Source organism: Syzygium oleosum, unplaced genomic scaffold (genome assembly GCF_021117445.2).
Source record: "Syzygium oleosum isolate NSW1041296 unplaced genomic scaffold, Sole_v2.1 Sole_v2.08, whole genome shotgun sequence".
Classification (NCBI taxonomy): domain Eukaryota; kingdom Viridiplantae; phylum Streptophyta; class Magnoliopsida; order Myrtales; family Myrtaceae; genus Syzygium; species Syzygium oleosum.
This window is the reverse complement of record NW_026607492.1, coordinates 8,512,211-8,583,497: the sequence shown is the minus strand read 5'-3', so window position 1 is coordinate 8,583,497 and position 71,287 is coordinate 8,512,211. Positions and strand designations below refer to the sequence as shown.

The 71,287-nt window shown below is 41.7% G+C and overlaps 5 protein-coding genes and 1 pseudogene across 5 annotated transcripts; 4 read left to right on the top strand and 2 right to left on the bottom strand.

The window, feature by feature from the left end:
- The first annotated feature begins 8,479 nt into the window (after positions 1–8,479).
- LOC130138809 (uncharacterized) lies at positions 8,480–10,841 on the top strand. Its single transcript, XM_056313973.1, has 2 exons — positions 8,480–8,494; positions 10,101–10,841. The coding sequence occupies exon 2, from the start codon at positions 10,116–10,118 to the stop codon at positions 10,656–10,658; it is 543 nt and encodes a 180-aa protein (XP_056169948.1). The 5' UTR covers positions 8,480–8,494; positions 10,101–10,115; the 3' UTR covers positions 10,659–10,841.
- A 10,237-nt stretch (positions 10,842–21,078) lies between these two features.
- LOC115690131 (probable disease resistance protein At5g66900) lies at positions 21,079–25,422 on the top strand. Its single transcript, XM_030616382.2, has 5 exons — positions 21,079–22,044; positions 22,613–23,019; positions 23,230–23,579; positions 24,064–24,281; positions 24,389–25,422. The coding sequence occupies exons 1-5, from the start codon at positions 21,387–21,389 to the stop codon at positions 25,228–25,230; spliced, it is 2,475 nt and encodes an 824-aa protein (XP_030472242.1). The 5' UTR covers positions 21,079–21,386; the 3' UTR covers positions 25,231–25,422.
- Positions 25,423–33,282: 7,860 nt separating this feature from the next.
- Positions 33,283–37,556, top strand: LOC115690130 (probable disease resistance protein At5g66900). Its single transcript, XM_030616381.2, has 5 exons — positions 33,283–34,222; positions 34,782–35,191; positions 35,350–35,711; positions 36,226–36,437; positions 36,534–37,556. The coding sequence occupies exons 1-5, from the start codon at positions 33,553–33,555 to the stop codon at positions 37,370–37,372; spliced, it is 2,493 nt and encodes an 830-aa protein (XP_030472241.1). The 5' UTR covers positions 33,283–33,552; the 3' UTR covers positions 37,373–37,556.
- A 20,409-nt stretch (positions 37,557–57,965) lies between these two features.
- Positions 57,966–61,922, top strand: LOC115663967 (probable disease resistance protein At5g66900). The gene is made up of 5 exons (XM_056313652.1): positions 57,966–58,720; positions 59,266–59,672; positions 59,846–60,207; positions 60,740–60,954; positions 61,057–61,922. Exons 1-5 carry the CDS (start codon positions 58,072–58,074, stop codon positions 61,893–61,895), a joined length of 2,472 nt encoding a protein of 823 aa, XP_056169627.1. The 5' UTR covers positions 57,966–58,071; the 3' UTR covers positions 61,896–61,922.
- Positions 61,923–68,041: 6,119 nt separating this feature from the next.
- On the bottom strand, positions 68,042–69,137 carry LOC115663966 (uncharacterized; annotated as a pseudogene).
- Positions 69,138–69,822: 685 nt separating this feature from the next.
- LOC130138709 (uncharacterized) lies at positions 69,823–71,121 on the bottom strand. The gene is made up of 2 exons (XM_056313596.1): positions 70,132–71,121; positions 69,823–69,843 (listed from the first exon to the last, which is right to left on the bottom strand). Exons 1-2 carry the CDS (start codon positions 71,119–71,121, stop codon positions 69,823–69,825), a joined length of 1,011 nt encoding a protein of 336 aa, XP_056169571.1.
- Between the last annotated feature and the right edge of the window lie 166 nt (positions 71,122–71,287).

Genomic DNA, 71,287 nt, shown 5'->3' with positions numbered 1-71,287 from the left:
TGCCGCGTCTGTCCTTTCCCCCCCGCCATGCGCACGTTTCCCCCTCCTTCCCCATGCAACCACTCCCTCTCTCTCTCCTTCTTTTCCTCTTTTTCTTTCTTTTTCTCTTTCTTCTTCTTCCTTTCTTCCTTCTTGGCCCCGACTGGTTCTGCTTCGTTTCTGTCCTGCTCACCGACCGCCGATCAAGCTCGCCTCGGCCCTTGTCGCCGCGCTGCTGGCGCCCGACCGAGCCGCGCCGCCGTCTGCTCGCCGCCGCGACAGCCCGTCGCGGCCGCTGCTTTCGCCAGCGCGGCGGCGAAGCTACGTCATGCCGCTAACGCCGCGACCCGGACGCCTAGCCCGCCGCCCGGTGGCCTATCCTCCGTCGGCTGGCCACCCGTGAAGCCGCCGTGCCGCCTCTGGCTGCCACGAGACCAGTTCCCCCCTATCTCTCTCCTCCCCGCCTCTCCCTCGTTTCGGTTCCGACGAGCCCAGCCATCCCCTGTCGTTGCTTTGCCCACCGGCCAGCCTCGCCCGTCGCCGGCTCGTCCGGCCAGCCGCCGCCCGGTCCGCACCCCCTCAGCCTCCATCTCCCTCTCCCTCTCGCCGTATCTCTCTCTCCCGCTCCCCCTCTCCTTCTCGGCCGCTCAAGGGCCTCGCCGGAGCCGTCGCTCGCCGTTACTGTTCCGGTGCGGATCCGCTATTGTCCAACCATCCTCGTCACTTGCTCAGCCCTATTTGGAGCCTAGGAATCCAAGTGAGTACAACCTTAAACCCTAATTAGGCTAATTTACATTTCTAGATGAGTTTTAGGGATTAATTAGGGTAATTTAGGGGTTAGCGTGTGGAGGCTGTTAGAGGCTGATTTTGTGGTGCAATTAGTGACCGAGAGTGATGATTTAATCGAGGTGTAGTGGTCTATAGAGTGCTGTGATGTGGCGAAGCATAAACGCCTTAATTTGGGCGAAATTGTGAACTTGGCGGATGAATTTGTAGACCGTATGGTGGCTGTTTTTGTGGCTATTTCGCGGCTTAGTGTGATAATTTTAATTGAGGTTTAGAAGCTTAGAATGGACTGTGCGATGGCTGGACATATTGGATTGAATCGGCTCAAGTTTGGAGCAAGTTCGGGTTCAATTGTGGATTGTAGTGCGCGCCTAGTGTGGTCCTCGAGGTGGCTGGTTTGGGTGATGTTTTGGGGAGCCAAATAGAGTCTTTTGAGGATATTTATTGGCCTAGAATGCCTTGCTTGGTGGCTGTCCATACCGGGATTGAATTGGACAAGGCGCGATCAATTTGGGGGCTTAGTTGCGTGATTACCGGGAATCGTTGAATTAACTTATGGACTGGCTGGATTGTCCTTGATTGTGATCAATTTGCTATGCCATGTTGAGTACTTATGTGGCGAAGAAAGGATAGGCTTGGTGGACCTTAGACCTATGCAAGTTTAATGGCTTAATTGCGTGATTCCCGTGTGCCGATGACGTACCATGGCTGATTTGAATTGATTGACTGATTGGGCATATTGATTCATTAAATTGAATATGTGTGGTGTAAGTTGAGCATGTTGCGTTGTGAATTGAACAAGTGGTGTTGTACAATTGAATGCTCATTGTGAACTTCTTGAATGCCCAAGTGTGAATGTTATGGCCATGAGTGTGCATCTCAAGCATTGGCACGGCATGTGCATAAATGAGTGTGCACGATTGACATGAGCATGTGATCACCTAAAATGCCTTGATGCGTTTTACGCGGGGTTCAGATAATAATTGGTGAATGTGGATGTGTGATCACATAAAGCCCTAATGCGTTTTACGTGGGGTATTGAACCCGTCCTGAGGCGTGTTACGCGGGACGATGCCCGGACTACCGGAAGATGGCCAAGCCTGATGCGTTTTACGCGGGTGTTGTGCCATAAGCCTGATGCGTTTTACGCGGGTCGGAGGAGAATTGATAATTGCAAGTGCGCTGGAGTGCAAGCGTGTGAAAATGCATTGATGAGGCGTGAGCACGCGTATGAGCGTGAGCATAAGCATGACATGCGTTGTGACCAAGTGATGTGTGTATGTGCTGTGATTGGGTCCTATGTTTTACTCTTGAATTGTAAGTGCCTAACTTGTAGGGCAAGGTGAGTATTGGATTTGGGCCCGGGGGCCTAAGTCAATTATAGTTTGATTGGTGTGTTGATTAGTGCTCGTCAGGAGGTGCATGTTAGCCTAGCTTAGGTTTAGGGAACCTACTCGCTGAGATTCATTTTCACTGTTGTTGAAAACCAATTTTTCAGACCCCCAGCCTTGAGGATGGCAGGCGTACCGATACGTTTTGGGAGGAGCCTTGGCTAGATATAGTGCTTGACCGCCGAGCCACGTAACCCCCCTTTTGACGTTGGTGACTGTTGACCCGTTTTGGCTTTTATATGTTTATTCTGTTGTAATAGACATTGTAAATCCCCGTTATTAGTACAAGTTGTATTTATGGTATTACTGCTATCCTTGGTCATGTGGTTTTAATTTGTACGGGTGTTTGTTTGCTTCCGCTTGTGCATTATTCTCTGTTTTGGGTTTCGGGTCGGCGACGCGTCCTGGGACATCGCACTGAATCGACCTCGGTAGGGTTGTCGCATGCCATAGGGTTCGGGGCATGACATCCCCCGTTGATTTGGTATCAGAGCAAGGTCAGCTCGATCCAATTAGGTCGAAGCCTGGAGTGATAAGGAGCGGTGACCTTGGGTAGCCAGTAGGGTGACCTCGTGTGCTATGTGTACCTCCTGACTGCTTGTGTTTGATTGAGTGCTTGTTTTAGTTGACCCGTAAAGTGCAGGTGCGGCAGGACCCGAGGTAAGTACGCGAATCTCCTTGGCTAAGATGTTGTACTGTTTGTGTAAGATCGCATGCCGGTTGCTTGACTGCTGTTATGTATACCTGCCTAGGACCTTAGACCTGTTTAGCTTGGTTTAGGTCTCTAATTCCTGAATGAGATTATAGCAGGTAAGTGAGTGGTGTGACCTTGTGAGTTTGAGTAGTCGAAGTTGAGGTCGAGGTCGAGGTCGAGGTCGCATAGGTCCGCAAGCTGGAGTTGCAGAGGATCCCAGGGTAGATGGAATTATGAGGGCACTCGAAGAAGTAGGAATTTTAATGGGAATGATGGGAATCATGGTCAAGGACAAGTTAGTGCAGTAAGACAGATGCAATAACTGGTTGAGCCATTTTTGAAATTGAAACCTCCGCAGTTTGATAGGAAAAGTGACCCCGAGGCTACATCATTTTGGATATAAGAGTTGGAAAAAAAAAAGACTTTGAAGTATTGGGGTGCTTTGGTCGAGGCTTTCAATGGGAAGTACCTTTCGGAGAGTGCGCGAGAACAGAAAAAGACAGAGTTTCTGCGACTTCGCTAAAATCGGATGTCAGTAAATCAGTACGAGGTCAAGTTTGTAAGGTTGTCTAAGTGTACACCAAGGATGGTCAAGGCCATGTGGATAGGACAAGGAGGTTCCGGGATGAATTGAAACCGGAACTCCGTAGTCAGTTAGTACTCTTGAGTCTTAAAGGATCACAACGAGTTGTATGAGAGAGCTTGATGATTGAAATGCATGAGTGAAAGGGCTGCCGCTTCTAGATCGCGGTACGCGCCGGTTAGGGACAATAGGGTCTTGGGAAGAAGCCTATGATAGAGAATATGAGACTTGTCCCCCCGGTAAGGAAGAACTTTGGAAAGCCGAACTACTACTCCAAACGCCGCATGTCGGTCTTGTGGAAAAAAAAAAGGCATAGAATAGCCATTGCCAAGGTAGAAGTGGAGCATGTTGTGGATGTGGACAGCAAGTTCACCGAGTGAGAAATTGCTGAACCGATAGATTAGACCATTAATGTAATCACAGCGATCGTAGGTAGGACATTAAGCGAGAGCTGCCCTAAAGATTAATCAGAATCGGCTAAGCACGTAAGGAAAAGTGTATGTATTGGCTGAGAAGGAAGCGAAGGATGTGCCTTAAAAGTCTGTATGCATTACGAGGTGATATTGGGTGCAATAGGAGATGAATTTGAAGTTATCGCTTGAGTGGTCATGAAAGACTTATAATTAATTTTATGGTGAATAGGCGCAATCGGTTTAAGGATTTATGGATTACTGATGATATTCTTGGACGGGTTTGGAAGGATGAGTGTTGCTTCGAAATTTCAGATTTTGTAAAGAACCGATGTGATTCATTTTTGGGAGACTGTTGGATTGAAATTGGATGGATTGAGCTTGGTCTTTAAGGTATAGAAAGATAATGATTTGGTGGCTAACTAGTTGGTTGAGGAACCAAGGCTAAAGGGCATAAACGAGGTGTGTAATCTTCCCGATGTCTTTCCTCAGGAATTGCCGGGATTGCCATCTGAAAGGAAGTGGAGTTTCTGGTTGAATTAGCCCTAGGGACTGAGCCAATCTCGAGGCCGCCCTATAGGATGTCGTTGTCAGAGTTGAAAGAACTAAAGATTCAGATACAGGAACTGCTAGACAAAGGTTTTATCCGACTGAGTGCGTCTCCATGGGGAGAGCCGGTATTGTTAGTCAGGAAGAAGGATGGGTCGTTGAGGCTGTATATCGATTACCGTCAGCTGAATCAAGTGACAGTCAAGAATAAGTATCCCCTCCCAAGGATTGACGACCTGTTCGATCAGCTGCAAGGAGCCTCGGTATTTTCTAAGTTGATCTGAGGACAGGGTATCATCAGTTAAGGATCCAAAAGGAGGATATCCCAAAGACGGCATTCAGGACGAGGTATGGACATTATGAGTTCACGGTTATGCCGTTTGGACTAACTAAGGCCCCTGCGGCTTTCATGGATTTAATGAACCGGGTATTCAAGGAGTTCTTAGACCAGTTTATCATTATCTTTATTGATGATATTCTAGTGTATTCAAAGAGTTCCGAGGAACATGAGGTACATTTAGAAAGAGTTCTATGGACGTTAAGAGAGCACGCACTGTATGCTAAGTTTAGCAAGTGCGAATTTTGGCTGAATCAAGTTGCATTTCTCGGGCATATAATTTCCGGAGAAGGAATCTCCGTGGATCCGGCAAAGATTGAGGCAGTAATGGATTGGCCGAGACTGACGATAGTTACTGAGGTTCGGAGTTTCTTAGGACTGGCAGGGTATTATCGGCGATTTATGGAAAGATTCTCAGCGATAGCCACTCCGCTGACGAGGTTGCTTAAGAAGGAAACGAAGTTCCAATGGACGGAAAAGCGCAAAGAGAGTTTTCAGGAATTGAATATGAGCCAAAGGCGTTGGATGGAGTTGCTAAAGGACTATGATTGTGATATATTATATCATCCCGGAAAGACCAATCGGGTAGCGGATGCCTTGAGCAGGAAATCGAGCATCGCGCATCTAATGGTCAAAGAGTGGATTTTATTGGAGGGAGCGCGAGAGTCAGAATTTAAGTTCGAAGTAGCACACCTCTCCAGTCTGATGGTGATGTTAAGGATTGAACCGAAAGTGCAAGCCAAGATTAAGGCGTTGCAGTCTATGGACCCTGAGATTCAGAAGATTTTGGAGATGGATGGCACTAAGAGGAAACCGGACTTCCAAGTGTCCGAGGACGGAATTCTTAAGTTTCGAGGACGTTTATGCGTGCCCGATGATTTGGGACTTAAGGAAGAGATTCTATTGGAAGCTCATAAGAGCAGTTATAGTATTCACCTAGGCAGCACAAAAATATACTAGAACCTTCGACAGCATTATTGGTGGAATGGCATGAAAGTGGACGTGGCCAAGCATGTGGCTAAGTGTTTCACATGCCAACAAGTGAAGGTGCAACATTGCAAGCCGGGTGGAATGTTGCAGCCATTGGAAATTCCCGAGTGGAAATGGGAACACGTCACGATGGACTTCGTCATGGGATTACCGAGGAGCCAGAGGGGGCCATGATTTGATTTGGGTGATAGTGGATCGGTTGACAAAGTCAGCACATTTTCTACCAGTGTGAAAGGATTTTACCTTGGAAAGGTGTGCTGATTTGTATGTGCGACAAATAGTCCGTCTGCACGGAGTGCCAGTGACAATCACTTCGGACCGTGACTCTAAATTTACTACCGCCTTTTGGAAAAGTCTTCATTCGGCATTAGGAGCGAATTTACAGTTTATCACGGCCTATCATCACCAGATGGATGGCCAGTCTGAAAGGACGATTCAGACTTTGGAGGACATGCTGCGAGCGTGTGTTTTGGATTTTAAGGGTGGTTGGCAGGAACAGCTATATTTGGTTGAATTCGCCTCCAATAATAGCTATCAACGGGGTATCAGAATGACACCGTTCGAAGCACCTTATGGCAGGGCTTGCAGAACACCGGTTTGCTGGGATGAAGTTGGCGAGAAGAGCATCACGGGTCCCAAGTTGGTTCACCAATCAGTCGAAACAGTCAAGGTGATTCGGGATGGGCTTAAGACCGCTCAGAGCCGTCAAAAGAATTATACAGACCGGAGACGTAGGCCTTTGGAATTTCAAGTGGGAGACCACGTTTTCCTCAAAGTATCGCCTATGAGAGGATTATCTCGATTTGGTAAGAAAGGGGAGTTGAGCCCGAGGTACGTGGGTCCATTCGAGGTCTTAGAAAGAATTGGCACCTTGGCTTGTCGTCTCGCGCTATTGCCTAATTTGTCTCAAGTGCTCAATGTGTTCCACGTGTCTATGCTAAGGAAGTATGAACCGGACTCAACCCACGTGCTGAATTACGAGGAAATAGACGTGGACAACAGAGTGTCGTATGTGAAAAAGCCAGTACGGATCGAGGACAAAATGGAAAGAGTGTTGCGGAATAAGGCAATTCCGATGGTCAAGGTGATTTGGAAGCATCATAGAATCGAAGGTGCGACATGGGAAAGTGAAGAGTTGATACGACATCAATACCCCCATCTGTTTGAATAGTTGGGTTGGATTGTAAATTTCGAGGACGAAATTTTTGTAAGGGGGGAAGAGTTGTGACATTCCGAATTTTGGCCCATTTTTGGGATTTATAAAACGTGTAATTCGTCAGTGCGCTTATAATAGAATCTCGCCCGGGAACTGATCACTCTCGGGTTCTTGTTTTAAAAATAGAGATTTTGCTAGAATCGCACTCGATCGAAGTTGGCCGTTATTTAGACCCCGAACTTGGCAACCGATTTTCGGGAGTTTCAGGACGAAATAAATTGGACGGTGTCGATATTATTGTGGCCAGCGTCGCTATTGCCAGGAACATGTGAAAAGTGGATTTTTGACCGGGTGCGGATTTGGACTAGTAGACCTCCCTCGTAGTGTGTTTTGAGTTATTTTCTTTTGGCCCTTTTTCCTATATTATTAATTAGGATTATCATGGACCGTTAGATCGTTTTCGATTTTGAGATTGGGCCTTCGGATCGCGATTAATATTTGAATGAAAATTATTTTTTTTCTTTTGTTCTCTCTCGCGCCGAAGACACCCCCCTTGGCTGCGCGTCCGTCCTACTCTCTCTCTCTCTTTTTCTTTTTTCTTTCTTTCTCTCTTCTCTCTCTCATCTGCCCGCACGCACCCCTCTCTCCCCCATCATCACGTCTGTCCTTTCCTCCTTCTCTCCCTCTCTCTCTTCTCTCCTCTCTGACCGCACGCAACCCCCCCATGCAGAAGTCCACTCACGCCCCATTCTCCCCCCTCCTCTTACACCCTCTCTCCTCTCTCTCTTCTTCTTCCTTCTTCTTCTCTTTCTTCTTCCTTTCTTTTTTCTGCTTCGGTCTTCTTCCTCCCTGACGAGCCGCGTCTGGACTCCACTCCGCCCGACGCCGTCCCGCTCGTCGCCACCGCGCGTCGCCCGACCGTTGCCGCCACCCTGTCGCTGCCACCACAGAAGCCCCCACTCTCTCTCCTTCTCCCGGCCGACTCGGGTCTCGCTTCACCTTTGCCTGGGCTCGCCGATCGCTCGGGCTCGCCGGGATCGCCGCGTGCCGCGCCGTCGCCGGCCAGCTCGACTCGCCGCCGCTGCGTCCGCTGTCCGGGCCAGCACTGACAAGCCGCTTTCTCCTCCCTTACGCACGCGCCAGCTAGCCGAGCCGCGGCTACGCCGCTTCTTCTTCACGCCGGCCGCCGCTGTCCGCCAGCTTGCCGGCCGGCCCTGCGTCGCCGTCGCGCCTCCGGTTCCGCCAGTCGCCACCGTGTTCCACCCCACACAGCCGGCAAGCCCCCTCTCCTCTCTCTCTCTCTCTCTCTCTCTCTCTCTCTCTGTCTCTCTCTCTCGGTTTGGCCGTGAGAGGCCTTGAGCCGGAGGAGCTCCGCCGCCGCCGTCACTGTTCCAGCACGGATCCGTCGCCTCGCCTAGCCAACCAGCCGTTCCATTTCTCTCTCTCTCTCTCTGACCGTGCCTCTCTCTCCCTCTCTAGGTCGTGGATTAGCTTAGACCGTCGCCGCCGCTCGTGCCGTTCGCCGGAGCCGCCACCGCCGTTACTGTTCCGGCGAGGGACTGCCGCTGCCCAGCCCCTTTACGTCGCGTGTTCGGCCCGTTTCAAGCTTAGGACATCCGGTGAGTTTGACCCTAAGCCCTAATTAGGACAATTTGCATTTCTAGACGGGTTTTAGGGTTTAATTAGGGTAATTAGGGGCTAAATGGTGGAGGGTGATATGGGCTGGTTCTGTGGTGTTTTTGGTGACCAAGGATCATTATTTAGTCGAGGTTTAGCGGCCCGTATAGTGCTGTGATATGGCGAAGCATGGGTGCCAAGATTTAGACAAAATGGCGAACTTAGTGGATGAAATTGATAGACCGGGTGGTGGCTGTTTTGGTGGCTGTTCTACGGGCTTAGTGCGATAAATAAATGGAGGTTTAGTAGCCTGAGAAGCGCCGAGTATTGGCTGGACAGATTTGGATCGGATTAGCCCAAGTTTGGGAAGTTTCGGGTTTAAAATGTGGATTCTAGTGTGCACCTTATTTGGCATTATGGTGGCTGATTAAAATGGTGTCTTGGGGAGTCTAGTGGAACATTTTGAGGTCATTAAATGGCCCGGCGCAATTGATTTGGTGGCTGTCCACTTTGGAAATTAGTCGGACAAGGCGCGATTGAATTGAGGTTTGGAGTGTAAGTGCCGGAAATGATGGATTGACCGAACTAGTGGTTGAATTGTCCCTAAATGCGAGTGATTTTGTAGTGCCATGACATGTGCCTAATGCTATAAGGAAGGGAGTAATGTGATGGGCCTCAATTTCTGTGGATTCATGCTGAACTGATTGTGTGATTTATACGCGTGAATTGTGTACCGTGCATGAGTGCTTGAATTGAATTTCATGGTCGTGCTAATATGTGGGTTGGGCATATTGAAATGTTGATTGGACATGGTGCACTGTGAACTAATTAATTGGCGTTGTGCTATTGAATGTCCATTGTGAAATCGTGAATGCCCGAGTGTGAAGGTTATGGCCATGAGTTTGCATCACGAGCATTGGCACGGCATGTGCATTTACAAGCGTGCTCGAGTGACATGTGCATTGTGATCACCTAAAATGCCCTGATGCGTTTAACGCGGGGTTCAGATGAAAATTGGTGCTTGTGAATGTGTGATCACAATAAACCCTGATGCGTTTTACGCGGGGTAGTGAACCCGTCCTGAGGCGTGTTACGCGGGACGATGCCCGGTTTACCGGAAGATGACCAACCTGAGGCGTTTTACGCGGGTAATGCGTCATGAGCCTGATGCGTCTTACGCGGGCCAGAGATCGATCTCGAAGTGATAGACCTGATGCGTTTTACGCGGGTCGGACCTGATGCGTTTAACGCGGGTCGGAGGAGAAATTGATAAATGGCAGAGTGCTAGCATGCAAGTGTGCGTTAATGCATTATTGAGACATGAACATGAGTGCGAGCACGAGCATATGCATTACATGAGCCGAGACAGAGTGATATGTGTAGATGTGCCGCAATCGAATTCTATGATACTGTTGTGATTATATTTATAGAATGCCTAACCTGCAGGGTCGAGTACGAATTAGATTTAGGCCTGCGGGCCTGAGTCGGTTTATGATTTGATTTGTGTGTTATTTAGTACTCGTCAGGAGGTGCACTTTAGCCTAATTTAGGTTTAGGGAATTACTCGCTGAGATTTATTCTCACTGTTGTTGAAACCCAATTTTTCAGACCCCCAGCATTTAGATGTCCGAGATTCCGGTTCGTTTTGGGATTCCGCTCCTAGTAGAGCGGACGAGGACGATACACCCCGTAGGGAACGGGGAATCGTATGTTAGGTATCATTCTATTGTTTGGGTGGAGGTGGGGGCGACGCATTACCAGACCCACGAGTACGTGGCATGGTGCTTCAGGGACGGCTTCGGAGAGTATGGTCCTCTCCGGACTTTTGATGTCCCGTTCACCGGGATGGGCACGAGATATCCCCGATGCCCCGATGGTGAGGTGACGGACCCTGGTTCCTCATCTGAGGAAGGTATAAGTTCCGACGGAGTTCCAGTAGAGTACGAGATGGATGAGTTCGAGTCGGTGGATATGGACGTGGATGACGGAGAGCCGGAGCCGATCGAGGAGGATCCTGTTCTGGAGGCCGAGCCGGAAGATATGGTCTCAGAGGAGGAGGCTGCTGAGGTCGAGTCAGAGTCGAACTCATCAGGGTCCGAGGAGGAGATGCCTGACAGCTCTTCATCCTCGGAGTCTTCTGATTCCGACCCAAACTGGGCACCGTAGGGCTTAGTGTCCGCCTTAGATGGGGTAGGGCTAGTACCTTTTTGACCAGCGCCCCACCATTAGTAGTAGACTGACCCCCGAGCCACTTACCCCCTTTTTGTCAGTAGTGGCCTTGACCCGCTTTTGATTTTTGATGATCGGGTTGTATATGAATATTGTATATGATTTCCAGTATTAGTGCAATCGTTGTTGTTGGTTTCTGTGGCTATCCTTGGTTAGGTGTATTTTAATGTACGGGTGGTTTTAATTACTTCCGCATGTGCTTTAAATCTCTGTGTTGGGTGTTGGGTCGGCGACGCGTCCTGGGACGTTGCACACGAATCGACCTTTGCGAGGGATGTGGCGCACCGAGGAGTGCGGGGCGTGACAAGGAATTACTGGATAGATGAGTTTTGGGTGTTATTCAGCTGACGTTGGCTCGTAATGTCACGTTTAACATTGTGAAAGAGACGACCACTGCGGGTTTAATAAAAGCCATGTCGGACATGTACAAGAAGCCTTCTGCAATCAACATATTTTATTTAATGCGACATATGTTTAACTTAAAGATGGGCGAAGGTGCGTCAATTACTGATCATATTAATGAATTCAATGTGATCGTTAGTCAATTACATTCAATTGAGATTGACTTTGAAGATGAAGGACGTGCTTTGATTCTATTATCCTCATTACTTGATAGTTGGAGTACTACTGTTATTGCTGTTAGTAATTCCTCCAGGTCAGCAAGTTTGACGTTTGATGGGGTTCAAGATTTAATTCTGAGTGAGGATATCCATAGAAGAGAATCTAGTGAATATGTATCTGCTGTTTTTGTAGGTGAAAATAGAGGAAGAACTAGTATATGTGTTAGCAAGAGTAGTATAAACTTGAATAGACGAAGTTAATCTAGGACTGGTGCTGCTATCCGTTGGACTTATGGCGCTATTCGTTGGACTTGTGGCAAGAAGAGGCATCTTAGAATAGATTGCTTTAAGCTGAAAAATGACAAGGGTAAGGGAATTAGAGTTGAGTCTGCAGATGATGTTGCAGCAATAATTGATAGTATTTCGGATTGTACTGATTATGTCTTATTTGTCACTGGTGATTCGTCGTTTGATGGATGGATTATGAATTCTGGTTGTGTTGAAATAATTTGTTATCATAAAAGATGTAATTCTTGGTTAAGAGAATATGTGACTTTTGATTATGAAAAGAGGTGACTATTGGTCTAAAAAAAGTGGTTATCGATTGTTATGAAAGGAAGTTATTCTTAACATGAAAAGTGGTAATGGTTGGGGATAAGGTACCTATTCCAAAGATGTGTATTGATTAGTTGTCTGTGAATAGAGACCAAATCGTATATTATTTATTATAATCACAATTGTTCATAACTACAACTTCTCTTTTCTTCTCTTTTTGTACACACAACTTTAACAACGTATTCAAAGTGAAATTTCAAGAGAGAAATTGAGAAACTGTTAAACTCATTCTCTACGGCTTTGGTGTTCTGGAGATATATTTGTTCTAAATCCGGCAACAAGAATAGTGAGGGTAAATAATACCTTAAGGACAGTGATTGTCATCACATATCAAAGCATCAATGATCTAGTACTATTTTTCTATCTTCATCAACAATCAAATTTCCCAAACAATCTTTAGGTATTATTGTCATAGAGATGGAGACATCGACTGCATCAAGTGCTTGCAATAAGATTGCGAATTGATCCTTATGATGGAACTAATTTCATCTGTTGGAAGGACAATATGACCCTTCTTTTATCTGAATTATGTATCTTCTTTGTCTTAGATCTCAACTTGCCTGCTATCCCTAATCCAAAGGATGATGATTCTGATGAAATCAAAGCTGCAAGGAAAAGGCATGAGGATGATGAAAGGAGGTGTTGAGGAAGGATTCTCAATGCTTTGTCAGATCGTCTGTATGAAACCTTTCGATCTTACACATATCCCAGAGACATTTGGAATGCCTTGGAGACCAAATACAATATCGACAAACAAGGTACCGATAGATTTATTGCTCTGAAATATTTTGAATTTACCATGATTACGCAAATTCTGTCTCTAAACAAGTGGAGGAACTTCAAATATATGTTGCCAAACTCAAAAACCTTATAATTGAAGTTTCTGAACCTCTTCAAGTTGCTACAATTATTTCAAAATTACCTTCAACTTGGAATGATTACCGAAAGAAACTACTTCATACAACCGAGAACCTATCTGTAGATAATTTGATAAAACACATTCGAATTGAGGAAGGTTCTCGAGAACGTGAAGCTAATTACTTGAAAGAAGTTGCAAACAAAGTGCATTTTGTTGAGAATGGCAACATGAGTAGAGACAAAGAAAATAAGAGGGGAAACAGGAGGAAGTTCATTGACACCAACAACACCAATAAGTCTGGCAACAATAACACATTCAAGAAGGACAAGTCTTGCGTTACTGTGGTAAAAAAGGCCACTACAAGAAAGAGTGCTGCTATCGGAAGAAGCAAAAGGTTGACACAACAGCAAATATTATGGAGTAAAACACCAATGAATTTGTTGTTATGGTCTCTGAATTGCAAATTGAGATGGTGACTGAATTAAACATGACAACTATGAATGATTCAAAGGATTGGTGGTTTGATTCTGGTGCAACTGTGCATGTTTGCAATGATAAGAAGCAATTCAAATCTTATACACTTATGGGGAAGGAACAAATGTTGATGGGAAATCACCATACTGCAATTGTTGAAGGGACAGACACAGTTGAATTGCAATTCACTTCCGAAAAGAAATTGACTTTGATCAATGTGTTGTATGTTCTTGATATTCGTAAGAATCTTGTATTAGCAAATTTGTCGTGCAAGAATGGAATTAAAGCTATGTTAGAGGCTGATAAGCTTATCTAGTCTAAGTATGGGATGTTTGTTAGGAAAGGGTCCTCTTGTAACGGAATGTTCAAATTAAGTATTAATGAGAATTTTGTTTCTATTTTTATGCTTGAGTCATCTTCCTTGTGGCATGATAGATTATCACATGTTGGGTATAGTACTTTGAAATTTATGAATAAATGTGGTGTGATATCTTGTCATAATCTAGATAAGAAGAATTGTGAAATATGTTTACAAGCAAAGATGACTAAGAAATCATTTTCAAAGGTGGAAAGATCTACTAAAGTACTTGAACTGATGCATTCTGATATTTGTAAATTAAATGGTGTAGTAACTGGAGGTGGAAATCGTTATTTTATTACATTTATTGATGATTACTTTAGATATACTCATGTTTACGTAATGAAATCAAAGATCAAGCTTTTGATATATTCAAGATATACAAGGTTGAAGTTGAAAATCAAAAGGACTCAAAAATCGAAGTTTTGAGAAGTGATCGCGGAAGAGAATACTTCTCATAAGATTTTTCTGCATTTTGTGAGGAAAATGGTATTGTGCATCAAGTAAGTGCACCTTATAAACCACAACAAAATGGATTGGCAGAAAGAAATAATCGAATTTTGGTGGATATGGTTAATTCCATGATGTTACAAGCAAAATTGCCAATAAATTTGTAGGGAGAAGCACTTCTTATTGCATGTCTCATTCACAACAAAATTCCTTCGAAGAAATTTAAGATATCTCCATATGAATTATGGAAAGGAATGGTACTGAATATCCAATACTTTAAAGTATGGGGATGCCTCGTGTACTATAGAATTCCTTATCCTAAGTGAACCAAATTAGGACCAAGGGCGTTAAAAAGTGTATTTATTGGATATGCTGAAAATTCTAAAGCTTATCGCTTCTAATATTATTGTGGAATCAAGAGATGTTGAATTTCTTGAACACAAGTTTCTTAAAGATTTAAGTGATACCTCAGCATATTCACAAACAACAATTGACGCAAGCAATCCTACATCGATTAAAGAAAACTATTTGATTCTCCAAGCGAGCCAAGGAGAAGTCAAAGAGTGAAGAAAACGAAAGATTTCAATTTCGATTTTGTAACTCTCCTGGTAGAAGGAGATAGGGAAAATGTTGTGAATAAATTACCCATGTTATTTTATATGGGTGAAGATCCAAGGACGTTCAATGAGGAAATGGCATCTAGAGATGCATCATTTTGGAAAGAAGCAATCAATGATGAAATGGATTCGATTATTGCTAACAACATATAGACAATAGTTGAATTGCCTCCTGGATCAAATCTAATTAGAAGAAAATATAATCCAGATGGTATGTTACAAACCTTTAAAGCAAAGTTAGTAGCAAAGGGTTATAAGCAGAAAAAGGGAATTGACTACTTTGATACATATGCACCGGTTGCTTGAATAACATCCACTAGAGTTCTATTAGCTTTGGTATCAATTTATAAATTGCATGTGTATCAAATGGATGTTAAGACAGATTTTCTAAATGGTAAACTAGAAGATGAGGTGTATATGGAACAACCTGAAGGTTTTGTTCTACTTGGAAATGAGGGGTGAATTCCCTATAAAACCCCCAACTTTAGGTCAAGTCCCAAATCTGCCCCCAACTTTTTTTTATCTCAGAAAAAGCCCCAAACTTTAGGTCTAGTCCCAAATCTGCCATGAACTTTTTTTTGTCTTAAAAAAAACCCCAAACTTTAAGTTCAGTCCCAAATCTATCCCGAATTTTGTTTTGTGTAAAAAAAATTAGCAAATTTCAATTTATTTTCAAAAATATACCCCCGTGATCCGGTCCCAACTTGACGTGGCACTTCCACATCGATAACAAATCCACATCAATAAAGTAATGGGGCAATAGGTACAGACAGACGTTGCATTTTCACTTTGATAACAAATCCAACCCAACAAAAATTGTTGAAATTCTACAAAATAAAACCGTTCGAGGATATGAAAGTTAGGGATGATAACAAATCCACCCCAAAATTTTTTTTAAAAATTTAAAAAACAAAAAACCCAATTTTTAGGTTCAGTCCAAATTTGCCCCGAACTTTTCTTTGTCTAAAAAGAAACCCCATTACTTTGTTGATGTGGATTTGTTATTGACGTAGAAGTGCCACGTCAAGTTGGAACTGGATCATGGGGGTATGTTTTTTAAAATAAATTGAATTTTGGTGATTTTTTTATACAAAATAAAATTTGGGGCAGATTTGAGACTGGACTTAAAATTTGAGGTTTTTTCTGAGACAAAAAAAATTTGGTGTAGATTTGGGACTGGACCTAAAGTTTGGGGTTTTTTCTGAGACAAAAAAAAGTTCGGGGTAGATTTGGGACTTGACATAAAGTTAGGGTTTTTTTAGGGAATTAAGCCTAGAAATGAGAATAAGGTTTGTAAGTTAAAATGATTTGAAGCAGGCACCGAAATAATGGCATGAAGAATTTGATTTTGTGGTTTTATCATATGGATTTAAGCATAACAATGCTATAAGTACATTTGCACAAAATTTACCAAAGAGTATGGAGTTATAATATGCTTATACGTAGATGATATGCTCATTATTGGTACAGTATAGATGAAACTCAAAAGTATCTATCTTCTCAGTTTAAAATGAAAGATTTGGGAAAAGTGGATACAATTTTAGATATCAAAGTGATTAAACATAATTGGGGTTATACTTTAAGTCAATATCACTATGCGGAGAAAGTCATTCAAAAATACTAGTATTTGGGAATTAAAGAGTCAAATGTACCATATGATGTATCAATTAAATTGATGGTAAATACCGGGCAACCTTTAGCACAATTATAATATGCTAATGCAATTGGAAGTCTGATGTACGCTATGCATTGTACTAGACCGGATATATCATTTATTGTCTGTAAATTGTCCAAATTTACTAGTAATCCTAGTACTATGCATTGGAAGGCTATAAATAGAATTCTTGGTTATTTAAAGAAAACAATGCATTATGGTCTATTTTACGAAAGAAAACCAGCAATACTAGAAGGATATTCATATGCTAGTTGGATAACTAGCCCAATTGATAACAAGTCAACATCTAGGTGGGTCTTCAAGCTTGCAAATGGTGTAGTTTCTTAGACATCAAAGAAGCAAACATGTATAGCTCATTCAACGACGGAATCTGAATTCATATCACTATCGGCGGCCGGAAAAGAGGCTGAATGATTGCGGAATTTGCTATTGGATATAGAGTTGTGGCCACAACCAATGGCAGCTATATCTTTACATTGTGATAGTGAGGCAACTATGTATAAGGGTGCGTTTGTTTGAGGGAAAGTGTTTTCTGGGAATCCATTTTCCGAAATTTCACCCGTTTAGTTCACCGAAAATGAAAAGTCAACCGAAAACACTTTCCAGTCAAGGAAAATATTCATGTATAAAATTAGGAAAGTTAATTTCCTAATCTAAGAAGGTGAAAACACTTTTCAGAATTACTCATCTTGAATTTATTTTACTGTTCTTTTCTTTTTCTTTTTCTTTTTCTTTTTCTTTCTTTTTTCTTTTTTCTTTTCTTTCTTTTTCTTTTTTCTTTTTCCTTCTTCCTTCCTTCGCTGGTCGCCGGCCTTGGCAACAAGCCACAAGCGCGGGTTGGTGACACAAACACATTTTGAAATCATTTTCCAAATGAGATCCCCCAGAAAACTTTTTCGATCGCATATTACCAAACAAAAGAAAGCTAACCATTTTCCTAGAAATTGATTTCCTGGAAAACACTTTCTAGAAACATTGTGTTTTCCGTAAAACAAACGCAACCTAAGGCATACAATAAAATATACAATGGAAAATCTAGACGTATTAGTTTGCGACATTAAATATGTTCGACAAATTAATTACTGATGGAATTATTTCAGTAATTTATGTTTGGACAAATAATAACTTGGATGATCCATTCACTAATGGACTCTCGAGAGGTTTAATTAGTAGCACTGCCCAGGGAATGGGTCTTAGACCAATTGATAATAGTCAAGCATAGTGGAAAACCAACTTTATAATTTCTAATGAAATTATTAAAGTTAATATTGTAACTTGATGGTGATCGAGTACTGGGGCAAAAGGTTAGTACTCATGGAAAGTTAGGAGGGTGAGTGTAAGAAACACTCTTAATGAAGTTCAAGATTTTAGCAAGGCAATGCTAAGGTAATAATTTAAGAACTTTACCTATATGAACATAAGAAGTGGTGCCGCTTCTAACAAAAGTCAGATGAACTTTTGTAAATGTTCAAGAATGCAGGAGGGAGCACAAGGCCATAAAAGTTCTTAGGCATAGGAAATTTCTAACCGAATGTGTATAAATTCATATGTGTGATAATTTGATTAACAAGCGAAATCATGGTCAAAGTTTATCTACCACTTATTTCGTTAATACGATTATTTACACTAATTGAAGGTTCAAATCTTAGCGGATACCTTCTTGTATGTATGAATTTATGTAAATTAGTGCATATAACAAACTAAGTGGGGGATTGTTGAAATAGTTTGTTATCATAAAAGATGTGATTCTTGGTTAAGAGAAGACATGACTCTTGATTATGAAAAGAGGTGACTCTTCTTCTCAAAAAAGAGGTTATCGGTTGTTATGAAAGAAAATTATTCTTAACATGAAGAGTGGTGATGGTTGGGGATAAGGTACCTATTCCCTAGAGGTGTGTTGATTGCTTGTCTGTGAATAGAGACCAAATCGCATATTATTTAATATAACCACAATTGTTCATAACTACAACTTCTTCGGAACTCTTTCTTCTTCTCTTTTTATACACACAATTTTGACAACACATTCAAGGTGAAATTCTAATAGAGAAATTGAGTAATTGTTAAACTCGTTTCTTTGCGTCTTTGGTGTATATCCTAGAGGTATATTTATTCTAAACTCGACAGCAACAATAGTGTGCGCAAATAATATCTTAAGGACAGTGATTGTTGTCACGCATCAAAGCATCAAGGATCTATTACTATTTTTCTATCTTAATCAGCAATCAAATTTCCCCAACAGGTTGTTCGTTTCACGCTACATCAAACAACTTTTTTACTACGTATCAATGCATAGATAGTAGTAAAGTGGAGTTGGGGAACAACGCTGAGTGCAATGTTGTGGATGCTAGTGATATTAAAATTAGAATGCATATTAGTGTATTGTGAGGACATTGATTGGAGTGAGACATGTTCCAGAGTTGAAAAAAAACTTGATTTCTTTGAGTGCATTGGATTCAGCTGGGTGTCAGTATTCTTCAGAATGTGAAGTTCTGAAAATTGTTCAAGTTGCCTTAGTGAAAATGAAAGGAATCAAGCACAATGGTCTCTATGAACTTCAAGGTGAGATAGTGACAGAATTCATTGTGTAGACGTTAGAGGCATCTGCTTGAGAGTTTGAACTATGACATATGCGTTTGGGGCACATTAGCGAGAGAAGCCTGAAAATTCTAAGTGAAAGGAATTTGTTGTGTGGTTATATTGCTAACGAACTAAATGTATGCAGGTGCTGTGACTTAGATCAATGGTGGAAAGTGCACTTCAGTGCGATTATTAGAGAAACCACAAATATTACGGAGTTAATTCACTTGAATGTTCGTAGGTTGTTGCGGTTTCCTTCAAGAAAGAGTACCAGATTTATGCTAATAGTTGTGGATGGGTACTTGAGAAAGATATGGGTGTTTGTTCTTAGGCATGAGTTTGATGCTATTGTTAGAATCAAGCAGTTGAGAGCTTTGATTGAAAATAAGACTGGTATAGTGAGACACCGCATTAGTGTCAACAAACCACAACAGGTTGTAGAGTTGAATAGCAGAACATTACTAGAGATGGCCCATAAAATGTTCTATAGTACTAATATGGCTAGGAGATTCCTAGCGGATGCACCTAGTACGACGAGCTATCTGAAGAATAGATCCCCATAAACTACAATTGGAAATCGGACTCCCAAAGAAGTATGGTCAGGTAACGTTGCTGATTATTCTATTATTAGAATATATGGTTGCTCATGTTATATTCGAGTGAGTGATGGTAACCTCGATGAAAGGGCAAGAAAGTGCATGTTCCTAGGTTATGCACAAGATGAGTGGAGCTATTGGTTGTGGTGTTCGGAATTAAATTCATCTATTGTTAGCAAAGAAGTTGCATTTGATGAGTCTTTAGTACTTCTGGATATGAGTGTTATTGGCAGTGTGTTATATGGATGTGGGTGGTGTTCAGCTTAAGGTGGAATTGCAACCAGAAACTCCTGAGGTAACAAGTACTAGAGAAGTAATTGACATAGACGGTGCTTATAGCGAGGTGGAGCCTGAAAAGCAAACAATTGTTGTAACTGCTGATATTGACAAGGTATGTGTTCAATCTCTTGACAAATATAGATGCAACAATGGTTTTGCTTTATCTGAGGTTGTGTCAAAATATCATTATGCAGCAATTAAAGGTGCAAGTAAAGTTGGTGTTTTGATGAAGTCCACGGTTATGGCGAAGTTCAAGCGAAGCTTGGACTTGGAAGATGTCTATGGCGGTTGAGCCCATTGAGGTTGTAGGAGAGTAGGAGCAAAGTTCAAATTTTTGCGAAGCAATTGTGACTTGGCTCAAATGTCGAATCTCGAATTTGAGCCCGTTGAACGAACCCTACCCGATTTGATTTTTTTGTATAAGGCCGGTGTAAGAAAATATAATATTGCAGATTACGGATATTGTTTTCGATGCTCAAGTCGTGATAAATAATCAAGATAGTTTCTAGATTGAAGTTGGAGTCTAAGGCTTGAAATTGGAAAATCCAACATGCACTTTGAGTTAATAATTGACTCGGTCAACAATGGGTCAGAGAAAGAAGAAACAAAATATACAGAACTATTCTGTGTTTTTGGATTTGGCCTAGGAGAGTAGAAAATTGAGGAAGGTTAACCGTGTCTCACAGATTTGCTTCTCCTGATTGAATTTGGCAATATATATATTTCTTGAACTTGGCCTGGAAAAAAAAACTCTTGAAGTGCCGATTTCATCGAGTTCTTGGGGTTTATCTTCGTGGGTTTTGTTCGTGGAATTACACAAAGAATTTATGTGTTTAAGATAATTAAATTTTGTGTTAAGATTTGTTAATTCGTTCGTGAAATGAAAATATTATTTAATGAGGAATTGTGGGCTAACACTATGTAAGTTATTGGGTGTAATTGGAGCTTGGAAAACATCGAGAGAGTTTGAGGTGATTCGAGTGTGGTTGTAATCTCCATTGTATCGTTTGATTTATAGTGAAATTCGTTACTGCTCTCACCATGGACGTAAGTCATTATGACTGAATCATGTAAATTTCATGCTCGATTTACTTTCTTAAGCTATCTATTTTTACTGTTCAATCGCTTCTTCTCGTGATAAGATCTGTGGTACCTCAGCGTCAATCCAAACTCGCTGGATAACACCAGATTGGATAAAACCTGAGCCCTCGCAGTGCAACTTGGGACATGGACTGGTCAACGACTAACTACTGGTCTTCTTAAACGCCAAACTCATAAAAATAAAGGAGTACCAGAGCGAGGCCTCCAATGGCCGCTCCTCCTAAGAAACTTCCCATATGATGACTAACAAGTTTGGCCGCAGGATAAGTTTTAACTACGACTTTTGTAATGTATCACTTAAGGATCTCTCTCTTCTTTTCGTTCATCTCATTCTCCGTTGTTGCTTCTAAGACCAAGAAACTCCTCTCCCTTTTTACCTCTTCGAAAAATCCAGAAAAGAAAAAAACTGAGAAAAGCATCCTCTGCAAATCTCGGGACTGGTGACCCATCGAAAGTTTTGGATTTCTTGACTTGTTTGGTCTTTGAAGACGGAAAGAACCAGAGATGCCGGTTGATTTTGCAGGAGCTGCTGTGGGAACAGCATTCGGCGAGCTGTTCTCTGTCGTTGAGAACGTACTGCAAACCGTTAGAGCATTTGGTCCCCAGCTGAAGAAGATCAACAACACCTTGAGCAAAATCGACCCAATCATCAAGGATTGGGACGAGTACAACAGACGGCTGGACCGTAGTCTGACAGATATGCGTCCGATCAAGGCCCTATTGAATAAAGGCAAAAACCTGGTCGAGAAGTGTTCAAGGATCAACCCGCTCAACGTTTTCCAGAAGTATATGCACTCGAAAAAGCTGACCAAGTTTGATGCAGAAGTCCTGAGGGAGTTCCAGATTTACATCCCACTGCTGAATGCGAGAAACAACAGCGAGATATTGTGGGAGGTGAAGGAGATGAGGATGGAATTCAAAGAGTTGATCCGTTTTGGTCAAGTGAGCGGCGGGGCCCTCCAGAGCGGGCTCGGGGCTTCAGGCAACCTCGCAGTCCCTGAGGCACCCGATTTCATTGTCGGGTTGGAGGTAGAGGCGTCCTTGAGGAAGCTCAAGGGGCGGTTGCTCGAGGAGGGAGTGTCTGTGATTGTTGTGACCGCCCCAGGCGGCTGCGGGAAGACCACTCTGCTTACGAAGTTGTGTCATGACATGGACATTGAAGGTATGTGTGATTAGGGTTTTGATTGATCCAGAACTAATTAAAGTAGGGATGAATTCATTGATTGATCCCTGCCAATCGGTCACCTCAATAGCTTTTGGTTAGCCATTTATGTGTATAGGAGCTATTGCCTGAACAATGTTCCACTTGTGCACACATATTGGAGTGATTGAATCCCATTACCTGTTCTTTCTGTCAAGCAATAAAGTTCCTTGTAGATGTGAATGTTTGCACAAAGAACTACTTGGGTTTTATGCAAATGGATGTTTCATCGTTTAAAACAATAGTTTTCTCATGGTTTATTTTCGGGTTTGATATCATGTCCAATCTGATATATCTTTCCCAAGCAAATGCAATAACTCACCTCTGTTTGATTCTGCTGAGTGCCTTCCTTAATCAGTTGAACCCTCCTCTTCACACGCCATAGGATTCGCACTCATTTTTTCTGTTATACGGTATCTTCTTAGCTCAGCTTCTTATTCTACCAAATTCAATAAACTAGAAGTGTCGTGGCAAATTTTCATGCTCTTTGCAAGTGATAGGAGTCAAACTTACTGTGGTTTGCATATAGGCAAATTCAACAACAACATCATGTTCGTCCCTGTCTCAAAGAAGCCCAACCTGATAGACATTATCAGGAAAATGATTCAGCATAAGGGTTTCAAGGTACCTGTGATTGAAACAGAAGATCATGCAGTTCATTACTTGCAGCGACTGCTCATCATAATAGGACAGAATCCTGTGTTGCTTGTGCTGGACGATGTCTGGACCAACTCACATTCCATAATTGAGAAATTTGTCTTCAAGGAGATCAAACATTACAAGATTGTGGTGACATCAAGATACGAGTTTCCTGCTTATCGTCCTGTGCATCACCTGAACCCACTGACTCATGGCGAAGCCCTGGAACTTTTTCGTCAATCTGTTACTGTTGATGATAGTAGCATGGATGCACCAGATGATGAGCTCTTGGAACAGGTTTACTCTTGCTCGAGTACATCCATTATAGGATTTCTTATGGTTATCGAAACTGAGTTTAACTTTTTTCTTGAAAGAAATTGTTCAATGAAATTTAACCTGCCTATCGTTACTTTGATCTCTTTATGATCAAATAGAGGCCTTGGTTTGTCTAATCACCATTCCTGTCAAAGTTCCCATAATTGTTTCTGTTTTCTTTTTCTGTGGCAGATAGTGAAACGCTGCAAGGGATTGCCATTGGCTCTTACAGTCATTGCCAAGTCTCTCCGAGGAAAGGATCGTTCGTTCTGGGAAACAAAGCTTCTTGATTGGTCCTGTTCGGGTTTGGACAGTGACATTCTAGATTGCCTCAGAAAAAGCTTGGATGACTTGGATGGTAACCCTTCGATCAAGGAACGTTTCATGGACCTCGGCTTGTTTCCGGAGGATCGCAAGATCCCTGCCACTGTGCTTATTGATATGTGGGTGGAATTGTACAAGCTAGATTTCGATGGGGTGCATGCCATTGCTGACCTCAATAAACTCGTTTACAGGAACCTAGCTGATCTCGTAGTCACCAGGTATGGCTCTGAAGTTCGTTTTGTTCTCTCATTCTAACTTTCCTAGTTTTCTACTGCTCTAAGAGTACCTCATCAGATTCTAGTTGGCATATGATTAGTTTTCCCTGATATGTGATAGCTGAAATGCGTCTGTGAAATGGACAAAGGCATGATCAGATCTTTGCACCAAGATTGAGAGAGTAAATTACGCGCAACCTAACTTTCTGTTTCCCCAAAAATGGGCATAATAGATATTTAGAATCCACACCATAATTACCGCACCTGACGTTCAGCTATAGTGTGTTCGTCATTGTAAAGGTCAAGTGGATTATGCAAAGGTCTGTAAAGAACATTTTTATCTCCTGACTTAATTTCTTAAACGTGGGAAGGATCATATGTCTTTCTTTACTAGTAAATTGGTATCATCAAATGCCTTGCATTAGATTTGAGCACCAAAACTCGAGTGCAAATGGTTATATCCGAGTGTTTGATTGCATACATACAGGAGAGATTCAAGTGAGGACGAGGACAAATGTTACAGCAGCCACTATGCTATGCAGCATGATCTGCTCAGAGAGTTGGCTATCGTGGAGTGCAACCAGCAGGGGGAAGTAGAGAAGAGAGAGAGACTTATTCTGGACTTGACCGGAAATAATTTTCCCGATTGGTGGAGCGAGCAAAAGCAGCTGACTCTCGGTGCTCGTCTAGTGTCCATCTCCACAGGTTGGGAACTCTCTCTCTCTCTCTCTCTCTCTCACACACAATGACCTCCAGGGAAAAATTCAGTTGGTAGTTAAATTACCTTTTAACCTTCTATGTTCATAATGCAGATGGAACATTCTCAACACCCTGGCCAAATCTTGAATTGCCTGAAGCTGAGGCTCTTGTCCTGAACTTCGAGACCAACATTCAAACCAAAACTTATGCTTTGCCGAAATTCATTGAGAAAGCAGATAAGCTGAAGGCCCTCATAATAACAAACTATAGTTTCTTTCCAGCTGAGTTGGGCAATTTTCATGTCGTTGGGTCCAATTTAAGGAGGATCAGGCTCGAGCGCATCACCGTTCCTTTCCTGAGCATGGGAAAGCTACGCCTACACAGTCTACGAAAGATATCATTTTTCATGTGCGACATCAGTCAGGCTTCGACGTCTGACGACACCAAAATCTCCGATGCAATGCCAAACTTAGTGGAGCTCCACATCGACTATTGCAACGATCTTATGACATTACCGGATGGCATCTGTGAGATAAAGCCTCTGAGAAAGCTTAGCATCACAAACTGCCATAATTTCTCAGAACTCCCTGAACAGATTGGGCAATCGGCGTCCCTCGAAGTGGTTAGGCTTAATTCCTGCACAAACTTGTCGCAGTTACCGGACTCTATTGGAACCCTCGAAAAATTGATATCTCTCAATATATCTGATTGCCTGAGTCTGAGCACTTTGCCCAATCAAATTGGTCAACTAGTTAGTCTAAAGAGGATGAACATGAAAGGATGTTTGAGGTTGTCTGAGTTGCCACGGTCAATCGTGAAGCTGAGAAACTTGAGGAAGGTGGTTTGTGACAAAGGGAAAGAAGTCCTGTGGGAGCCTCTCAAGAGTAGTCTCAATGCCTTGAATATAATAGCGTCCAAAGAAGAAGAGGCTAACTTAGATTGGCTGCGTGATTAAGAAGAAGGCGATCAACCTCGCTGGACTTTTTTTCCATATTAAATGTTGTCTTTGTACTATTTTTTTAATTTTGTGTTGTTTGTTAAATTTATTTCTTGTACTTAGCCTCTTTTTTTTTTTTTTTAATGTTGAGGGCCGTGGCTGATCGGACCAAATAATAGATGAGTAGCGCCACACCATTTTTTTAATGTTTCTGAGTCAGAATTGTTTTCCTTTTACCTTTTCTTCTTTCCATTTCTTTTCTTTCTTTCTCCTTCCTCCTCCTCCGTCTGGCACCCAGAACGCCGCTGCAAATCATAACCACCGTGTGCCTACCGTCACTGTCGTCACCGAGGCCTAACTTGTGGCGCCTTACCACCATCACGACTTCAGCATCACCTTTTCTCTCTCTCTCTCTCTCTCTCTCTCTCTCTGACCAAAAGATTCTCTCTATCTCTCAAATTTGTATTAGGATTCGCCGCACAATTACAAAGAAATTAAAGAATAAAAGCGAAAAAGAGAATTTGAGACGTGGGATTTTATCCTAGTTCACGCTTAAATTAGGGCTATGTCCGGTTAAGGATTCCACTATAATTAGCACATCGCACTTCTCTGTTACATCTCTCAATTACAAAATGAAGAATATATATAGGCAGTAATTTGATTCAAAATAGGAATATGAGGTCGTGGCAGCCTTAAATCGGAGATCACGACCTCGAATATGAGGTTACATGTCTCAAATCTGATGAGAGAGAGAGAGAGAGGTGCTTGCAATGTCGTGTGAGTGAAGCTTTTGGTGGTGTTCAAGCCCAGCTTTAGTGTGGTAGTGGGGAAAATTGTCAAATCAGTCCTAAACCTATTGTACGGCGGCCAATTTAGTCCTAAACCTTTTAATTTTGCCAATTCAGTTATAAACCTTTCTAATTCTTGCCAATTCAGTCCTTCCGGCCAATTTTGGCCGGCCGGCGCTGACGTGGCCGCCGGCCGGCGCCGGCCGTCCGGTCAACGCTGACGTGGCAATTTTTAATTATTTTTTTTTCAATTTTTTAATATTTTTTTTCTTTTTCTTTTTTTTTTTTCTGCTGCCTCCCCTCTGGCCGGTCCGGCGACCGGCGGCCGGCCAGAGGGGAGGGCCGGCGAGGCCTCTAGCGAAGCTCGCCCCGCCGGCCACCGGCAAGGGCGAGCCTCGCCGGCCCCGGGCCGGGCGAGGCCGGGTCGGCCTCGCCTCGCCGTCGCGACCCGGGCGACGGCGAGGTCGAGCCTCGCTAGATCCGGGCGAGGCTCGACCTCGCCGTCGAAATCCAAGCGACGGCGAGGCGAGGCGAGGTCGAGCCTCGCCGTCGCCGCGGGTCGCGACGGCGAGGTCGAGCCTTGCCCGGATCCGGCGAGGCTCGACCTCGCCTCGCCGTCGCAACCCGGACGACGGTGAGGCTCAACCTCGCCTCGCCTCGCCGTCGCCCGGGTCGCGACGGCGAGGCGAGGTGAGGCGAGGTCGAGCCTCGCCGGATCCGGGCGAGGCTCGACCTCGCCGTGCCCGGGTCGCGACGGCGAGGCGAGGCGAGGTTGAGCCTCGCCGTCGCCCGGGTTGCAACGGGGAGGCGAGGCTCGCCCTCGCCGGTGGCCGGCGGGGCGAGCTTCGCCAGAGGCCTCGCCGGCCCTCCCCTCTGGCCGGCCGCCGGTCGCCGGACCGGCCAGAGGGTAGGCAGCAAAAAAAAAAAAGATTAAAAAATTGAAAAATTAATTAAAAATTGCCACGTCAATGTTGACCAGACGGCCGGCGCCGGCCGGCGGCCACGTCAGCGCCGGCCGGCCAAAATTGGCCGGAAGGACTGAATTGGCAAGAATTAGAAAGGTTTATAATTGAATTGGCAAAATTAAAAGGTTTAGGACTGAATTGGCCGCCGTACAATAGGTTTAGGACTGATTTGACAATTTTCCCTGTGGTAGTGGCTGTATTTGTGGTGCATCGGCGGACAATCGTTGCCGGTGGTGGCGTTGCTTCGGCAATGGTGGTGCTGCGGGGGAAGACTAGTAGAGTATAAAAGGAGGTAGGAGAGAGAGAAGCATGCAGCAAAAAATTAAGGCTTATTGAGGTTTGGATTATTTATTTAGTTCTTGTAAATTCCACGAATGGAAATGACTTTAGTTGTCCCTAATTATTTTACAGGATCCCCATCTTTATTATTAAGTCATCCACCCTCTGGATGAACCTTTTTGACTAGGAATAGATAATTAATTTGGCAACTGGGTAAGGTCTTGGTTTTCATAACTTATTCAACGGATAAAGGATGGGGAAAATAATAAATTCAATAACTTTTTACTTCGACCGGTCATGTTGTTGGGTCACATGGACATGTTGTGATGTGCATATCATGTAGAATAAAAGACAGGTCCTTGAAATTTAACTTAATCACTTTTGTCAAGTCTTGTGTGACATAGAGAAATAAATCGAAAAATAAAAAAAATTATAAACTGCAGTAACCACCGTGCTTAAATAAAAAAAGGATTAATATCACGAAAAACCTCAAACCGGTACACCTGTAACAAATTTACCTTGAACTAAATTTTTTACCACAAAAAATCAGAGACTGGTACACCTGTGATAAATTTACTCCAAACTAATTTTTTGATCACCAAAAACGCCTAACTAGTATATTTGTGACAAATTTACTCTCCGTTAATTGGATTAATATCACCAAAAATCACAAATTGATAAACCTATGACAAATGGAGAGGTAAAACTCTAAATTGATATGCTCGTCAACTGCCACGTGTCATAACTTCAGCAATTTAACGGTAAAATTTAATGAAAATTAATGGAGAGTAAATTTGTCACAGGTATACCAATTTGGGATTTTTGGTGGTAAAAAAATTAGTTTCATAGGTGTACCAGTTTGAAGTTTTTCGTGATATTAACCTAAAAAAAATATGTATTACTTCCTGCGGAATTATTTGTAAGAAATTTCTCGTCTTTGGTGTGAACTTGGACTATATTATTGTTCCTTCTAGATGGATTGGAGTGTCGTTGATTGGCTACTGGTGTGAAAAGAAGAAGAGAAGGTATGAAGAATCAAAATTCTGTGAAACTTCGAGGTATGAGCTGATGAATTTTCTGCGTAGGGTCCAAGCAAAATGGCGACGTCGCTGAGGTCGTCTTCTTGATGCAGTCCAGCTGACGTTGGACAGGCAAGGCTTAGCACACGTGATGTCATTGTACCACCACGATGTTTTATCGTCCAACGCGTTACTTCATGGTTGGTTTCTTCCTGGAATGTTGTGGCCTTTACGCAGTCTACGTCTCTGACGTTTTTCATCCCCAGCATGCATATGAATATTCTCAAGTTAATCTGATTTGAACAAGTGAAAATTATGACTCAAAACAGAAATTCTTATGCCATGATGCATCCAATTCAAAGAAGTTAAGTTATTGCAATAGAGAAATATATAGATAGTGCGGGGACCGGGATCGACTAAATTTAAGAGGTAAACATTGTTTGATTAAGCAATCAAGAGAGGGGTGAATTGGTTCTTTTAAGAGAACAGAGACTAATTTTATAGAATCAACCCCAATAAATATATGCTTCTACGCGGAAAATGAACTAGTAATATAAACATCGATTAAAAAAAAACTAGCGATATAAAATTAAAGAGTCTTAGGAAATCAAAGGCTTTGTAGGGATGCTTGCCCTTCTCCACACGTAACAGAACTCCCTATCTACAAATCTTTGATTTCACAATAGACCAGTCACCTACATATGCACAGCTATATAGTTTACTTCTCTAAAATTTAGGATATTGGGGTCTAATCGGCCTAGATTAATAAATCCGATTAAATCCCCAAAAACACTCCTGTCTTGTATACCGCGCTGCCTCAATATTGTGGGGAAGGGTCCTAATGAGCCCACCTCTAGAGCGGCGCGATGCCGAACACTAGTGGTGCACCCGAGCTCCCAAATTTCACTGTGAAGCGGGATGTCTGCACATATAAATGTTTTTATGGACGTATGTATAAAGAAAGAGAGGGTGGTTGGTTAAAATGTTTTCAATTTTTGGTGGGATTTTCTAAGTTTACCATAAAACCTAAAGAAAAAACCTTAAAAAAAACCCCAAAATCATGCTCCCGGTGATATAATTATCCTAAACTTTTTTTTGACAACAAAAATCCCAAACTTGTACATATCTGACACATTTACCCTACGTCAATGAACACTGCTAAAAATTTGCCTTCCAGGACAGTAGAAGGCAAACTATGTTGATGTGGCACTTATATGACTTAAGCAAAACAAGGACGACGTCATGTTGACAGAAAAATCATATGACGGATGTTGACACCTAATTTTGCCAGTCTAGTAAGTCGTCACTCTCTCAGGAGATATAAATGGGCCAAAATGGCATACAAAAACAAGAGAAGGACAATTAGGTGAAATAGAAAAATTATTAGAATTATTATTTGAAAGCGCATAATAAAAATTTGCTTAATTAAGTGGTATCTGCATTGCTTTACACTGGTCATTAATAATAGCTTGAGGGGCGTTCCCTGACATGCAATCAAGCCAAGCCTTAAACAACTAGATGAAAGAGCTTGTTGTCTAATTTGCAAGCAAATCCTAACAAAAGTGATTGGCCAATGACCATGATGGTTGACGCCGACAAATAGAGCAAAAGGCATGCCATATTTATTTGTCAAATAAGTATCTTATGTGACTACATCTCCAAGATATCTATATGTGTCTCTTGATCGTGCATCTACGCAAAAAACATTATGCGGTCTCTGTTCATCATCCAAATCAAGCATATAATAAAAATTGTAATTTTTCAACTCCATGGTTAAAAAATAATTGATAAGTGCTTGCCCATCTCCTTCTTGCAATTACAACTTTTTTGTACTTTGTAACATGATTTGTAACCTCTTTTTTTTTTTTGATTTAAGTTCTCATGCCATCCTTTTTCAACAACCAACGCTTGAAATGGGAATAAGGACATTAAAAGTGCCAAAATACTTTATATTTTCATTGTGGGTCAAGTGAACTTTCATATGCTCCTAGCTTTGAGGCAAATAACGGATTCCTCCTTACACTTGCTGTTCATTAGTTAATATGTGGCCAACATCTTTTAGTTCACTAATCATGTTTGACATACGCCTCAAATGTTATTTCATGATTTGTCCATGAGGCATGTTATAAGAGTCCAACCTTAGAGTGAGCTGTCTCAGTTTGATAATAGATATTTAACCAAACCTGGCTGCTAATGCTGCCCCGCATGACTTTGGCAATGTCAAAGTGCCTGAGCTCCCGCATGCATGATATCATTTTCCATTCTACTCAGAAACGTAATGCGAGCAATACATTTGTTTTTCTTCTATACAGTAAATGCTTCTTTATCCCTTCTGTGTTGTGTAGTATTTCCATCTTCCGGTTCTTCCATAACTAGATTAAGAGCTTCTAGTGCTTCTTGTGCTTCAAACACATACTGGATTTTCATATTCCAGATTTCATAATTTTTGCCGTTCAGTTTCTCTCCTTTGTGGAGCTCAACTTAGATATTCTTATTTGCTGAAGCCATTAAATTCAAACACAAATTTTTTTTTCAGACATATGTGCACGAATTATTAATGCCTAACATGTATGCATCAATTTTACATAAACTAATTACATTAATGAATACTTTCACATAAGGTTTTACATTCGAAAGATCATTATGTTCCCAATCATCATCTAAAATCCTTATTTGAAATTATCATTAATATAATTATTTATGGAAAATTAAGTTCTTTAGAGTTACTAAAACTTTCTAGAACTTCTCACTTATAATATCACATGAATAACACAATATAAAAAACAATGCTATTGAATATACATTAACTAAATATCCCATAAACAATGCATAAGTCTAACGAGAAAGAAAATATCAACATATAAAAGTTTGCTAGTGACAACATATCTTAAAGAAATAACGTCATTATTTCTTAATCTTCATAAAAACAGGGATAGACTCATAAAAATCCAAAGGAAATTTTATAGTTGAATTTGGTAGCCAAGGGAAGACCATTACTGGATGTACTGATTTGCGCTAGGTCAGATTCATTGCATGTGTGTCTTCGTTGCCCCAATCTTTATATACTATTTTAGAAAAGCTTCCACAAGAAAATCATATTGTGGACATTCGTCAAATTCCCAAAGATCATCAATGATTGTGTGCAATTCTTTAGGAAGTGTGTTTCTCAAGGCCTCGATTTTGTCAGCATTTTTCATAAGGTAACCTTCCCAAATTACATGTTGTATCATTTTGTTGATCTTGATAACATGTTCTAACATGTCAATATTACCATCCCATCGATAATCGGCCAATTCTTTTCTTGACCTTAAAAGGTTCAATTTCTATGCCTCCATCCTTGGTATCTTGGGAGTGTGAATGGTTTGAACCATTGTTTCTGTAACAAATGAAGAATAATAAGGGATTACTCACAATCCATGATACAACAAAATATTGGGAAATTTTATTTATTTATTTATCTATTTTATTAGTATTTATTTATTATTTTAATAAAAAAAATCAGGAAATGGAAGAAAAGTAATTTTGGCGGAGAGGAGGGTTGCAGGCGTGCACGCGCTTGCATGTCCGCCGCGTTAAAAAAAATCAGTGACTTGCGGTCATGTGCGGGGGCGCATGGGACAGTCCTCGGAGGCGCGCTACCCACCATCTTGCTTGTCTCAATGAGATCTATCATCCTATGTGATGAAAAACAATTTTCATCGAAAAAAAAGTTTCGAGAAAGACCCAAACAGTACGGTTGTCTTCAACTTCGAGTCGCTTCTAATTTCCAGGTTCGTATTGACCATCCATACAACAATTTCAGGGCATTATTAATGATCTACTTATCAAACAATAAGTAAAAAACTCGACATCAAAACAAAGCAGAAATCATAACGTGAGCTCTTATACTAATGAAAGGAAAGATTTTCCATATATCGAAGGAAACATATTCCATATTTCAACACATGAGAAACATGCCCAGGAAATTCTTGTATTACTCATCGAACTGGGTATTTCACATCTTGGAACATACCTTATTTCCATAGATTTTTTTTTTTTGGTCTGTCCTTATTTCCATAGATTAAATGTCCTTATTATAGCCTTGAGAGAGAGAGAGAGAGAGAGAGAGAGAGAGAGAGAGAGAGAGAGAGAGAGAGAGAGAGAGAGAGAGAGAGAGAGAGAGAGAGAGTTCTTCTTTCTTGCTTTTGTTTTCTTCATTTGTTGAGAGAACTACACAAAGAAACCTTTCTTTCACTTCTTCACACACACAAAAGTGAAAGAACGTAACCTCTTTTTGGTGGTTTCATTGCAGCAAATAACTGCATTTCACTTTTGCAGCATATGAGCTGGGTTAGCCCAACATGGGCGGCCCACCCCTAAAACCCATTAATTTTTATATCCTACCCAATCGAAAAATTATCTTGCTCTTTATTCCCCGGATCTGACATTACAAATTATATTCGTAGTATATGACCTCATCTAATATGTTCGAAATGCACTACCAAGCATTTAATCGGAGAATTTGTATTTTACCATCGACATCAAATACTAACTTTTAATTCAAAAGCTCACATGGTGGATTAAAATGTTTTCAATTTTTAGTGGGACCTACTAAGTTTACTATAAAATCTATCAAAATCATGATTGAATTGGATTATAGTGCACGCAAATAAAATAATCCATTCATGATAGGAAGAAGAATAACCTTGGCCATTACGCGCTTAACTAATGGTCTTGTGCCATTCATGATAAACGGGTCGTTCTGAAAATTGCGCAACCTAATTTTGTCCATTCCTTCTCAACGGTTTGTCCACTGGAACTACCTCGGGGTCAATCCAAACTCGCTGGATAACCCGGGTTTGGATGAAAGTCGCCGATGGCTTTCTCTTAACAAAGACTTTAAACCTAGGCCCATGCAACTTGCGACATGGGACATGGTCGACGACTAACGACAGGTCTTCGCCAACGCCAGAGTCAATATAAAGTAAAGGAGTACCAGAGCGAAGAAACTTCTTACATAATGACTAAAACGTTTGGCCGGCGAATAAACTTTAATGACGATTTTTGTAATATATCACTCAAGAATCTTTCTCTCCTTTTCGTTCATCTCATTCTCCATTGTTGCTTCAAAGACCAGGAAGCTCCTCTCCCTTCTTGCCCCTTCGAAAAACCCAGAAAAGAAAAAAACTGAGAAAAGCATCCTCTGCAAATCTCGGCACGTGGGTTTCAGTTCTAGCATCCTTGGTGACCCATTGAAAGTTTTGGATTTTTTTGGCTTGTTTTGGTCTTTGAAGGCAGAAAGAACAAGAAATGGGGATTGATTTTGCAGGAGCTGCTGTGGGAACAGCATTCAGCGAGGTGTTCACAGCCGTTAAGACCGTAGTGAAAACCATTAGGGCGTTTGGTTCCGAGCTCAAGAAGATCGAATCCACCTTGAGAAAAATAGAACCAATCATCAAGGAATGGGATGAGTACAACAAACGGCTGGACCGTAGTCCAGAAGAGACGGTTCCAATCAAGAACCTATTTGTTGGAGGCAAAAGACTGGTCGAGAAATGCTCGAGGATCCACCCACTAAACTTTTGCAAGAAGTATACTCACTCGAAAGACCTGACCCAGTTCGATGCGGCAGTCCTAAGAGAGTTCCAAATTTACTTGCCGCTGGTGAATGTGATTACTGGCAAGCAGACATTGGCGGAGATGGAGGACTTCAGGGAAGAGGTGAATGAGCAATTCAAGCAGTTGGTCCATTTGGTTCAAGCGAAGGGCGGGCCGCTCCAGAGCAGGCTCAGGTCTTCGGTCAACCTCGCAGCCCCTGAGGCGCCCGATTTCATTGTCGGGCTGGAGATGAAGGCGTCCTTGAGGGAGCTCAAGGAGCGGTTGCTGGAGGAGGGAGTGTCTGTGATTGTTGTGACCGCTCCACCCGGGTGCGGGAAGACCACTCTGATTAAGAAATTGTGTCATGACACGGACATTGAAGGTATGTGTGATTAGTGCTTTGATTGATCCAGAACTAATTAAAATAGGGATGAATTTATTGACTGATCCTTGCCAATTGGTCACCTCTAATAGTTTTTCGGTTCGCCATTTATGTGTTAGGAGCTGTTGTCTGAACAATGTTTCACTTCTGTACATATTTGAATTATTGAATCCCGTTAGCTATTGACAGTTTATTGTAGATGTGAATGTTCGCACCAAGAATTGCTTGGGTATACGCAGATGGATGTTTCATCAAGTAAAAGAATCCTTTTCTCATTGTTTAATTTCTAGTTTGGTATCATATCCAATCTGACAGATCTTTCCCAAGCTTTTTTAGACACGCAATAACTGGCCTCTGTTTGATTGAGCTGAGCCCCTTTCTTAGTGAGCTGAGCCCTCCTCTTCACACATTATAGACTTCACACTTGATATTTCTGCTATATGGTATCTACTTAGCTCTGTTTCTTATCCTGCTGAATCAATAAGCTAAAAAGTGTTGTGGCAAATTACGATACTCTTTGCAAGAGATAGGAGTCAGACTAACTGTGGTTTGCATATAGGCAAATTCAAAGAAAACATCATGTTTGTCCCCGTATCGAAGAAGCCCAACCTGACAGACATTGTCCAGAAAATGATTCAACATAAGGGTGGTTTCGAGGTACCTGTGATTGAAACAGAAGATGAGGCAGTCCAGTACTTGCAGCAATTGCTCAATGAAATTGGACAAACTCCTGTGTTGCTTGTGCTGGACGATGTCTGGACTGAATGGGAGAACGTCCTTGAGAAATTTGTCTTCAAGAAGATTAAAGATTACAAGATTGTGGTGACATCAAGATATGAGTTTCCTCGTTATCGTCCTGTGCATCGACTGAACCCACTGACTCATAGCGAAGCCCTGGAACTTTTTCGTAAATCTGTTACTGTCGATGATAAAAGCATAGATGCACCAGATGATGAGCTCTTGGATGAGGTATACTCTTTCTTGTGTGCATCCATTATCAGATTACCTGATAAAATCAATCTGCCTACCTTTCTTTCGTCTCTCTTTCATCAAAGAGAGGCCCTAAAATTGTACTAATCATGATACCTATAAAGTTCCAATAATTGCTTCCATCTTTTTTGTGGCAGATGGTGAAACACTGTAGGCAATTGCCATTGGTTATTACGGTCGTTGCCAAGTCCCTCCGAGGAAAGGACTATATATTCTGGAAAAGAAAGTTTCGTGAATGGTCTGAAGGTCATTCCCTTTTTGATTCGGACACTGACATTCTAGCTTGCCTCAAGAAGAGCTTGGACTATATGGATGGTGACCCTTGGCTCAAGGAACGTTTCATGGACCTTGGCTCATTTCCAGAGGATAGCAAGATCCCCGCCACTGCCCTTATTGACATATGGGTGGAATTGTACAAGCTAGATTTCGATGGCGTGCGTGCCATGACTGACCTCCATGAACTCGTTTCTAGGAATCTAGCTGATCTCGTAGTCACCAGGTATGGCTCTGAAGTTCGTTTTGTTCCCTCATTCCAACTATTCTAGTTTTTTACTGCTCTAAGAGTAGCTCATCAAATTCTAGATGGCATCTGATTAGTTTTTCCTGATACGTGACGGTTACAATGCATGTGTGAAATGGACCAAGGCATGATGAGATCTTCGCACTGAGATTGAGAGAGTAATTTGCGCCAGCTGATGCCCATAACTAACCCCAATAAGTTTTCCGGTACCGAGACAAACTATCCTGTTTCCCCGAAAATGGGCATTTTAGATGTTTCGAATCCACACCACCTGACCTTCAGCTATAGTGTGTTCCGCATTGTAAGGGTCAAATGATTTAGACAAAGTCCTGTAAAGGACATTTCTGACTCCTGACTTAATTTCTCAAAAATGGAAACGATCAGATGTCTTCATTTCCTATAGAACTAATATCATCAAATGCCTTGTACTAAACTTTAGCACAAGAAACTCGAGCACAAATGCTTATCCAAGTGTTTGATTGCGTACATACAGGAGAGATTCAAGTGATGACCAAGAATCTTACAGCGGCCACTATGCCCAGCAGCACGATCTGCTCAGAGAGCTGGCTATCATGGAGTGCAACAAGGGGGAAATAGGGGAGAGACAGAGACTCATCCTAGAGTTGAATGGAAATAAATTTCCCGACTGGTGGAGCGAGCAAAAGCAACAGCCTCTCGGTGCTCGTCTAGTGTCCATCTCAACAGGTTAGTATCTCTCTCTCTCTCTCTCCAAGACCCGTAGGGAAAAATTCAACTGGTTGGTAGTCAGTTACCTTCTAACCTTCTTCAATCATAATGCAGATAAAACATTTTCAACACCCTGGCCAAATCTTGAATTGCCTAAAGCTGAGGCTCTTGTCTTGAACTTCCAGAACGACATGCAATCCAAAACTTATGCTTTGCCTGAATTCATTGAGAAGGCAAATCAACTCAAGACACTGATAGTAACAAACTACAGTTTCTTTCCGGCTGAGCTGCGCAATTTCCACGTCATTGGGTCCAATTTAACGAGGATCAGGCTCCAGCGTGTCACGGTTCCTTTCCTGGGCATGGGAAACCTACGCTTGCGTAGTCTGAAAAAGATATCCTTTTTCATGTGCGACATCAGTCAGACTTCGACGTCGAACGACGCCAAAATCTCCGATGCAATGCCAAACTTAGTTGAGCTCGACATTGACTATTGCAATGATCTTGTAACATTACCCGATGGCATCTGTGAGATAAAGCCTCTGAAGAAGCTTAGCATCACAAACTGCCATAATTTCTCTGCTCTCCCCAAACAGATTGGGCAATCGGCATCCCTCGAAGTGGTCAGGCTTAATTGCTGCACAAGCGTGTCGCAGTTGCCGGAATCGATTGGAAACCTCCAAGAATTGATATCTCTCAATATATCTGATTGCCTGAACTTAAGCACTTTGCCCAATCAAATTGGTCAACTGGTTAATCTCAAGAGGATGAACGTGAGAGGATGTTCGAGTTTGTCCGAGCTGCCACGGTCGATCGTGAACCTGAGGAACCTGAGGAAGGTGGTTTGTGACAAAGGAAAGGAAGTCATGTGGGAGCCTCTAAAGAGCAGTCTCTATAGCTTGAATATAATAACGTCTGAAGAAGAGGCCAACTTAGATTGGTTGCGTGATTAAGAAGAGAGGGCGATCAACTGATGATTCATCGACTTTTTCTCCATGTCAAATGCTGTCTTTGAACTGTTTTTTACGCTTTCGTTTTATGCGGACGGCTGAGGCATTGTTGACTGGACCAAATAATTGATGAGTGGCGCCACGTCATTTTTTTAATGTTTCCTAGTCAGAATTTTGTTTTCTTTTATTTTTTTCTTCTGTCCATTCCTTTTCTTTCTTTCTGCTCCCTCCACCTTCGTGCACCACCAACAACACCGCTGCAAACTATAACCACCGCGTCCCTACCGTCACCATCGTTGCCGACACCTAACTCGTGGCGCCATAACATCACGACCTCTTCAGCATCGCCTTCTCTCTCTCTCTCTAACAACAAGATTCTCTCCATCTCCCAAATTTGAAGTGCAAACTTGGATGCGAGCCGCTGCAACCTCATATTTGAGGTCGTGGCGGCCTCAAATCAGATCGAGGTTACGAGCCTCAGACCTGATGAGAGAGAGAGAGGTGCTTGCAATGTCATCTGAGCAAAGCTTTTGGTGGTGTTTGAGCGCGGCAGCGGTGGCTGTCTGAGTGGCGCAGCGGCGGACAACCGTCGCCGGTGGTGGCGTTGCTTCGGCAATGGTGGTGCTGCGGGGGAATGACCAGTAGAGGATAAAATGAGGTAGGAGAGAGAGAAGCTTGCAGAAAAAAGGTGAGGCTTATTGCGGTTTGGATTATTTATTTAGTTTTCGTAAATTCCTCAACAGGAAATGACTTTAGTTGTCCCTAATTATTTTAAGGGATCCCTATCTTTATCATTAAGTCATCCACTCGATTTGAGCCATTTTTTACTAGGAATAGCTTATTAGTTTGGCAATTGTAAGCTGTTGGTTTTCATAATTTATTCAACGTCTAAAGGGTGGCGAAAGTAATATATTCAATTAAAAATTTTAATCTGGCGGGTCATGATGTTGGGTCGCTTTTTATTTTTTTGATATGTCATATCTTTAACTCTCTTCTCTTTTTCTCTGCCTCTTGTAGTATGTGGGAGTTGAATACCGCATCTGTGATACTAGTGTCTCCATTCCCTAATCCCTTTACCAGTAGGGCTGCATGCCTATTGGCAATGTTGGGTCAGTTAGCCATGTTGAAATGTGCATATCATGTAGAATAAAAGACAGGTCCTTGAAATTAACCACAAGTTCAATAACGTGGAATCATTCTTATACTGAACTGGCTTCCAAAGAAGCATCTAACTAATTAGCCGATTATTAATGCGCCTTAACATGATCGTTTTTTCAATTAATCGCTTTTGTCAAGTCTTGTGTGACATATAGAAATAAATCGGAAAACAGAAGAAATATACTGCTTCCGGAAATTATTTGAAAGTAATTTATCGTCTTTCTTTTTTTTTTTTTGGTCAACAATTTATCGTCTTTCGTGTGAACTTTAATTATATTATTGTTCCTTCTAGATGGACTGGAGCGTCGTTGATTAGCTACTGGTGTGAAAAGAACAAGAGAAGGTATGAAGAAGAAAACTGTGAAACTGCGAGGTATGAGCTGATGAAGTTTCTACGTAGGGTCCAACCGAAAAGACGACATATGTGTACTATTTTAGAGTTTTTTATGGTCAAAAAATTAATTTTTGGTAAATTTATTACAGGTGTATCAATTTGAGGTTTTTTATGATATTAACACTTATATTACCACAATGTTTTATCGCCCAGCGCATTACTTCATGATTGGTTTCTTCCTAGAATGTTGTGGCTCTACGCAGTCTACGTCTTCGATGTTTTTCTTCCCCCAGCATTCGTATAAATATTCTCCAGTTAATCTGATTTAGACAAGTCGAAATTATGACTCAAAAAAGAAATTCTTATGCAATGATGCATCCAATTCAAGAAGTTAAGTTATTGCAAGAGAGAAATATATAGATGAATCGACTAAATTTAAGAGGTAAACATTGTTTGAATAAGCAATCAAGAGAAGGGGTAAATTGGTTCTTTTAAGAGAACACAGCCTAATTTTGTAGAATCAACCCCAATAAATATCTGCTTCTATTCGTAAAATGAACTAGCGATAGAAACAGTAGAAATTAAAAGAGTTAGGGAATTAAAGGGCATTGTAGGGATGCTAGCCCTTCTCCTCACGTAACAGAACTCCCGAACTACAAATCTTTGATTTCACAAAAGACCAGTCACCTTCATATGCACACCTATATAGTTTACTTCTCTAAAAACTATTTAGGACCTTTGGGGTCTAATTGGCCTAGATGAATAAACCCGACTAGTGGCGACTCCATTATTTTCAAATCCCAAAAAACACTCCTGTTTTTTATACCACGCTCACTCGGTACCGCGAAGAAAGGTCCTGTTGAGCCCACCGCTAAAGCGGCGCTACGTCGAACGCTAGCGGTGCACCCGAGCCTGGCTGTGAAGCAGGATGTCTGGTACATATGTATAGAGGGGGTGCTTGGTTAAAACTTTTCAATTTTTGGCGGGATTTTCTAAGTTTACCATAAACACTAAAGAAAAAGTCTAAAAAAAAACCCAAAAAATTTGCTCCATGCAGTGGTACATTTACCCTAAACCTTTTTTTATGACACCAAATATTCCAAATTTGTATTCGTGTGACACATTTACTCTATGTCAATGAGTACCGTTAAAAATCTGTTTTCATGGACGACGGAAGGCAAATTGTGTTGACGTAGCACCTACGTGGCTTAAGTGATACAAAAACGAGGTCGTTTTGGCTGAAAAGTCATATATTGATGGAGGCTAAATGTATCACACCGATACAAGTTTGTGATTTTTAATGTCACAAGAAAAACTTTAGGATAAATGTGTCATAGTGGGTAAAGTTTGAGGTTTGTTATGTCGCAAAAAAATTTATGATAAATGTATCACAGTTAACATAATTTGGGGTTTTTATGGCTTTTTCTCTAAAACCTATCAAAATCATGATTGAAATGGATTATTGGTGTATGTAAATTGAATAATCCATTCCTGATCCGAAAATAAGTAGCCATTGGCGGTACACACTCAACTAAAACATCAAGTGCTAACCGTGATAAACGGGTCGCCCTGAAAATTACGCAGCCTTCGTTTTTTTTGGACATTGAAAATTACCCAACCTAACGTTTTGTCCGCTGATCTGCCTCGGGGTCAATCCGAACTCGCTGGATAACACCGGGTTGGATAAACTCGCCTATACGGACACGTGCCGATTGCTTTCTCTTAGCAAAGACTTGAGCCTGGGCTCCCGCAGCGCAGCCTGCAACATGGAGTCAACGACTAACGACAAGTCTTCTTCTACCCTTAAATAACAGAATACAGGACGGAGTGCCAGAGGCTTCCATTGGAAGCAAGAGGATCTTTACTTTCATCTCATTCTCCATTGTTGCTTCAAAGACCATAAAGATCCTCTTTCTTCTTGCCTTTGCGAAAGAAAAGCATCCTCTGCTGTTCGCTCGTTTCACGACGAGGAATATCTTTCACCGAAACTTTGATTTTCGGTTTTTATTAAGATAGATTCTGTGGCTTGATTTCTAGGAGAGTTGTGGCGAAAAACAGAGTGTAGCACATGATTATATGGAACGGATAGAAATCGAATGGATTGAAAATGGATCTGAGATCAACAAAGTTCCAAGCTACGTTACAATACTCCTATGAAAGCTGTAAAGGACTTGAAAGTTAACTAAAGTTGCAGGAAGCTGTAAATGCAGGAAGTAAAGGTACAAATGAAACTAAAGTGCAGATAAGCTTGAGTGTTTTTGCATTGTTGTTGATCTCCCTTCTTCCTTCTTTCTTCTGAGTATTTGTATCTCCTCATATCTTGTAACTGCTTGTCGGTTACTTCTTTATTTTCAAACTTTGAATCTTGGCGCTTCCAATAACTGCATTATCTAACCACGTTTTCGAATTTCATTGTCTGCCAAAACTTGATTTCAACCGCTGGGACGACTTCAAATTTGGATAAGTAACTCCCCACGATCTGCTCGTGCTTACTATCTCCGCTTTTTGCTCATAACTTTCTGCTATCATGATTCACGTGGCTGGGCCGTGATTCATCATTACCGATTTTATGTAATTTTGGTATATTCCCGAAGTATAGACTTTCCATGTTTCGGTAAATATCCCGATTTTCACCAATTACCGAATTCGGGATATGATGCCATTCACGCTTGCTTCCCAACATGTTTCTGAATTTTATCCAAACGTATTTCGGAAGATGGCTGATTTCCATTATACACCAGATTCCGCATTAAAGCCGACTAAGAGTCTCTACCGATTCTTATTTTGGTGTCAACAGATGCCCATTTTAAAAGGATTAAAAGAATTTTTAATTCTTTTAAATGCCAGAAATAAAAAGGGTACTTACTTTTTACTCTTGCTGTCGTTTCGTCACCTTGTTTCGCACGCTTGTCCTTTCGTCTTCAAAACACTTCTTCTAAAAATCGTTCCTTTCCTTTCTTCGTTCTTCTACATCCTCAACTTCTCGACTCTCTGCAATCTCTCCCAACATTCGTCTAAACCCTATGGCTTCCAAAGCTTCCAAGGATCAAACTTTTTCCTTTTCCGCATCAGATGCCCTTGACCGGTACCATCTATTCCGAGATTCCGAGGATTTCAACGAAGAATTTCATCTGCTCTCTGTGGAGAACGACTACGAAGATTCTTACATCCTTGGCCCAGCAGTTCACAATCACTTCTCTGTTCCAAAATGCCTGTCAAGCCACTTTCCACGTCACCAATTTGAGGTACTTCCAGTCCACGAATCATCTATTTTGGCGTATCAGTGGCATTCTCGTCCTCCTCGCCTTAGGGCTTTTTCTGACTTTGAGCTTGATTTCTACCAATGGTACTTTCGACTCCTTCCTTCTAAGGGTTCTCTTTGGGATACCCTTTTGATTCATAATGCTCTGCGTCTTAGCTGCTTCGATTACCATTTGAATCACAAACTAATCAGCGCATTGTCCTGTTTTTGGTCATCTTCCACTAACTGCTTCTTTTTTCCTTTATCTCCTATGTTGGTAACTTTGCTCGACGTATATTGCCTTACTGGGCTCACTCCTTTAGGTACAGACCCATCTACCATGTCTCCAGATTCTCGTTCGCTGCTTGGTAGATTGTCTGATTCTGAAATGACCTATGGGGCATTCATTAAGAAATACTTTAGGAAGGAAAATATAGTTACTGACGAGGAGCACACTGCTTTTCTTTTGTACTGGCTCTGTAAATTCCTTTTCTGCCACCCTATAGTTAGGGTCTCGAACGATTTTGTTGATGTTGCCTCCGCTTTAGCTTCAGGGACCTCACTTGCTCTAGGCAAAACAATGTTGGCCCTGCTATATCGGGGTTTAGCCCATGCTTCCTTCTCCATTGCTTCAGATCAAGTTAGTGGAGTTTTTGGTGGTCCTCTTTGGCTTCTTCAAGCATGGGCAGCTTTCTATTTCCCTGCTTGGTTTTGCCAAGGATCAAGTTCTCCAACCCCTTTCGATTTCCATTTCTGACCAACCAGTCTGCCAAGCCTTGAGCAGGAAATTGGTCCTTGTCTCCAAAGAGCTTTCTTATTTTCGGTACTTTATTTCTCAGATTTATTCTATTGAAGAGAATCCATTTTCCTTCTCTCCTTTCTTTGTTCCCCAATTCAAGTCATACCTTCCTTCCTTTCAGAAAAACAGAAGGGGCTTCTGGCAGACTGTCCTGACCTTTGTTGATCTCCCTGTGAGATTTTCAACAAAAGGCAGGTTCGTTGCTGGCTTTAAAATTTATTCTCCCCAGTACTGTGCCAGACAACTTGGGTTGATTCAAGGGATTCCTGTTCCAGCTCTTTATACTTTCTCCTTTGCTTCTTTCGATAAAATATCCTGCAAGCTGAAAGATTATCAACCTTTTGGTGAGCTGACCACACTGGTACGGGGTATTTACCGATTGTCTCGTGTTACCGAATTCATTGGACACCCCGATCGTTCTTCAGCTGAGTTCGACTTCTGGTGGAAGGGTTATAGAAAGGCTGTGTTTTCAGATCCTCTAGATCAAATTCTTTTGAAGGTAAGAGATGATGTTCCTCTTACAGTACCAAAAACAATCGAGGTTGCAAATATGCCTTCAACTAAGCCAACAGAACCCTCTAAAGGTAACTTGATTATGCCTTTCAATATATATATATATATATATATATATATATATATATATATATATATATATATGTTTTGTTTGACACCCAACCCTTCATCTGACTTCTTACTTTTACAGTGAGCAAGAAAAGGCAAGCTTCATATTCAACTACTCCAGAGAAAGTACCAACAAAAAGTGGTGCTAGGAGAGTGATTATTCGTTCCTCAGAGTCATCTCCAGAGGGTCTTCCAGCATTGAATCAATCTCTAGAGCCCACACTTCGAGCTATGATGAAGCCGCGCACTCCGAAAGGTAACTCTCATGCTCTATTTCTAGAGGCTACCAATCTGTATATTAGCACTAACTTGTATATCTTCTGATCAATCCAGGAACTCTCAAGACTTATCAGTCCAGTGTTGCTTCCCTTGTTTCTTCTCCTAGCAAGACTCCTACCACATCAGCTCCCAATCCTTCACCAGTGATCCTTGCTCCTTTGATAGACGTTAATGCTGAGTTGGTTCGAGATCAAACCTCTATTCCAGATCCTAAAGAGAGTATATCAACAAAGGATACTTCTGCCAATGTTGTGGGATCTGAAAATGATCTTCCTTTAGCTCTCACTGGTAAATGTTATTACCCTTTGTCTGACTTAAGATTTTTATGCTACTGTCTGATATACATATGCCAACATCTGTAGTTACTGATGAACCCACTTTTACGCCTCAAGGGACTCCAATTTCCGAAGGAGCATCGGCTAAGGACTCCTTGAGTGTGCCACTACCACTTGCTCCTTCTGCAATTACTGTTTTGCCTCCCTCAACATCTTATGCTGTGCCCAGTCCACCTGCCAAGATGGAAGTTTTTTCTCAGGCAGAATAGGTGGAAATGGAGAGGATATTAACAGGTACTCATCCTAGCTCTTCAACAGCTCCCGATTCTTCAGAGCCTCCAGCTCTATCAATGTCTGCCAAAATTCCCAAAGAAGTAACCAAAGCTAAGTGGGAACAGCTCCTTAACTTGTTGGAACCTGGCTATGGGAAATTGATTAATGACTCTGATAAGGAGCGCCAAGCAAGGATTCTCTTCCAGGAAGTATGTTCTGGTAATCCATCCTTCATATTATCTGAACCTTTCCAGGACAAGATTGATCTCTTCGCTGTTGGCTTTGTGGATGTTGTGACTACAATTAGAGTCAACCTTGATCAACTCCCCCGTCTTCTCTTTGGGAAAAACCGAGGATTGGCAATCCAAGATGAGCTAGCCCGTAAGCATGAAGATGCTCGTCTTTTCTACAATAATTTTAAAGTTGAGGCGAGCAAACTTCAACGCTTGGAGACTAGGAAAGAAGAGCTTGAGGCAGAGCTGAGGATGGTGGTTACCCAAATAGAAGAGCAGAAGCTCACAGTCTTGAACTTCTGTCCTACACTCAGACGCAAGATGAAGCAGTGTCGGGAGTTGGAGAAAGAATTTGATGATACCACTCGACTGGTCAGGGTCCATGAGAAGAAGAGAGCAAAAATTATAGATGAAAACCATAGGCTCGAAACTGAGTTGAGAAATTTTGTAATCGAGGCCAAGGCTCTATTGGCCAAATGGAAATGAACTGAAAGACCCACTTGCTGGATTCTATTTTTTGTTTCCTTTGCATTTACTTAATTGTGGAATATCCCGACAATGCAAATTCCCGACGCTGTACCTTGTCAAAATCAACAATTCAACCTTCTTAACCAAATGTTAAACCTAATGTCCATCTGGCTCCTTTGACATTTGAATCAACTCAAAGAAAATTGTTCCATTGCAACTTTCATAATTGAAAGGTCGAACACTAACCCTCCTTCTCACTTATCCTCTTTGAAATTACTGGCTACTGACTTAATAACCGTTTATCCATACGCACGAACCACGTTCTACCTCTATCTCATTTCCCCGAGAAAAACTCTGGCACATTACTGCCCACGATATGCTCCATATCCTTTATCTAACTGCTCAAGCTTACCAAATCTTTCCTGTGAACTTACAGTCCTGTTCATGATGTCTTCGCATGGTTCTTCATCTCAATTGCTTCTTTGGTCTCGATCACAAAGATGTCATACTATCCATGAAGGTAAACTTTCCATTGAACATTACCAGGTCTTAGCTTTGACAACCATTCTTCGTTTCCTTTAACATGGACAACTTGTTTATTCAACTATCTATAGGTGATCGATCCTTATGGAGGCGACTACACAAATTGCTGTCCCAAGGACATCATGCTTTATTATTGAACCACAAGCATAAGGTAAAAATTACCGATTTGACAAACCTCTTCAGATCCAAAGTGTTTCTGTCTGCAGATTCTACCTTCTTGGATCTGGTTTGGGAGCTATGCTCTTTATTCCCTGCTAGCTTTGATGAATTCGAACATAATGTGAGGGAGATTTGGAATTTGGAGCCTATTATTGTGGAAGCTGACGCTCTTCAACTTCAAATTGAGGGGGAGTCTTCCCGATTACGAAACTCCAAAGAGAAATATGCTTAAGCTTAGGACTCCTGTACTCAAGCTAGAGATGACGTTGAGATGACACGTCAACTTCTCAATTTCCTTTCCAATCATCGTCGTGTGGAGCAGAGGATACTCAGAGATGAAATTTCTCATGTTAAGTCTATGGTTGAAGTTTCTTCAAATAGGTACAGGCAGTTGCTTCAAGAAGCTTGGGAGAGGTTTGAAATTGTTCGCTTTCATTCTCGTCGCATGGATTATCTCGAGGAGCAACAATCTAAACTCCACCAGGATCTTGCCTTGCATTCTAATCATGTAGCCCATAACCTCAAACTTGTTAAGAATTTGCAGATCTTTGTAACCAAGATTAGAATGTACTTTCATTTCTAATGAATGGACTAATCTCCTTGTATTTCCCAGATTGATGGATGATATTTCTTTAGGAATTTCCCATTTATAGAACGTGATAGTTCTTTTCCATTGACATCCATCAACCTGTATGCGTTTCCACTAAGCACTTCGGTAACTAAATATGGGCCTTCCCAATTTGATAACCATTTACCGAATTCCCTGTTTTGGAGATTAAATGGCAAGATTGCTTTCCACACTAAATCCCCCACAACAAACTGCTTAACTTTAACTCTCTTGTTAAAAGCTCTGGCTACTCTTCTGTTTTGTGCAATCAACTGATCCAAAGAAGCCGCACGAACTTCGTCTAGTTCATCCAAATTTATGTGTATCCAATCTCTATAATCTTCAGGCAACATTTCACTTTGCATTTGGACTCTTAAAGATTGTACTGTTATCTCCATCGGTAAAGCTGCTTATTGTCCATATGTAAGCATATAAGGGCTGACACCTGTACTTGATCTTCGTGATGTTCGGTATGCCCACAATACTGTTGACAGTAAAGTATCCCATTTCCTTGGATTTTCTTCTAGATGCTTCTTGATCAGACCAATAACGACCTTATTAGTAGCTTCAGCTTGTCCATTTGCCTGGGGATAATATGGCGTTGAATAGATCATTTTGATTCCTTTTGATCACGCAAATTCCATTACTTCACTTCCAGTGAACACTGTTCCTTGGTCCGTAGTAATTGACTCAGGCAAGCCAAACCGATGAATTATGTTTTCTTCAATAAACTTGATCACGGTCTTTTGTGTAATACTCTTGTATGGAATGGCTTCCACCCACTTTGTAAAGTAATTCGTAGTCAATCAAATGTAACTGTGCTTATGAGAAGAAGGTGGATAGATCTTACCTATTATGTCCATTGCCCATCTTCTAAATGGTCATGGCTTTATAACAGAATGGAGCTCCATAGCAGGTACATGTTGCAACGGTCCATGTTTTTGACACGAAAGACATGCTTTGGCATAGTTGATACAATCCTGCATCATTGCTGGCCAAAAATATCCTTACCTTTTTAACAGCCATCTCATCTTGATTCCTACTTGATGGGCTCCACATATGCCTTCATGTGCTTCTGCCATAACCAATTTTGCATTATCTTCATCAAGATAATGTAAGAGCAATCCATTTGAGGATTTTCGGTATAATTCTTCTCCTAATATGACATATTTCTGGGCTTGTCTCCTCAGCTTTCGATCTCTTGAATCTGGACTCTTTAAATATTCGATGATAGTTTGTCTCCAATCCTCTTCTCGAACTACCTTGCTAATTGCTATCGGTATCTTTCTTTGTTCAGTAGAAGGTACCGACAGTGTTATGGTAGCTGTGATGTCTGCCAACTCTTTTGATATTCGGTACCCAGAAGCTATTTGAGCCAACTCATTAGCCTCGAAATTTGTGTCTCTTTTAACATGGACTATGTCGTACTCTCTGAATTGCTCTAATTGCTTCTTGGCCTGATAGTAATAACCAATCAAATTTTCATTCGAGTACTGGTATTCTCCCTTTAACTGTTTCACCACCTATTGTGAATCACCAAATACTTTGATAAACTGTGCTTTCAACTCAATCAATATTCCCAAGCCAATAATCAGTGCTTCATATTCAGCTTGATTATTTGAACATTCAAAATCTAACATACAGACACACCTTGTAAGTTCTCCATCGGAAGAAATTATTATCAATCCAACTCCAGCCATACTCTTAGCACACGATCCATCAAAATACATAGTCCATGGTAGCACTTGACTGAGACTTTGCTCATTTTCTTCCATTTGTAAACATGGGTATTCGGTAAAAAAATCAACAATAGCTTGGCCTTTTACTGCTTTGATCGGCACATATATCAAATCAAACTCAGACAAGATAAATGCCCATTTGGCTAGACGCCCTTTTATAACAGGTCGGGATAGCATATACTTTATTATATCAGTCTTACCGATCACATGCACTGTAGTTGGCAACAAATAATGTCTTAACTTCATACAAGCAAAGTATAAAGATAGACATAATTTTTCAATTGCGGTATATCTTTTTTCAACATCAGTTAACGCCCTGCTCAAATAATAGACCGCTTGTTCTTTTCCATTCTCATTCTCATTCTCTTGTGCCAACATACTCCCGATAGTTATATCGGTAGCTGATAAGTACAATTTCAGTGGTTTGCCTGCTTTCGGCGGCATTAATACAGGAGGATTCATTATATAGGCTTTGATCAAATCAAACGCCCTTTGTTGTTTCTCTCCCCATATAAATTCGTCCTGATTTTTGAGACGCAGAAGCTGTGTCATCGGCTCCATTTTATCAGACAAATTGGCAATGAATCTTCTAAGAAAGTTTATTTTTCCAATCACCATCTGCAATTGTCTCTTTGATGAAGGATGGGAAAGCTCCATGATAGCCCTTGTTTTGTTCTTGTCAATTTCAATTCCCCTTTGATTGACCAAAAATCCTAGGAAATTTCCTGCTCGTACTCCAAAGGCACACTTGGTTGGATTCATCTTCAATTTGTACTTCCTCATCCTAATAAATGCCTGCTTGAGATAATCCAGATGATCTTCTTGGGCAAAATTAACCACCACGTCGTCAATATAAACTTCTAAGAATTTATCGATCATATCATGAAAAATAAAGTTCATTGCCCGCTGGTATGTAGCTCCTGCATTCTTCAATCCGAAAGGCATAACTACCCACTGAAAAGTCCCGATCGCACCAGGACATCTAAATGCTGTCTTCGGGACGTCTTCCTTAGCAATAAAAATCTGGTTATAACCCGAATGACCATCCATCAAGGATAACATCTCATTTCCCGATGATGAGTCTACTAACATATCTGCCATGGGCATTTGGTATTCATCCTTTGGAGTGGCATTATTTAGATTCCGAAAATCAATACAAACTCTCAGCTTTCCATTCTTCTTTTTCACAGGGACAATATTTGAAAGCCACTCTACATACCTGGCTATTTCAATAAATTTCGCTTTCAGCAGCCTTTCTATTTCTTCTTTGACTTTATCAACTACATCTGGAGCAAATCTTCTTGCTAGCTGCTTATGCGGACGAAATCCTTTCTTGATTGGAAGGCGATGTTCTACAATATCTCTTGACAAACCAGGCATTTCAGGATAGTCCCATGCAAAGCAATCTTTGTACCCTTTGATCAGGTTAACCAACTTTTCTTTCATGCCCCCTTGCAAAAACGTACTTACATACACTGGACGGAAACAACCAGGCTCTCCTATATCAACCTCTAATAATAGATTTTGAGCCTCCATTGTTCTGTCTTCTTTGACTAATAACTCTTCCCATTCATCAATACAATCTGAGGCTTCAACATTTTGCTGCGCCATTTTCGCCAAGTGTGTGAAGTACCTTTCACAAACTTCTTGCAATATGGACTCGTTTTTCATAAAGAGTGCGTAATTCTTCTAATGCCAAGCTTGACTTGGGGATCCTTTCAGCTTTCATATCCCCAAAGCGGCAATAAGCAAAGGAGTGTGGATCTGTCCTTGGTGATTCGACAGCATAACCCTCATGTGAACAGTCCCGATATTCTTGACAAATGTCAGTCCATCCGATTGAAGCATATCCCGAATCTGCCTCAACATATTCTACTTTCTCGCCATTCCAAAATACCAAGACTTGATGCAAAGTTGAAGGTACAAACTGATTAGAGTGTATCCAATCTCTTCCGAGCAACAGATTATATGAACCATCGGACTCTTTTACAAAGAAAGTCGTTTTGGACGACTTGGACCCTATAGTTAAATCAAGCACTATTGCCCCCTTGACTTCGGTAACTTCCCCAAGAAAATCAGACAACTGAACATTGGACGGGATAATGTCGTCGTCATATTTCCCCAATTTCTTGAAGTACTTGTAAGATATGAGGTTCAAAGTAACTCCAGCATCTACAAAGATTTTACCGACAGACCTACCATTCCCTGCCTGAAATAACCAAGGACCTTAAATGCTTTGCTTTTTCAGAAGGTATTTTATCAAACTTGATGGCTTCTTTGTCGGGGAACTGAAATTCTGCCATGGCTATCTCCTTTTCTGAAATGTGTTCAATGTCTTCTTCCACTACCAAATTAGTTCCATACTTCGCTGGAAGTTTAGCATGGACCATGTTTATCCGTATTAGAGAACCATATTCCTTTGATATTTTGGAGTAGCCAGTTCGGTAACTTCTGCCATCTTCTTGTGACAATTTAGGACCCAAGTTCTTTTGCTCCATCTTTCTCTGATGTTTTGGGTTGAGAGCTATGGTGATCTGCCCAAAATTAATTGTCTGGGGAACCCGTGAAACTCCCTTCTCCCTTTTCATTTCAACGTAAGAGCTACTTCCCGAATCACCTGGTTCTGATTTAATTCGATCTTTTTCATCAGGGTTTCTTTTCCAGACCCAATTACCTTTCCTACTGACAGACGTGAAAGGTAAATTCTGCCTTACTGTACCTTTAGCTCGGCCACTCTCGAAATTCCTTTGTCTGTTTTTCATCCGCTGGAAACGCCTCTTGATGGTTCTGTAAGACGCCTGTCCCGGCGATTTAACTGTTGACCATTTTCCTTCGGGAGGATTATATGGCACCTTAACTGTTTTCCCTTGTGGATTTCCTGAGAAATTGATGGTGGTGGATCATCAAACTCATCTCCCCAGCCAGTCGGCTCAACTGGCAATGATGGAGGTGGATAATCATCCGTATCTCCGTAATAGACCACATAGTCAAACTTCCCGCTAGGTTCTCCAAGCAATCCGACCTTGGGGTCACCTTCCTTATATCGCTGCCATAAACTCTTTTTCTTTGCTGGCTTTGGTAATGTTTCTTTTTTTCATGAACTTGTGTAACCAATTCCCGAATTGGAAGGGCTAGTTGCGATGAATCAGGGTGGTATTCTTTCCTCTCATACCTATGACCAACATCTTTTCTTTCAAGCACTTGTGCTGTCTGTCTTGGTTGAACTCCCTCCTCTCTTGCTTGTACCGAAAAGTTTTCGGTAGCTACAATCTCAGACCTTACCTATGGTCTTCCTATCCTGCGGACAAACGATCCCGATCTGTATCTCCCCCTCATTCCTCTCATGTATTGGAACCTGGGAATCTCCCGATCTTGACGAGTCAACTGTCACGCCCCAATCCCGGCGAGCACGCGAACATCCCACGACGGTCGTTAAGAGTGCGATGTCCCAGGACACATCGCCGACCCGATCGATTCACTAACGATCATACGCATGCATTTGGAAGCGAACTATAACACCCTATCAACACAAAAGATAACTCGGGGCAGCCAAGGAGACAACAGGAATACACATCAACAAAACAACTTTCATAAACACACTGTTAACCCAAGTTTGGTACAATTTACAAGCCCAACCTGAGGGCGACTTGCCACCAACCGCACATACAGAAGGATCGGGTTAACCTAAACTCCTCTATAGCAAGGCATCCAAAAGCAAAAAGTTCATCCCATGCCCTTATTACCACTGATCTCCGATCCTTACGTGACGTCTATTCGTCACCCCAAACCTGAAAATGTTTAACCACGGGGAGTGAGATAACTCAGCAAGTGAACTCCCTAAACCTCGTTTAGGAGAATACGTTGCCTCAGGATCGTCCTAAACATACAAGTCTACTGAAATAAATGTGCCATAATACAATCACAGGCATTCTTACCTGGTTTAGACATACATATATGCCACAATGATGCATCAACCATAGCACATAACTAAAGCATGTAATAAGAATTCACATGCATCAATGCATCACAGTCGCGCGTGCCTCGATTATAAGGCAAAACCCACTTGGGCACGTCCCATACCATGCCTAGCAGTTTTTACCCCATAATCAAGCACTATACACCACACGTACCCAGATTATTCATGACCCGCGTAAACACGCCTCAGGCCCACTTTCAATCCAGGGTCCACATACAACCATATCATATTCACAACACTCCTTAGCCCGCGTTACAGTACACGCCTCAGGCTATGTCTCTTGCCGCGTTACAGTACATGCCTCAGGTACACGCCTCAGGCTATGTCTCTTGCCCGCGTTACAGTACACGCCTCAGGCTCAACATCCTCCACCTACGGCACAACCCGCGTAAACGCATTAGGTTGGCGGTCTTCCGGTAATACCGGGCATCGTCCCGCATTACAGTACACGCCTCAGGACGGGTTCAATTCCCCGCGTTACAGTACACGCCTCAGGGATTATGTGATCAAGCGAGCACGTCAACACACCACATTTTATCTGGACCCCGCGTTACAGTACACGCCTCAGGGTTTGTAGTGATCACACGCATGCCACATCACATGGATTTTCATACCTCCACACTCTCAAACATCATACGAACGTGCTCAATCTCCAACCAAATCAAATCAGCCCATGCTCGCACAAATGAATTCCGAATTTCAACCATAAATTCCACATTCCGTCAAGCATAATAAGCTACCGCCAAATCATCCTCGATCTCGACAACATCAATCAACATGGACACCGAGTAATCAACATCAATTCACATGTACATAAGCACCATTCAGCCACGAGACCAAATCAATCGACACACACACGCTGAATCAGCCACATTCCCTTCCACGCACACGGTCACAATTAGGTAATCACCAACCTCCCTCGAATCAACACATACAACACATATTCAAGCATCAATTCCAGTCACGAGGGTAGCAACTATTCAACCTCGACACCCCCACCATTCCGCTCATAAAAATGGACATCCATAAAATCGGGGTAAATCTGGGCAGTTTACACAGTGACCGAAATCCTTTCAAAATAAATAGTAAACGAACTCCAAAAATTCTAAATTTTGGATATATCATAAAAAACATCTTGATAAACATTTATTATGAAGAACATGAAATCCGGTTCAATCTGCAACCATGCCTTTTCGTCCCTCGAAACCAGACCAGAATCAGTTCGCTCTAACAGACTGTTTTGTCCTCAAAATACATTTATTTCAACACACAAATCACCTTGAAAAGATTTGAAATTTTTATATGTCATAGAAAGGAAAGTATTCAACAACTTTTGTGAAGAAAGTTTATTGAAAATAGATCTGGAAAAGTTTATAAAATTTCGGAAAGACAAGAAGGTCGGGATGAACAGTATTTCGGGCAAAATTTCGAAAAGTTTATTGAAAATGGGTTTTCGTGCGACCCAAATGGCCTCCAAAAATTCCAGATTTAAAATATGTTATACCTCAGGATGTGAGGAAGAACTTTTGTGAAGGACACCACCCCTGATTCAGCCTCCAAAAATCTCCACAAAAATAGTAAACCGAGAGGGTACAGAAAACACAATTTCGAGATTCAACCCAAACTTCAAGGATCCGAGTCCTAGTCGATAACCACCGAACTTCAGCCCTCAAAATTCATTCCACAAGGTTCAAACTACCATGCTACAGCCATTTGAACATCCAAGAGCACAATGAAAAATCAAGCTCTCCTCTAATCCACCTATAATCACCTCAATCAACCCCTAAACCAATCCATCAACAACCCATCACCCTAATCAAAGTTTAGAGAGAAACTTGCCTTAAACCTAAGCAAGAAAAGCCCAACAAGCAGCAGCAAAGGCCTTGGCAAGGCAGCAACTCCGGCGAGCGGCGGTGGCGGCGGCGGCGGCGGCAACGCACGGTGACTGAACGGCGGCGACGGCTGGCTTGGCTGGCTGGCCACGGTCACGGTGGGAGGGGGAGGAGGCTCGGCCGAGAGGGAGTGAGAGGGGGAGAGATTGGCGTGAGAGAGAAATGAGAGAGAGAGAGAGAGAGAGAGAGAGAGAGAGAGAGAGAGAGAGAGAGAGAGAGAGAGAGAGAGAGAGAGAGAGAGAGAGAGAAATGAGAAGAAAAAGGCTAATGACACCAATAATTGGTGTCTATCCCCTTGTAAAATGACCATCCTACCCTCCTCTCTATTTCCAATCAACGGCCACGATTAAACCTTATCCTGAGATCGATGGCCAAGATCGACTCTTACCAAAAATATCCAAGGGCAAAATTGGAATTTCACAAAAAGTTCAAGGGCAAAATTGTCCAAAAACTTTTATCTCTAAAGTTGGTGTGAAATGACCAAAATGCCCTTCTCACATTATGCTTGGCCTTAATAAAGTCCTAGGGGCAAAACGATCATTTTTCATTTCTAGCCAAAATTCGAATTTTCTGAAGAATCCGTACAATTCTGAGGCTGACCACGCTAATAACAACGTCGTCCAATTATCCTGTCGTGACTTTCGAAATTTCCAATGCCCAAACTTGGTCTCTAATTAACGACTAAATTTAAATAACGTAACTTGAGCGTATCTCAAACTAACGGGTGGCTTTTGAGAAATTCGCATATTCGACCCGTGGTTGATACTGAATCAAGCCACGTTTAAGTTCACTTGGATCGTGACGACCTCGGTTGTCATGTAATCGCGAGGATCGGTCGCTAGTTCCAACGGGCGCGATCGTTTGGCATAGGTTTAGGGTCATTCGTCAATTCATCTCATGGTCAAGCGGAATCATCCGCGATCCACTCGTATGACAGCGGCGAATTGATCCCTAACTATCCTTGGATCGGCCTACATTGGCTCAAAATGTCACCTCGACAATTTTTATGGTCGAAAGTCGGTTCACGATCGAATTTCTTTGGTCGCGCGAATTTAAATCCCTAATTAGCCATTCCCTAACGGTTAGTATCCTAGGAGTGATCAGTTCCGGGCGAGATCTAACTACAAGCACGTCCATAAAATCATCCATTTCATAAATCCCAAGTGGGTCTAATTTCAGAATGTCACATCAACTCTTGGTGACAACGGGTGCAAAGTTGTTTGTTGTTATCGCCCGTCGTCCCTCGTATACTAACAATGCTGATCATGTTCGGGAAAGGGTCTGTGTCTACTTCCATTGGGGCTTTGCCTTTGTCTTCGGCAAATTTAATCTTGCCTTGGTGAATTGCCTCTTGGATAGTCTTCCTAAACACAATGCAATTCACCGTATCATGAGTTGTAGAGTGATGCCATTTGCAATATCTCTTATCTGTTATTTCCTCCTTTAAGGGGATTATTTGTCCTTCAGATAACTCGATCATTCCATCTTTCAACAGCAAGTCAAATATTTCATCTAACTTGTAGATATCAAAGGAGTAGTTATTTGTCTCCTTAGCCTTGAACTTGGATACATCTCTCACTCTGGCCGGCTTAAGTGCTGGGCACACATACGGTTTTTCAAGCATCATAGTTGCTACGGCTATTTCATTCTCCTCTTCGGCTATACCACAATGTTCGGTACTTTCAGCAAATGCCACTGTCTGCCGATTGTCCTTATTCGGCTTCTTATCTTTCTCCTTCAACAAGTGTTCGTACTTAGAAACCCGAGCATTTAACTGAAAGAGATCGTCAAAGGCTTGTCCTTCAAATCTTTCCTTAAGGTTAAACCTCAAGTCGTTAAAAGCCAAATCCGTGAACTCCTTTTGAGTGAGTGATGTTAAACATCGGTTTCTGGATTTCTTGAAACGTGCAATAAACTGATCTACTGTCTCGGCACTATATTGATACATTCTGGCCAAATTGACTACCGTTACCTCTGGTACCGTTTGGTAAAATTGAGAATGAAACTGCCTTTCCATCTTGGCCCATGTTTGAATAGAATTCACAGGCAAATTTGTATACCAAGTGAATGCTGTTTTTGGCAAAGACAATGGGAACAATCTTAACCTTAAATACTCATTAGTTCCAGCCTCTCCACATTGTGCCAAGAATCGACCCACATGCTCCACAGTTGACTGATCCTCCTCTCCTGTAAATACAGCAAAATCTAACATCTTGAAACCCCTTGGATATGGTATGTTGTCAACCCAATCAGGATGTGGCTTCCTATATACTGGCATTGGCATTCCTCTCTCTGCTCCCAATTGTTGCATTACCAGTTCGGCAACTCTATCTAGGTTCCATGGTCTTAAATTTTGCTGGCCTAACCAAGGATCTTGACCCCAAGGATCAAACTGCTGAGGTCTATTCACCCCCTGCTGTTCTATGTTGAAATTAACGGGTAGTGGTTAGCCTATAAAGAGGGTTTTCTATCACATGAGGATACGGTTGAGGCGCAAGTGGTCTTATATGCTCAACATTAGGCATATTTACTGGCGGAGGTACGTTCAGCACTGGTGGTGCATTTGTGACCATGGGATTAACCAAATTAACATCATTTGGGGCATTTTGAGGAAATTGTAAGCATTCACACCATTCATAAGATTTATAGGGGTAGGATTCTCTGGCCTTGGTACAATTCTGACAGGAGGTTGCAAATTTGATCCCCCATTACCGTTATATCCAACATGAGGAGGTCCCGATGTTGGAGGAAACGATGTTGTCCCAAGAGGATTTGCATAAAAGGGTGGAACTTGAGAAGATGAACTGGGACGCGATATTACCTCATTTATAGCATTGATCACCATGGGCTTTATCACATCTGTCACATGTCGCACCATATGGTTGGTAAGCTCGTTCTGCTGTTCCTCAAACATCCTTTTCATCGTGTCTACCAAGGTGTTATCTGGTGCCAACACGCGGGCTTGTTCTTCAGTTAATTGCCGAGGAATGTCGGCATTCTCCTCTACTTGTTTAGCCGCGGAGTGCTCAGAACGTGTTCCATCATCTGGATTGTTGACGTTACCCACTGGTATTCCTTCAGATTGCCTAGTTCTCACCATTTCTCCAAATCTTACCACGCGAGTCCCACCAGGCGTGCCAAAAAGATGTTCGCTCGTTTCACGACGAGGAATACCTTTCACTGAAACTTTGATTTTCGATTTTTATTAAGATAGGTTCTGTGGCTTGATTTCTAGGAGAGTTGTGGTGAAAAATAGAGTATAGCATAAGATTATATGGAACGGATAGAAATCGAATGGATTGAAAATGGATCTGAGATCAACAAAGTTCCAAGTTACGTTATAATACTCCTATAAAAGCTATAAAGGACTTGAAAGTTAACTAAAGTTGCAGGAAGCTGTAAATGTAGGAAGTAAAGGTACAGAGGAAACTAAAGTGCAGATAAGCTTGAGTGTTTTTGCATTGTTGTTGATCTCCCTTCCTCCTTCTTTCTTCTGAGTATTTGTATCTCCTCATATCCTGTAACTACTTGTCGGTTACTTCTTTATTTTCAAACTTTGAATCTTGGCGCTTCCAATAACTGCCTTATCTAACCACATTTTTTAATTTCATTGTCTGCCAAAACTTGATCTCAACCGCTGGGACGACTTCAAATTTGGACAAGTAACTCCCCACGATCTGCTCGTGCTCACTATCTCCGCTTTTTGCTCATAACTTCCTGCTATCATGATTCACGTGGTTGGGCCGTGATTCATCTTTACCGATTTTCTGTAATTTTGGTATATTCCCGAAGTATAGACTTTCCATGTTTCGGTAAATATCCCGATCTTCACCAATTACCGAATTCGGGATATGATGCCATTCACGCTTGCTTCCCAACATGTTTCCAAATTTTATCCAAACGTATTTCGGAAGATAGCTGATTTCCATTATACACCAGATTCGGCATTAAAGCCGACTAAAAGTCTATGCCTATTCTTATTTTGGTGTCAACATCTGCAAATCTTGGGAAGTGGGTTTCAGTTCTTTGAAGCATCCTTGGTGGCCCGTCAAAGTATTGGGTTTTCTTGGCTTTGTTTGGTCTGTGAAGAAAGAAAGAACAAGAAATGTCGGTTGATTTGGTAGGAACTGATGTAGGAACGGCATTCGGCGAGCTGTTCTCGCTCGTTAAAGAAGTAGTGAGAACGGTTGCTGTGTTTCGTGATGAGCTCGTGAAGATCGCATCCACCTTGGACTCCATAGTCCCAATCATGGAAGACATCAACGAGTTCAACAAACGGCTGGATCGTAAAGACATGGGGCAAATCCAGGCCTTAATAAATGGTGCCACAGACCTGGTCAGGAAGTGCTCGAAAATCAAGGCGTTCAACTGGTACAAAAGGTATACGCACTCAAAAAAGCTGACCGAGTTCGATGCGAAACTCGCCAGGGAGTTCCAGCTTTCCGTGCCGCTGATGGGTATGAGGAACACCGTAGAGATATTGGGGGAGGTGATGGAGCTCCGTGAAGAATTCAGAGAGTACCGTTCCAGTCAAGCGAACGACGGGGCCCTCCAGAGTGGGCTCGGGGCTTCGGGCAACCTCGTGGTCCCTGAGGCACCTGATTTCATTATCGGGTCAGAGCTCGAGGCGTCCTTGAGGAAGCTCAAGGGGCAGTTGCTCGAGGAGGGAATGTCTGTGATTGTTGTGACCGCCCCGGGTGGCTGCGGGAAGACCACCCTGCTTGCGAAGTTGTGTCATGACATGGACATTAAAGGTATGTGTGATTAGTGTTTTGATTGATTCAGAACTAATTAAAGTAGAGGTACATTTCTTGATTGCTCTTTGCCAAATTATTCGGAGTCTTTCGGTTAGCAATTTATGCCTATAGCAGTTGTTGCCTGAACAATCTTTGCACATATTTGAATGATTGAATCCATTGCTTGTTCTCTCTATCAAGCAAAAGAGTCTCTTGTAGATGTGAATGTTTGCACAAAGAATTTCTTGGGTTTTATGCAGATGGATGTTCATCAATTAAAAGAAACCTTTTCTCATCATTTAATTTCGGGTTGGATGTCATGTCCAATATGATAGATCTTTCCCAAGCTTTTTGATATTCTGTTTGATTGCACTTAGCCCCTTTCTTAATCAGCTGAACCCTCCCCTTCACACGCTATAGGCTTCACACTTATTCGTTCTGCTAGGTGGTGTCTACTTAGCTCTGTTTCTTGTTCTACTGAATTCAATAAACTGAAAGTGTAGTGGAAAGTTTTCGTACTCTTTGCAAGCGATAGGAGTCAGACTTACTGTGATTTGATATAGGCAAATTCAACAACAATATCATGTTCATCCGTGTCTCGAAGAAGCTCAACCTGACAGACATTGTACAGAAAATGATTCAACATAAGAATTTTCGGGTACCCACGATTGAAACAGAAGATTTGGCAGTTCATTACTTGCAGCAACTGCTTGAAAAAATAGGACAAAATCCTGTGTTGCTTGTGCTGGATGATGTCTGGACCGAATCGAAATCCTTCCTCGATAAATTTGTCTTCAAGAAGATCAAAGATTACAAGATTGTGGTGACGTCAAGATATGAGTTTCCTGATGTTAGTTTTGTGCATCACCTGAACCCACTAAATAATGGTGAAGCCCTGGAACTTTTTCGTCGATCTGTTACTGTTGATAATAGAAGCATGGTCGTACCAGATGATGATCTCGTTGAGCAGGTATACTCTTGCATGCATGCATCCATTAAAGGACTTCTTATGATCATCAAAACTCTGAGTTAATCTTTTTCATCAAAGAAAATGTCTAACAAAATCAACCTGCCAATCCTTACTTTCATCTCTCTTTCATGAAAGAGAGGCCTTGATTTGTACTAATTTTTGTTCCGTGGCAGGTAGTGAATCGCTGTAAGGGATTGCCATTGGCTCTTACAGTCGTTGCCAAGTCTCTCCAAGGAAAAGATCGTTCGTTCTGGGAAACAAAGCTTCTTGATTGGTCTGAAGGACGCTCCCTTTTGCGTTCGGACACTGACATTCTAGATTGCCTCAGAAAGAGTTTGGATGACTTGGATGGTGACTCTTCGATCAAGGAACGTTTCATGGACCTCAGCTCGTTTCCGGAGGATCGCAAGATCCCCGCCACTGCCCTTATTGATATGTGGGTGGAATTGTACAAGCTAGATTTCAATGGTATCCGCGCCGTTAGTGACCTCCATAAACTCGTTTACAGGAACCTAGCTGATCTCGTAATAACCAGGTATGGCTCTGAAGTTCGTTTTTTTTCTCTCATTCCAACTTTTCAAGTTTTCTACTGCTCTAAGAGTATCTCGTCGAATTCTAGTTGGCATCTTATTAGTTTTTCTCGATACGTGACAGTTAATATTTGTGAGTGAAATGGATAAAGGCATGATTAGATCTTTGCACCAAGATTGAGAGAGTAATTTATGCCATTTCATAACCCATAACTAACCCCAATAAGTTTAGTTCTTCTGGAGCGCGGCAAACTAATTTGTTACCCAAAAATGAGCACTCTAAATGTTTTGAATCCACGCCACAATTACTGCACCTGACCTTCAGCTATAGTGAGTTCCGCAATTGTAAAGGTCAAATGAGTTACTACATAAGCCTGAAAACATTTTAACTCCTGAGTTAGTTTCTCAATAGTGTGAAAGATCATATGTTTTCTTTTACTATTAAATTGAAATCACCAAATGCCTGGCACTAGATTTTAGCACAAATAAACGTGAGTGCAAATGCTTATATCCAAGTATTTGATTGCACACATACAGGAGAGATTTAAGTGACGACGAAGACAGATCTTACAGCAGCCACTATGTTATGCAACACGATCTGCTCAGAGACCTGGCTATCATGGACTGCAAGCAGGGGGAAGTAGAGAAGAGAAAGAGACTTTTTCTGGACTTGACCGGAAATAATTTTCCCGATTGGTGGAGCGAGCAAAAGCAACCGACTCTCGGTGCTCGTCTAGTGTCCATCTCCACAGGTTGGGAACTCTCTCTCTCTCTCTTTCTCAGTGACCTGTAGGGAAAAAATTCGGTTGGTTGGTAGTTAAATGACCTTTTAACCTTCTATGTTCATAATGCAGATGGAACATTCTCAACACACTGGCCAAATCTTCAATTGCCTGAAGCTGAGGCTCTTGTCTTGAACTTCGAGATCAACAGTCAAACCAAAACTTATGCTTTGCCTGAATTCATTGAGAAAGCAGATAAGCTCAAGGCCTTGATAGTAACAAACTACAGTTTCTTTCTAGCCGAGCTGCACAATTTCCATGTCATCGGATCCAATTTAAGGAGGATGAGGCTCGAACGCGTCACAGTTCCCTTGCTAAGCATGGGAAAGCTGCGCCTGCACAATTTGCAAAAGATATCCTTTTTCATGTGCGACATCGGTCGAGCTTCGACATCGAACGATGCCAAAATCTCTGATGCAATGCCAAACTTAGTGGAGCTCGACATCGACTATTGTAATGATCTCGTGACACTACCGGATGGCATCTGTGAGATAAAGCCTCTGAGAAAGCTTAGCATCACAAACTGCCATAATTTCTCCGAACTCCCTGAGCAGATTGGGCAATCGGCGGCCCTTGAAGTGGTTAGGCTTAATTCCTGCACAGACTTGTCTCTGTTACCGGACTCGATTGGAACCCTCCAAAAGTTGATATCCCTCAATATATCTGATTGCCTCAACCTGAGCGCTTTGCCCCATCAAATTGGTCAACTGGTTAATCTCAAGAGGATAAACATGAAAGGATGTCTGAGGCTGTCTGAGTTGCCACGGTCAATCGTGAAGCTGAGGAACTTGAGGAAGGTGGTTTGTGACAAAGAGAAAGAAGTCCTGTGGGGGCCTCTCAAGAGCAGTCTCAATGTCTTGAATATAATAGCGTCTGAAGAAGAGGCTAGCTTAGATTGGTTGCGCGATTAAGAAGAGGGTGATTGTTCCTGTACTCTGCGCTTTTTTTTTAAATGTGGACGGCCGAGCCATTGCTGACTGGACCAAATAATTGATGAGGAACGCCGCATCATTGTTTTTTTAAATATTTCCAAGTCAGAAATTTTTTCCTTTCTATTTTTTCTTCTTCCCATTTCTATCAACGCGGCTGCGAACCATAACCACCGCGTCCCTACCGTCACCGTTGTCACTGACACCTAACTCGTGGTGCCTTACCACCATGACCCTAACTCATGGTGCCTTACAATCTCGATAGCTTGGAGATGACTCTGGTTGAAGAAGAAAAAGCCGTCCCGTGGGGGCCTCTCAAAGACAGTCTCGATAGCTTGGAGATGACTCTATTTGAAGAAGAAGAGCCTAACTTAGATTGGCTGCTGGATTAGGAAGGAGTAAGGATATTGATGGTGTATGGACTTTTCTAAATATTCAACTTCTTTTCTGCACTTTTATCAATCTAAATTGCAATGTCACATCATGCATTCTTTTTTAGGATAAGTGTACTTTCAGAAAAGTGCACTTGAGTCCTAAAATTTTCAAAAAGTGCAATCAAGTCGTAAAACTTGTCAGAAAAGTGCAATTGAATCTTACATTTTTCAAAAAAGTGCAATCAAGTCTTAAAACTTGTCAGAAGTTCCAAAACTTGTCAAGTGCACCAACTTGACAAATTGGTGGAATCGAATTTAAAACTTATTAGCATTTTTCGTTTGTCAAGTTGGACGGAGTCAGTGGAAGGATTCGATTGAACTAAATTGACAAGTTTTATAATTTTATTATACTTTTTAACAATTTTAGAACTAAATTGCACTTTCATGACGGGATTTAAGATTTGATTACACTAAGATTTAATTACATTTTCATGATAACTTTGAGGACTTTTGGTATACTTATCTCTTTTTTTTAAGCCATTGTTGAGTGAACCTGTTAAATTTATGTCTCGAATTTGAGCTCGCGTTCCTATTTGGCTGATTTCGGATGAGGGGCTCTCGACAGCACAAATAGAGAAATAAAGAAGGCCACTATATATATATTTTTATTATATTAGGGGCACACTTTATTTTATTATATCTATTTCTCTTGTGAGGGTAAAATATTCATTGTCCGAGCAAGAAAGAAAGCAAGGGTTCTTTTGCTTTTATCTCCTGCATAACCGTACATGGACTCCTTCTGTTAGAGATATAGAAAAGGAGGACTCTGCCATACATATATATATATATATATATATATATATATATATATGTTGCCGAACAGAATAGGGTATTGAGCGAGCCGCACTAGCCGCGAACGCCCACGAAGCTCTCAGGGAAGGACGCCGCGCGAGAACAAAGTAAAGTACGTACGACGTTCTTGATTTTGATCGTACGAGAGTGTTTTTCTTTGGGCTTGAACACGAGATGATTTGTGCAGTCAATTTATTTTGTCCAATTAAGTTGTTTATTTGTTAACATTTTAGGTTTGGACTTAAATTTAAATATGGGAAACACTCGAGTATATGGGCGAATTGTAACTTTGATTCTCCGATTATAGTGAATTATTTATTGCTGGCTTTCCCCGTGAATATAGGTACCGATATTCGTACCGAACCACGTAAATATCTGGTGTATTTTATCGTTCCTTGTTTATTTCTCTGGTATTTTCGCATTGACTTAATTTGCAAGATCCTGTCGTTTCCGAGTTATATTTCCAACAGGACCAAATAATTGATGGGGATGATATATCATATTTCTTAATACTTTCAAGTCAGAATTTCTTTTCCTTTTATTATTTTGTTCTTCTTATTTCTTATTTCTTTCTCCTCCTCCATATCACTTGCCACGCCGATGCAAGCCATAAGCACCGCGCCATACCATCACGGTCGTCACTGACACCTAACTCGGGGTGTCTTACCACCACAACCACTTCGGCATCGCCTTTTCTCTCTCTGACCACACGACTCTCTGTATCTCTTAGATCTGAGTTGTAAACTCAGTTTCGAGCCCTTGGAACCTCATGTTTGAAGTTGTGGCGGCCTTAAATCGGAGGTCGCGGCCTTGAATCTGAGGTTAGGCACCTGAGATCTAATGAGAGAGAGAGAGAGAGGTGCTTGCAGTGTCGTCTGAGGGAAGCTTTTCATGGTGGTCTTGGTGGTGCTCGAGCATGGCTTTGGTGTGGTGATGGCCGTCTGAGTGGCGTAGCTGCGGACAATTGTTGCCGGTGGTTGCTCGAGTCCGTGGTGGTGGGTTCGGCGACGATAGTGCGTCATCTTTTTCATTTCATTTTATTTTTTTTAGAGAGAGGGGGACATGAATATCACAAAAAAGCCACCATATACAAGTTAACAGCAAGTTAACAGTAAGTTAACAGTACAGGATTCACGATATCATACTTTTTAGCAGAAGAGTTAAATCGAATTAATTTTCAAAAGTTAGGGATTAGATTGAAAAAAAAGGTTATGGACGACATTGGTAATTGAGAAACAATTTAGAGACCTGGAGAGACAGTTTCACAACTCAAAAAAACGAATGTGAGCGTGTTTAAAAAAGATTCCTTCTTCTTTTCATTGCCATTTCTCCTTTTTCGCTCTTCCATAGGATCTACTTTACTTTTTTCCAGTGTGTTTAAATCGATTTTTATTTTTTAATTTTTTGTTTAATTTAAAAGTTTTTCTGTAGTAGTTTTTACTTTTGACTTCTTTTTTTAATTTTGCGATGTCTGTACTTTGACTTATTCTAATATTAAGTACGTGAATTTTTCATAATCTACTATATTGACACCTAGATTTACCTAAACATTTTCTATAAGTTCTCAAAATTTGAATAATTTTTTAAATTCTGCAGTAAAAGTAAAGAATTACTTTTAATCTTTATTAGCTAAAAAAAATCTCACCCGAATGGTGCACACACTTCCACTTTTTTTACCAAAGCACATGAAAATTTCCAGTATATAGATATTGACACATAGTTAACATTTATTTTCATAACTCTTTGAGATTTGAATGATATTGTCAATTTTAGCGTAAAAGTAAAAAATATTTGTTGTTTATGCTTAATTGCACACAGAGAAGCTCGTTTATTTTCTTTGGTTCATTCTTTGATACCGATCTTCGCCTGAATCCTATAGTACGAGAGGTTGTAAAATATAGCGGGATCTAATAGCTTTACAACGAAACCAATCAAAATCAATGGCTAAAATTAGAGACAAATCTAGAATGCTTTTCCGGTGAGGGAAAATTTTCTCATTAATTATATTAAAGCTGAACTTCTTTATTTCAATAACTAAAATACTGTTCGAATGATTTAAAAGTTAAACCATAGTTAATGGCGAATACATTTGCTTAGAAACTTAATTTTCATCCTACAGTTTTCTCAAGGGTGTTTTCGTGATCTATCGTGGAAAATTGGACCAAAATAAATTAACTTAATAATGTTTTTAGAAATTTTACGGGGGCATTTGCCAAAAGGTACCAAATTGCCGCGTTGTAATGCTCATTATGTTTGGAGCAGTCGGTGGGGTCAATAGCCCCCAGGTCCATCCCTAGTTGAGATGGATTATAATCATGAATATGGATTCAAATGATATAATCCTGTTCATGAAGACGAAAAAGATTGAGCTTCAAGTTATACACGAAACTGAACATAGTGTACCAACCGTAGTCGCTAATTATTCTCGGTCAAGGGATATAAAACTCATATTTAACATGAATATATTGCTAATCGTATATAGTTCATCCATGTCCATTCGGTACAACTAATGATGCCTTGTCATGACTCTATAATGTGCCATTAGTTTTAAGTATACAAACAGCCTATCAAAGACTTCTTTGAATTTTGACGAGAGATCATCGCATTATCATTTACTACAATCATGTTCTAATAGTGGGAAAACCGTGAAATTGTGAATTTTTCTCCTTTTTGCTGAACATCAAAATATTGAAATTGTTCAATAGGAACACTTCCTAGGCTTCAAATCACATTTAAAACGAACGATTCCACATCAATGATAGTAACAACCCAACCACTAAGGTTTGTCCCAGTGGCCATCCTTCCTACTTGGGAAGGGCGAGATGTGAAGTTTGATTCTCCATTTTCTCAAGGGGGGTTAGGGGTGGGGACATTTAGTTTTGGATGTAGGTTTCGACTCCCACGCTCTGCAAAGAGGTAGGGCAAAAGTGTGAGAGTGATTTGAGAGTTAGAGTAAGATCAAAAAAGAAAGAAAGATAGTAACAACCCGAATATAATACCCAGTTGGTTGCTAAGGATGCGAATGACAACCATTCTGTTCCAGAAATCAATTTCTGGCAAGAAATTGATTTTTCAATTTCTGTTTCTGGACGAGTTTCTGAACAAAAAAACTCGTTTGATAACGACACAAAATTTCTATTTCTGGAATAGAAATTCGTTTGATAACTGCATAAAATTTCAATTTCCTAGAACAGAAATTCATTTGATAACATAGTCCTCAAATACCACATCACCTTACAAGAACCATGGAAAGTCCAAGAAGGAAAAGGCAACATAATGGAAATACATTACACAAGTCGAAAATACAATTTCATGGAATCTCCTGCATATAATGATCCCTTGCAATTTTATTGGCAATACTTTTCCTAAGCATGTTCATCTCGGTTCCTTCCCCGATCAATGTATCGTCCGTAACCTCATCTTGTGTAGGTTCAAACTCGTAATTTGGATCTCCATATAGGGAAAAGTTCTTATCCATCTTGTCTTGATCACGGGTGTAATTATGAATAGCACAACATGCAATTACAATACTTGCTTGCTTTCGAATTGTAAATGAAGGCATGTGTCTTAAGATGAAAAAGCGATTCGTTAATGCTCCAAATGATCTCTTAATGACATTCCTTAGTGAAGAATGCCTATAGTTGAACAATTCTCTTGCTGTTCTTGGCCGTCTTGCTCTACCCCTATAATTATTTAGATGATACCGTTCACCTTTGAAAGGAGTTAAAAATCCCGGAGTTGCTGCATAACTAGAATCTACTACGTAGTATTTGCCTATAACAAGGTATTCATTTATTGGTCATGATTTGCAATTGCATTCCAATCATAAAGAAAATTACTACTTAAAGAACAAGCAAGTACCTGGTGGTGGTCGAAGAAATTCCAAGCGAGGAGTCTCGAGTGCTGCCGAGAGCACCCGACAATCGTTGGTAGAGCCTTCCCAACCAGCATACACAAAAGTAAATTTCATATCAAATGAACAAACACACAACACATTCTGAGTGGTAATTCCTTTCCTTCCTCTAAATGGGATCTGCTTCTCCACAGGAATAGAAGCATGAATATGGGTGCCATCAATAGCGCCTACACAACCCTATCATTTTATCAAAAACTAGTATTATGCATTATTATCAACAAAATAAAACTGATGGTGTAAAGGAAGGAATGTGTGAGAATCCTGCCTTAAAGTAACGTTTATGATTAGGATCCATAAGAATCTCCTCTGGGACGACATCAAAGGAAGGGGGTACAATAACCTCTCTTGCCAGTTTGAGAACTGCTTTCAACACTATTGTAAAGTACTTGCTGATAGTTTGTCCTAAATGTTGGAATCTCTCACATAAATCTCTATTAGAGTTCTTGTGACAAATCATAGATAAGAAAATCCCAACTTGTTCATCTACCCTAATATATCGACTATCTTTCAACCAACCTTTTGCTTTCATCAATTCACAAAAGTTGAGAAAGACATGTCTCTCCATTCTAAAAGCTTCATATACTCTATCTGAATGTCCATATAGAACCTCTCTTACCCATTCGGGTCCTGATAATACGCTGTCTCTAATAGGTTCTCTTATGTGCATGGACATATCCACATCAATAGTGAACAACCAGGATATCAATTTATCAAGATCAAAATCATCAAAGTCTTGTTCAACTGATTCGACCGATGCTACTTCATCATTATAATTGCTACTTTCACCCCCCTCCATATTACCTATGCCATCACACGAAATAAAAACATAAACACATCAGATAAGGACTCCAATAACAATCAATAGTAGCCACAATAGCCACAATGTCATCATAGTTGCATCATAAGAAAAAACCAAACAATAGCCACAATGTCATTGTAGTTGCATCATAAAAAAACCAAAGTCTCAAGTACATAAGTCAATAAGTCATACAATGATGAAAGCCAAATATAAATCCATAGCATATTTCACAACAACTACTTAAAGAGATTCAAGAAGTCCACGCCTCCTTTCAGGTAGAGATATGATGAAAGCTTCTCTCCAAGTGGCATTAAGGCATGCCTGGTTCATAGCTTTGTTGTAAAGATCCTGCTCCAAGTTAGGCATGCCATTTAGGACGGCAACCACAACTCCTATGGAGTAGGGGTCTACAGGTGGTGGGGCATGTGAGGTGACGGAGCCACTTGTTGATTGACCCGTCCTTAATTTGATCATTTCTTAAATGGCTTTGCATGTGCCACTAACATCATATGTGTTGCTCTTTCTCCTCCTCTTGGAATTTGGAGTGCTATCCAACTTGTGCTTATCACGAACTGGGGTGGCAGTCATTTCAGGTGTAAAGACTCCCTCATTAATATAGTGTTCATTAAATTCCTCTGAATCACCTACCCCACCACCACCACCACCACCACCACCATTGTCTTCTCCCTCCGACATTAACAAGTCTTCTACATTTCCTACTGCATACTCCCCAGTAGCATATGTATCACCAAACACAACACACAGTTGGGGATACAAAGGAAATCCATCATTCTTGAATTTAGCCCATTCGCTATTATCCTACAATTTTCACAATAATGACATACGTCAGCAACATAATTGAAGCTTATATCCTTAATAAAAACAAACTGACCCAAATAAAGTAATACCTTGATGTGAGACTCCCATACACTTGCATCATCTACAGTAACCTTCTCTTTTACATTATCCCATCCAAATTCAGATTGTGAAATAAGCTTCTTAAAACTACCATACTGTCTCTTCAGTTTGTTTACCCTATTCTTCAACTGAATTACACTAAATTGGAGTCCTGCTTGTTTATTGAATTCAGCATGTATGTTATTCCACCCTGCTTTGTTGAAAGTACAGGTGGTGCGATTTCCTTTTTTTACCTCGTCTACCAACAAACTTACAAGCATATTGGTCAAAGGCTCGGTCCACTTTGCCATAAGAACCTCTTTGTTGGATGCCATTTAACCTTAACTGGTTGAGCATCAAATGAGCCACATCAGATAATGTACTAATTCAAGTGCAATAAACCAATAGAAACAAAGAAATTGAAAGAGAACATCCTCCTATCAGATCAAACAAGTATATATCGCGCTAGTCAAATTACCAATTCCACTAAACTTGAACGGTCCGAGTCAAACATCTTGGCTTTTCAACAAAAGTCGGATTAAAGGCATTTTCACGGAAGTCGAAGATATCTGGTTTTTTCCCTAGAAACTATAAATGATTTGGAGCATAGCATTGTTATAGAAATTTGAGAACCTTATGTAACAATACCAAGAAAACAAACCCAAGATCTTGTAACTTTTAGAAGATCCCTGAATGTTAACTTTCATTTGCCTTGCGCACCAATGTAGGAATGAATTCGAACAGCAGCTGCAAGATCATTCTTAATATAACAAGTATAACCAGCGTACCACAGATATCATGACCTCGTTGAGGAATGTGTTCGGAGCTGGCAAAACAATCCTAGCCAAGGCACAACTACTCCAGTACTGGAAGACCTTGCATTAGGCATGTGCAGGCAAAATGAAAAAAAGGTTTATTGACATTGATTATACCTCTATCCACCCTCATCCAGTAATCAAGAATCTCACGAGATGACTCCTCTATACTCTAAAAATGCTCGAAAAAGAAATTGAAGGAAAACCTTTTTACAAAGGCACACATTTTTGGTAAAAAAACCATACAGAAACTACTTCACTTGACCACAGTCTGAAACTGCATATGCACGAAACATTCATCCACGACATAGAATTACAAGAAATGACGACGAAGTAGACCATGTCACACAAATATACACACAACACGAGAGAGAATCAAGACCATCAGGGAGCAAAGTCAGTCTATCAAGGACAGTTAACGGTCACTTATCACGCAAAATGGCACGACTCGAAGCAAAAATGAACTCGAACGAAAATGGAAACGAGTGGGATTGAGAACGGATATATACTTGCACTTGAATTGGTACATTATCTGATTTGTCAAGGAATGAGGAAAGCAGCGCACCTGGAGCGAGACAGAGAGTAGACAAGGCGATGAGAGGCGGAGCAACGGCGACAGAGCAACGGTGGCGATGAGAGGTGGAACAACGGCGGCGACCAGAGGCAGAGCAACAGCGACGGTGAGTGTGGCGACGAGAGGCGGAGCAAGAGCTGCAGCAAGCACGGCGACGAGAGGCGAAGCAAGAGCGGCGGTGAGCACGGCGACCAGAGGCGGAGCAACGACGACGACCAAAGGCAGAGCAACAGCGACGAGAGGCACAGCAAGAGCGGCGGCGAGCGTGGCGACGAGAGGTGGAGCAAGAGCGACGGCGAGTGCGGCGACCAGAAGCTGAGCAACGGCGGCGACCAGAGGCAGAGCAACAGCGGCGGCAAGCGCGGCGACGAGAGGCGGAGCAAGAGTGGCGGCGAGCACTGCGACAAGTGGCGAAGCAAGAGCGGCGGCGAGCGCGGCAACAAGAGGCGGAGCAACGGCGGCGACCAGAGGCAGAGCAACAGCGGCGGTGAGCCCGATGACGAGAGGCGGAGCAAGAGCGGCGGCGAGCGCGGCGACGGGAGGCGGAGCAACGGCGGCGACAAGAGGCAGAGTAAGAGCGGCGGCGACGAGAGGCGGAGCAAGAGCGGCGGCGAGCGCGGCGACGAGAGGTGGAGCAACGGCGGCGACAAGAGGTAGAGCAAGAGCGGTGGCGACGAGAGGCGGAGCAAGAGCGGCGGCGAGCATGGCGACGAGAGGCGGAGCAACGGCGGCGACAAGAGGCAGAGCAAGAGCAGCGACGACAAGAGGCGTAGCAAGAGCGGCGGCGAGGAAACCAGCGCGCTTGAGGTCCCGGGGGAGCTCCATCTTCGTCTCTTCCCAGGCCTCCTCCTCCTTCACTTGCGTTCCTGCTGGGGTGAGGAAGACGGCGTCGACAGTGAGGAGGACGGCATCGACGGCAAGGAGGACGGCGTTGACGGCGGTGACTGCCAAGAATGTCGCAAGATTCATCAGGCGGGACATTGAGGAGGATGGCGTGGCGGCGAGGAGGACGGCCTAGGGTTTTTGTGGTCTCTCTGTTGAAGAGGAGGATATTTCCTTCGTTCAGATCAGATCTGTCTTTGGTGGACTTTGGTGGACTTTCGTTCAAAGCAGAGCTGGTCTTAAGGCTGAAGAAGAGATAGAAATT

Coding starts and splice junctions, on each gene's coding strand:
- LOC130138809 (XM_056313973.1), top strand. CDS start 10,116: ATGTCCGAGATTCCGGTTCGTTTTGGGATTCCGCTCCTAGTAGAGCGG.
- LOC130138709 (XM_056313596.1), bottom strand. CDS start 71,121: ATGTCCCGCCTGATGAATCTTGCGACATTCTTGGCAGTCACCGCCGTC. Junction 69,844..70,131: donor TACTCTCTGTCTCGCTCCAG/GTGCGCTGCTTT, acceptor GTGCATATGCAG/TTTCAGACTGTGGTCAAGTG.
- LOC115663967 (XM_056313652.1), top strand. CDS start 58,072: ATGTCGGTTGATTTGGTAGGAACTGATGTAGGAACGGCATTCGGCGAG. Junction 59,673..59,845: donor ATGATGATCTCGTTGAGCAG/GTATACTCTTGC, acceptor GTTCCGTGGCAG/GTAGTGAATCGCTGTAAGGG. Junction 60,955..61,056: donor TCTAGTGTCCATCTCCACAG/GTTGGGAACTCT, acceptor TTCATAATGCAG/ATGGAACATTCTCAACACAC.
- LOC115690130 (XM_030616381.2), top strand. CDS start 33,553: ATGGGGATTGATTTTGCAGGAGCTGCTGTGGGAACAGCATTCAGCGAG. Junction 35,192..35,349: donor ATGATGAGCTCTTGGATGAG/GTATACTCTTTC, acceptor TTTTTGTGGCAG/ATGGTGAAACACTGTAGGCA. Junction 35,712..36,225: donor GCTGATCTCGTAGTCACCAG/GTATGGCTCTGA, acceptor GCGTACATACAG/GAGAGATTCAAGTGATGACC.
- LOC115690131 (XM_030616382.2), top strand. CDS start 21,387: ATGCCGGTTGATTTTGCAGGAGCTGCTGTGGGAACAGCATTCGGCGAG. Junction 22,045..22,612: donor TCATGACATGGACATTGAAG/GTATGTGTGATT, acceptor GTTTGCATATAG/GCAAATTCAACAACAACATC. Junction 24,282..24,388: donor TCTAGTGTCCATCTCCACAG/GTTGGGAACTCT, acceptor TTCATAATGCAG/ATGGAACATTCTCAACACCC.